General features: G+C 32.8%; 3 protein-coding genes and 1 long non-coding RNA gene across 8 annotated transcripts; all 4 read right to left on the bottom strand.

Moving 5' to 3' along the window:
* Positions 1-3452: 3452 nt before the first annotated feature.
* On the bottom strand, positions 3453-7054 carry LOC111373793 (MLO-like protein 5). The gene is made up of 12 exons (XM_022996353.1): positions 6822-7054; positions 6168-6284; positions 5941-5998; positions 5731-5819; positions 5490-5564; positions 5306-5394; positions 5111-5201; positions 4852-5025; positions 4452-4487; positions 4294-4361; positions 4040-4100; positions 3453-3896 (listed from the first exon to the last, which is right to left on the bottom strand). Exons 1-12 carry the CDS (start codon positions 7035-7037, stop codon positions 3642-3644), a joined length of 1329 nt encoding a protein of 442 aa, XP_022852121.1. The 5' UTR covers positions 7038-7054; the 3' UTR covers positions 3453-3641.
* Positions 7055-24279: 17225 nt separating this feature from the next.
* On the bottom strand, positions 24280-41543 carry LOC111373792. Of its 5 annotated transcripts, XR_002699027.1 has the most exons (4): positions 40135-41543; positions 32066-32284; positions 28748-28887; positions 24280-24830 (listed from the first exon to the last, which is right to left on the bottom strand). It is a non-coding gene; the product is annotated as an uncharacterized LOC111373792 (long non-coding RNA). The 5 variants fall into 5 exon arrangements; XR_002699028.1 differs by lacking the exon at positions 28748-28887; XR_002699026.1 differs by lacking the exon at positions 24280-24830 and having other exon boundaries at positions 28086-28887.
* Positions 41544-51251: 9708 nt separating this feature from the next.
* On the bottom strand, positions 51252-53375 carry LOC111373791. Its single transcript, XM_022996352.1, has 2 exons — positions 53053-53375; positions 51252-51639 (listed from the first exon to the last, which is right to left on the bottom strand). Exons 1-2 carry the CDS (start codon positions 53163-53165, stop codon positions 51432-51434), a joined length of 321 nt encoding a protein of 106 aa, XP_022852120.1. The 5' UTR covers positions 53166-53375; the 3' UTR covers positions 51252-51431.
* Positions 53376-64509: 11134 nt separating this feature from the next.
* LOC111373786 (dirigent protein 21-like) lies at positions 64510-65088 on the bottom strand. Its single transcript, XM_022996347.1, has one exon. It carries the CDS (start codon positions 65086-65088, stop codon positions 64510-64512), a length of 579 nt encoding a protein of 192 aa, XP_022852115.1.
* Positions 65089-72089: the final 7001 nt, after the last annotated feature.

Genomic DNA, 72089 nt, shown 5'->3' with positions numbered 1-72089 from the left:
TTTTGTTTGGTTTTGGATTTTATTTTATTTATTTTTTAAAGGCAACAAGTGGCACCCAAACAAGGCAGCAACTTGCTGCCTATTTTTTGGCAACAGCACGCTGCCTTAATTTTTTTTTTAATTAAATATATGCTCGGTTGTCCCGAGCTGGCTCGGGCTTTGCCCCGCACCTAAGAGTGGGGCTCGACCCGAGTTTCAGCTCGGTTCTCATGAGCCTCGACTCAGGCGGGCTCGAGCTTTTTCAGAGTCGAGTCACGTGCGGTCCGAGTCGACAAGCCCGATTGCCATCCTTAAGTTCAATGACATGTATACATATAAGCAACAACCTTCTCAACTATCTCATTCTTACAATTTTATCTATAATCCTTAAGTTTACCATCGAAATTTCTTGATGTTAGATTTTTTCTATGTGCATTGTCCTTCATCAAATTCATTATATATTTCACTCAATTCTACATTGCATGTCATTGTTATAAAAATATATGATTTATTAAATCATCAAACCAATGCCATTGCATATTGGAGTCAAGAACACATTTCACTTGGGCTTCCAACAAAAATAGCGGATTGAACTATCCTTTTCAACTTTTATCTCTCATTGTGCTTTCGTATTTATCGTGTCAATGAGTCATTGATACATCTCAAATTTAATTCGTGACTGCTAATGTCAATAAAAATCGAGCATTCTGGTTTCAATTTCTCTATACATATCAATGATGTATCTCTTGTAGTAGCTATCTAGCTAAAAGTATTGATTGAAAACTTAAATCAATTTTGAATATTATATGAAGTCGACCCAATTCAACTGTCAATTCATTATTATCCAACCATGGAATATTCACCTGTATTTCTTGTGCTAATAGAAACACAAAAGATAATCTATATTACAATGTCTTCATAAATAGCGGAGTCAAGCATGATTCCAGTGAAGGCAAGATTAAACTGAGCAGAGGGGGAAAAAAAAAAAAATTAGTAGTAAATTCCAAACAACATAATAACACAATAATAATTAAACATTTTTTTTTTAAGTGTTCCCTACTAATTTCCACACTTTGAAAATGTTTTATAATGACCTCATTTCAATTTTGTCAATTATATTTTTTCCCCCTCAATTTTACAAAACTTGCTATCTATTAAATATAGTAAATTTCTTATTTAAAGCAAATTCCCTCCAATATATAAATACACTTCAATCAAAATCAAACACAATCACTCTAGTCTCATAACATGCTCAAATTTGAATGTAAGTAATTTAAACAATTAAATTTAATAATTCAATCAAATTAAATAAGTCCAAATGAATATTAAAAAAAAGGTATAAGGGTCATTGGCAATGAGGGCGAGGAGGAAGGGAGGAGGCTTTCACTATTGATTTGAAATTGAGAATAAAGCCCCTTGAACAACCCTTGGACAACGGGGTTATGTGACGCCCCCTACTCAAGCAACACGACGCTTGAAATTGAATGGTGGGTAACAGGGTAAGTTTGTGGGCCCATGGGCACATTTCTTAGCTAAACTAGAAATGGCAGAGGAATTGCTGCCATAATTTCTTTCTTTTTTTGCGATATTGCTGTCAAGTGTCATCTGTATTAATTTTGACAGTCACTTTCCGTACATACAGTAGATTTTAACTAGAAATTGTACTGAAATTTCATTTTTTAATCAAAAAAATTGTAAATAAACATTATCAAAAAATAAATTCTCAAACTCAATGGTAAACAAGACGAAAAGTAAATCAGATAGTACTAAAACACCGATGAATTGCCAGTGCCAAACCCTTTCACAGTCATAAATAATCATGAGGAAACCTCACTTCAGCTCTGCCCAAAAAAAATAAAAATAAATAAATAATAAAATAAAAATTCTTACATACTAGTTTGATGGACATGCAGTGAGAGCGATAATAAGCAAAAGGGAAAATTGCAACCAAGGTATCAAACATTTCGTTTATTAACGGACTTTGTCCAAATTTTTAGTTTGTGCCACTGGAGGTACCAAACATTTCAAAAATTCGCATCCGAAGTCCAAATGGATGGAAACCGTCTATTTGACCGTTAATTGACCAAGAAAAATAAATTTTGACCTATTTTGACCAAATCGGAATGGGTAAAATGGTAACTTGATAATTAGAATATTAAATAAATTGAACAAAAAAAATCAAAAAATTAAGAAAATAAATTAAAAAAGGGTTTTCTTCTTCAACCTCCCCACGCCACCCCACCCCACCCATCCCATCCCATCCCATCCCACCCACGCCACCATCTTTGTCCCTAAACCAGTCACCAGCACCACCGCACCCCACCCCACTTGTCACTAGGGTTCTCCATATCCTCTAGTGTTCTCCCTTGTGTCTCAGACAACAATGTGTAGAAGAAAATCCAAGCCACAATTGCAATCTCTACAAACAGAAAGAAAGCCCCTCCAATTGTAATGCTCTTGTAAAGGGATATAAATGGCATTAGTAGCACTCCACTAATCTATTCATTGCGACTCCCAGACCGCACCCTTGGGCCCTTAGGCTCAACGGGAAAATCTCGAAGTTGTAGACCCACACAATTGGGGACAAAGATGGTTGGGTGGGGTGCGATGGGGTGGGACAGTGAAATAAGTGTCCATATTGGGAATGAATTATTCCTCTTTTTGATAAATGTACAGATTGAAGGATGATTCACTCAAGATTGCTGTCAACTTCAGATTGGTAGTTCGAGATAGCAAGAGACTAATGATAAAATGTTCATCTGCTGATATCCTTCTCCATCAGTTGTAAGGTGTTTATATGCTCCGAACCCTTAAGAGTGGGTAGGTAAGGGTGAGATGGGGGGAAGAAGAAGATGAATAGTAGTTTCTTTTATTTTTATTTAGTATATTAGTTTATTTGTTTTATTATAAAATTAAATAGCGAATTTACCTTTTTACCCTTTTAAGTTGGTCAAAAATTGGTCAAAATTCAATTTTATTGGTCGACTAACGATCAAACGGACGATTTTCATCCATTTGGACTTTGGGTGCGATTAAAATGTTTGGTACCTCCAATGGCACAAACTAAATGTTTGGGTAAAGTCTACTAATAAACGAAATGTTTGATACCTCGACTACAATTTTCCCTAAGCAAAATGATAATAAGAGAGAGATTAATTTAGTTTCTACTTTTATCCTATCCATGTATCTTAATGGCATTTTGGCACACTAGAATTAAAAGATACACTAGAATTAAAAGATTAACTCTTTGTTTGGTAGCAATTAAAATCTAAATTTTAATTTAAATCAAAATCAATAATTAATTTCAACCATATATCTTATGGATTTCACAACTTTTTAACCATATTTCGCCAACTTCTATTAAAATCTACTAAAAATCAAATTTTAATCCCCACCAAACAAGGTGTGTGTGTGTGTATATATATTCGCCGTGCATCTTTTGGGTGGTCTAATATGTTGTATAACAAGAAAAATTAAATAAAAAAAACTTTTTTTTTGGATCGAAAATAAAAATAACTTTTAAGCACTCATAATAAGTCATATTTTGGTCTTACGTCTATATTTCGAGCTTTCAGAGTTAATATGTTCTATACACTTTGCACCCCTGATCACCGGCCTGTTAGCAGATCTGTATTCGCAGATTGATTACTATCATGATTTTCTCACGGAATGTCTACACTGGCAGTGATGTTGGCCGTCGTTCTAGAAGAAAGTGCTTCTGCATCTATCATCTCAATACTTGATCGAGCGTCGTCCCCACCATTGGGATGAAAATAAGCGTTTACTGAATCTCTTGGGCTCCCTCCTAATGTTTGGGTTGGAGGACGCTCTTTCTTCTTCTTTGCATGCTTATGCCAGCTCTTTAATGCCTTGGAAGTATGTTCATCAAAAATACTCTTTTTCATGTTTGATCCCATCTGAAAATACACCACAAGAACGAAAACTTGAGAACACGATTCTTTCGACTGACTCGAGTAAATACAATTGCTCTTGAACAAAAACTACCTCAGAGAAACGAATGGAAAAAAAAAAAAAAAATTGAATCATCAAGGAGAGTTACCTGTGTCACGAGTGCATAAAGTGGAAGCGTAATATAACTGCATAAAAACTGGACTCCTAGCCTGCAAATTTATTAAATTAGAAATAACTTTATTCCAATACATTCATATCCTTTTCGACAATTTATGATACAAATTCAAGAATCCTGTTATTTTGAAAAAGGATTCTTCACATAAATTTTCCACTATTTCTTCTCTTCTTTCGACAGGTGAACCTTCAGAATATGGACTAATGAGAGAACGGCTCAATAATTACCCGAGACCAACTCTAAGCACGGCCAAAAGTATGCTGTCATGGAAGCAAGAATACAGCCCAAATTCATACTGCAATACAAAAAAGTATTTCATCCCTCGAGTACAGAGTACTTAATGCACAGTAGACGTAAAGGAATACAGGGAAAAGAGATTCCTTACCGATATCCAGATGAAATATGTTATATCAAATGCATTCTGGACACAGATAAGAGGGGGAAAAAAGGCTGATCAGAAAATTTGCATCCGAAAAGTGGCACTACAAATATAAATGCAATTTATAGTTGAAAGTATTATCATACTGAAATAATACATGAAATATTTTGATAGGATGTGCATGAAACATTTTTGTGTCTGGTAAGGTTGATTTGACATTACAAAATTCCATTAAGGAAAAAAATAAATAAATAAATAAGAAGCTAAATTTTGTAGCATTGTACCATCCAAGCTAGTCCTATGTAGTTAACATTTGGAACACATAGTGCCAAAAAGTAAAAATATCCATCATTTGCAGAGAAAAGAGAATGCTGCAATGTACTGAATGAAAAGGTAGAAACTCAACCTGAAAGAGCGTGAAATGGATAAGATGAAGAACTAATTTAGGCCAGCTAAACCAAAAATGCCTGTCGGAGACTTGGACAAGAGGTATGCCTTGAACAACAGCGTGTCTTTCTTGGATTTCAACAGCCATTTGAGTTATGATTGCTTGGAGCTTTGAACCAACTGCTAACATTATCTTTAACCAACCCAGTAATTAGCTTTTAAATCTAGTCGAAACCAATAGAAAGGACGGAAATAATATCATAACAAGAGAAGCTTACTATTAGGGGCATTATTGACAGCCAAAACATAGTTTGCCATCCAGAAACATTGAGAAGCAGATAGAGCACTGCAGAAAACCAGAGCACTGGACTGAAAGAAACACCAAGATATCAAGTGAGACAAGTAATATTTGGTGCTTTATATTCTGGTGACTATTGACGAAATAACAAATATAAAGAGGAAATAGATCATACGGGATTCCTACAACAACTTTAAAGTCGTCTTCCAATGACCTTTTGATGTATTTCTGAAAATTAAACTTTCTTCCAGGGGCTAAATGAACCTATAAAGATTTCACATTCAATGGGGAGTATAAGAGTATTAATATTTTGGATAAAATATCTAACATTACACGAACGTTTCTTTTGAAGAACATACTGAGATGAACCCATGTCGCATTGCCAAGTAGTCAGCTTTAGTAACAGACCTAAAGAATTGCCGGAAAAAGCAAACCTGAAATGATTGAGTTTAGTTAATTCTTCACACCTAGAAAATATAAACTGCATTCATGTACATACCAGTTCATAAAATCTGAGATAATGCTATTAAAACAATTGCCTGTTTCATATGTAAATAATAATCAATCAAATACCAACATTTTACTCATTGTTATTCTTACAATGTAGAACAGGACAGGGTTTCTCGTCCAGAAACTGGCATGGTCTCTCACAAAAGATGTCTGATGTGTAAGTCTGAATCTAGAAGGATCTGCATAATACAGAAACACGGATTTCAGAAACAAAGTGAAAAACAACTCGATAGCACAAGTATGAACGAGGAAAGACATTCAGAACAAAAATTATTATATTTAATTCTCAGGAAAAAATACCGTTTGATATTTCATAGTCATTAGCAAATTCTCTTTCCCAATGTTTCCATCCACGAATCTGCACCATTGTTTCAGAAAAGAGAGAGACAGAGAGAGAGAGAAGAAACCAGAATACAAATAAGGCCAAATTCATTGACTACAAAAGAAAGTGGTCTCGAGATTAGGCAAGAAATCATGACGAAAAGTTGAAACCTTTGAAGATATTATGAGTACTTGAATAAAGTTACCTTCAATCTTCCCAGCATCATTGTTATTGCACTATAAATGACATGGAATATGGCCAAAAAGAATATGAAGATGTGTAGTTGATGCAGTCCATTGATGGATATAAGTGGCACATATCCCTATTACATTAAAGAACACATTTGTTTAAAATGATCATGGAGTATACAAAATATCTGTGTTTCACTAATGCTGAGCCAGTCACAAGAAAATATCAAATATTTAGCATTAAAATTTTTAAGGATTTAGACCTAACCCAGCTACAAGAGCAATAATAAGCAAAATGAAATCAGAACTAACATTATTTCTCTAATGTGACAGCTATGTGGACTCGCTGCAGTAAATTTTTCAATATAAAGAAGGAGAATTACAATGGAGATCTCATGCCTCTTAGTCTATATATCTTCAACAAAAATTGCCCCCAGTAAATCTTTTATATAATAGGAGGATTAGAGCAACCTGATACGCATATCAATACCCAATATACCCATATAATAGGCCAATAAGAAAAGTGTACAATCCAACGGAGAAGGGTAAAAGCATTAAATCAACAAAGTCACCCAACACTTACACGCAGAGCCATAAACACTAAAGTTTTTTACAGCATCCCAAGCAGATCAAATGTAAAATTTGACTTTGGCAAATTAACGAATTCTTACTTTCTTGCATTCTTTGGCTGAACTATCTGCTGCCAAAATTCTATGCTCATACCATAAGAGCCTTCTATGTGACTCACTCTTATGTGCAGGTGGTTCTTTAGAATGTCCTTGCTTGGGGCATGGCAACATAGTGTCTCCAATATGTTCGGGAATACAGACTTCGGCAATGTAGTTCTGACCAAAGGTCAAAAGTAGGGAAATGAAGCCTAGAACCATAAGCTCTGAAACCGTGAATTTTCAATTTCTAACTAAAAGAAGAAGAAAATTCAGAGTATGATAATGACAATGGAAGATGAATGATGGAGTTGGTTTCCAAAAAAGAAACGCCGGTTCAGGAGGGCTTTGAAATAGAGGATGAACCGGGGTGGTAAGGAAGAATTGACAGTTGAAGAATAGGTATAGAGATTTGGCGCCATTCAAGAACCTGTTAATGAGAGCGTTAGTAGGAATTTAGTTAAGGAGAAAATATGGCCTCAAAATCAAAAAGGGAATATTATGGGACATAGTTTTATTCTTGTTTGGCCAGGATTAAAAATAAGTTGAGTTATTAAGTAATTTTTTAAATATATTTAGATAAGTTAATTTTCTTTTTTCTCTAATTTTTGAATCAAATGAATGAAGATAAGCATGATTTTATTGTCAAGACAAATTAGTCATGGGTGAATATAGTGTTTGTATAATCTAATAAAAAAATAACTGGGCTAACTAATATCAGGATTCAATCTAAATATCTTATAAAATCGAGATGGAAACAATCATTAGTCAAAGAACAATAACTTTTTTTTTGGGGTGATACCTTATTTTTTTATTGATAGACTCTTACTTGTGGCGAATGAATATCGTAGTTATATAAGATTTGCAATTCACCATCCAAATCGAAGTAAGCCAAACTCTGTGTAGTCAAAGTATAATAACTTATGATGAATAACACAATCATCATTCACCTATAATTAAGTCTCTCATAAACAATTTTATTCTCCATTCACACATCTATGGTGAATAATATAAGCAGAATCGTTCTTCATTTATTCTATATTTTTCTCAACTGGATATCGATCATAACCATCAATTTGTCCAAGACAATTTCGAATCTTGTCACAAATACCTTAAAGTTGTTCACGCATGTGTACAAAATGATTGCAAATAATAACACGGATTTATTCTAGACAGAATTTTTACAAGAAACTCACGAAGGCCTAGCCCACCTGAATAAACAATGCCCAAAAATTAATGCACCCACCCCCACGTGAGGTGTCAGTAGTGGTTCTACCTGTACACCATTCAAAACTGATAATAACATAATGCTTATTAGAGGTCATGTGTATGTTTACCAGAGGTCACAAACATTAGAACAAAAGTCACATGTGTGCAAAATAATCACAAAACAATAACCTAACATAATAATAGGTTATATGCAAGTCTAAAAATATCATACAAAAAGCGTGATTAGTATTAGAGGAAAAAATTAAAGAGTGATGCTACATGTACAATTAGTTTGACAAAAGTTTGACTAACGATGAGATGGTATTATTTTGGCCCTTGATTTGAATAAATGAAATTCAATAAAGGTATAAATAATTTTTGTACAAGTAGCTTAATTGAAACTTAAAAACATGGTTTTTTTTTTTTGTCATATTCTCTTTTCTTAACCTCGAACCAAATTGCTAGTTGGGGTGTGATAATTATATTTTGTACACTTATCCAAGTCAATAAATTGGAGTATTTATTAGTGATTTAAATGAGTTATAGCTTAATTATGTGTTTAATATGTTTGTTAGGTTAAATTCAATGCAAATTGGTAGAATTGGAAGAACGAACGAAAAAAAAGCAAAAACCAAAGAGATCCAAAGTTTGGGAACCAAAATTTAAACATTTAGTAGTTGATTCAAACCATAAAATGATGATTGAAGATCACATATAATCAAATAGATACAAATTGGAGGCCAAATGAATGAAATAGAGTTGAAATATTTTCACAAGTCGATTTTCAGCCGAAGAAGTTATAATTTGAATTTTTAGTATCAACTTGAGACCCATTTTTAGATAACAAACGTTCCTATTGGAAAAATTATAAATCCAGAAGAATTGTAGCTTTTGAGTTAACTTTTCAACATACTTTGAATCACCTCAATCGGATATCGGAAGAGAAAGTTACTCAGGAACAATAGCGCGCAAAATGGCAAGCACGCGAGACACAAAGTTCATGACATGAGAGCAATATGGATCAATGGCATAGGCAGTGGTTATGCACTCGCACAGGGTTTTTTTGTAGACGAATCAGTAGTTTTCCTTTTCGATTCAAACTCTTTTGGGACCCAAATTGAACACAATTTTGACATATTTTCTGACTTTTATAAATAAAGAACAAAGGTTACACATTAAAAAAAAACCCCTCTCTTGCTTCTTCATACACAATAATACCATCAAATTTATTAAGAACAAGGAGCTAATTAATGTATTTTGAGAGACGAGATCAAGCCCTAGCAAGAATTGAAGGCCAATTGCATCAAGACATTGAAGAATTTAACTTTGGACTAGAAAATCAACATCTTGCATATACTTTCATGATCCGGGTATTATTTTTTCATTATTTTTCTTGTAATTTATACATTAATATGCTTGGTTGGATCCGCTCTTGTATTGGATGAAGATATGCCCTGTTTGTTTTTTTTAATTTCTAATATAAGACTAGAAATTCAGTTTAATTCTTGTGTTTTTTGATTAATTTTACATACCTATTTCATTATTTAATTGATTGGCCACCAATTAGATAATTAGTTACTTATTGCAGTGTTAGAGACTCACAATAAGTTTAAAACATGGCAAAATCAACATATGTGCAGTAGATGTTAGGAATAACATTTATCACGTATGCAATCATATAGATTATCTAAAATTTAATGCGTTCTAACTATACAAATTTGAGCTAGGAATAGATTTAGATCGTGATTAAAATAGAATTAATTTGCCTTGGAAAAAAAATTAAATACATTAGCTTTATCGATTGTCATAAATGCATGAACGAAACTAGATTACGAGTTAAGAATTGAAATATATAGCAATAGGCAAATTCTAGATCCAATACAATCATCCATATTTGATAAAAATCCCAATTTTACCGTTTCTTTAGATCAATTTAGAATAATCACAAAATCTTTTTTTTTTGTTTATATAGTTCGAGTTCCATACATAATTAGTAAACTTGATTTGAATTTATTCCATATGGGACGATACCATTAACTTACTAAATCTATTATTTATCAATGATTCCGTACATTTGCGGGATTTTATCGAATAAGTTTTTGGTGTCGTTGTCGAAGAATATAGTATTTAATTTTAGTTTTGATAAATTTGGTTATCCACCCTGATCTTTCTTGTGATTAGTACGCTTTCAGGTACTATTAAACAATATATGTAGGATTCTAATGATGACAAAGGAGTTAAATTTCTCACAAGAAGTAATCTCAACATGGATGATGAGGATGTGCTTGTAGAAGACATAATTTGTGAGCTTTGTAATAGGATGTATTATACTGGGCAATGCTTGAATACATGCACTAATCCCTTTATATCCAAACTTTTGTGGTTTAAACAATATTTAAGATGTTGAAAATAAGAAATTGACAAATCTGATGAATGCTATATAGGGGTGTGTGTGTGTGTGTGTGTGTGTGTGTGTGTGTGATAACATCATTCTTAAGAAAATTGGTCCTCCCCTATTGAATGAGAAGGTACTTGCAAAATATTATAATGAACTTGCTATGTCGGATGAAAGTAATATACGTACAACAATTCCGTATTTTGGGATGAATTTAAAAGTTGAGGATATAACTCACTTGGAAAAATTGAAAGGAAAGAATTATCATTGTTGGTGAAATTTGGTTATGAACCAACCATTCAATTCGATGAGATATCAATTATTGAAGAAGAGTATGAAGAAGATATTTTCTTCCCCATATTTTCCTTTAGGGTGTGTCTAAGCTTATTATAAAGTGTTCTATGTTATCATTGATTTTCTAATTATTTTGAATGAACATGACACCTGGACAAATTGGATAAGAGAAGATACATAGCAAGTGATCCAACACTTTCATGCCATTCCATCCGCTAGTTGCAGATTTATATCAAAAGTGTACTTAGTTCCCTTGGTTGCCCTTAATTTTTATAGATTGCTTGTTAAATTTTTAGACATTGTAGACAATGTCTGTTATAAGTTTGGGGGTAAAAATATTGAATTTTATTGGTTTGTGTGCTTGTTTGAGGGCCAAATATTTTTTGAAAATCTGAAAAAAGAACAATAATTTATTTTTAGCGTATTGATTTTGTGTGCTTGTGTAGGTTAGATAAATTTGCCTATTATGATGAACATATTCGGAACCATGTGTTTGGCTATAAATTGTAAAAAAGTCGCACATTAGGGTTGATTTATGCTTATTTATATAAAACTTGATATTTTTTAGCACCAAATTTATGTTTTACAAGGAATTATTTGATTCAAAATTTAAATGGGTTAAAAAAAATATAGTTGACCCTAGATGCTAAATCCAAACAACCACTAAATTATACATCCTCAAACCATATTTAGAATAGTTTGTGAGTGATTAAACTGTTGTAGAGAAACATTAAGATAAATGTGGGTTCCATATGTGCTAAATTTTGTGTGTATTGTCTATGGCCAATAAATTGAAAATTACATGAAAATCTTGAGTTAGGTGTCAAGTTTTGAAAATTGGAGTTTAATAAAGGGCATTGTACTAATCATTGCATAAAAAAGTAAAAATAAAAAGAAAAAAAAATCTCATTGTGAAACGTCTATTCGTAACCTTTATGACCTAGTGATCAAGCCTGCAAGGGTATTTAAAACCTAGTGCTCTAAAGTCATCGACCAAAAACTCGCTACTTGGGTCATTTGGAAAGCTCAATAGAGAGAAATTCACATATAAGATGTTGGAAATATATATATACATGCTTTCATTAAACTCCAAACACTTACTTTAGAGAATTAGACCTTTGATAGTTGGTTATTAGCTTAATTGATTCTTAGGGGTTGAAGCAATAAAAAATAAGGAGAATCTTCATTTATTAATATGTTAAGCTGCAATTAGTAAAATTGAACCAAAGTAAAAAGGGCGAGGACTAGTTTATAAATTCAATCTTAGATCATATATTGGGAAAAGAGTTAAAAACAAGTTTGGGGGTGTGAATCGTACAAGAGAAAAAAATGATATATTTGACCATTGAGAGTCTAGATTTGAATCACTTTTTGAATTTAAGATGCTTAACATGAATTTTCACACACACGAGACACAGGCGTCAATTTTGCATTAAATAAGTAGAAATTAATTGTAGGGATGTGATTTTGAAGCAATTCATAGTTTTAATAAAAGAATTTTGATTTGAGGCCAAAAGAAAATTATCTAACTATGTGTTTTTAAAATTTTTGGTTGATATGATATAGTTTTATTTGAGGATAAACGAATGTTAAAGTTTGGAGTGTTTGATAAGTATATTTTGTACATTTATCCAAGCCAGTAAATTGGAGTATTTATTAGTGATTTAAATAAGTTATACATTAATTATGTGTTAAATATGATTGTTAGATTGAACTCAATGCAAATTGGTGAAATTGGAAGAAATAAAAGAAAATTGGCAAAAATGAAAGAAATCCAAAGTTTGAGGATCAAAGTGAAAACATTCAATAGTTGATTCGAACAATTAAATGATGATTGAACATCGCATACGATCAATTGGATGCAATTTAGAGATCAAAGGAGTTAAATAGAGTTGAAGTATTTTCACAAATCAATTTCCAGCCGAAGAAATTATGCTTTGAGTTTTTAGCCTCAATTTTAGACCCATTTTTTGATGTGAAACATTCAAATTGGAAACTTTTACCTCTAGAATAATTGTATCTCTTTGAGCTAGCTTTTCAATACACTTTGAATCACCTCAATTAGACATCATGAGAGAAAGTTATAATTAAAATATTGTTGCTCATGGACAATAGGGCGCAAAATGGCTTGTGCATGGGCTATTCATGGAGCATGCGATGGCTATGCTTGTGCACTGATAAGTGCGTTTTTACACACTTATTTGGTCCACAAAATATGACTAATTGTTGATAAAAGTGTTTGAATATGACTTAATTCTATATAATTTCGTTTTGTAGGACAATGTTGATGACTCTGGCGAAATTCAAGAGAAAAGGAACGAAAAAGGACCAAAACGGGAAAAAACGACAGGGACTAAAATGCATCACTTGAAAGAATTGAGGACTTGGAAGATAAATATTGCATTGGAATTTAAAATGGGTCTTGAATAACATCAAAAGAAGCTGCCGAATGGAGGAGAGAAAATAAAATAAATTGGGCCTTAGTTTGGACTCTATTTGGTATCAACTTTGGACTCCTAATTTGTTTACAAGACTACAAAAGGGCTTAATTGTTTGGTATATATATGATACACACGTACAGATAGAAAGAGCAGCCGTGGGGGAGATAATTGGAACCCCTTCTGGGGATTATTCATATACGCACATCGGCGGCTCAAGGCTGGGAATTAATTGTATATATACGTACAGAAAGCTGAAATCAGATTGGTGAAGCCGGGGCTGAGTTGAATATATTATATACAGGCAGAAAAACGGCAAGTTGGAGGCCGAAAACTGAGTACGGAATTGATAAAATCTGAGTGGGCTGAAAAGTTGACTTATATACGTACATAATTCCCACAAATCGGCCAGCTGCTGGGAAGGAATTGAAGCATACATACACAAACAAAAGGCAGCAGCTGAGAATTAATTGAGACTACAAAAGGCGGCTGCAAGGTGGAAATAAATATACATAAGGAACCGAAACCAAGCTGTGAGGAAATTAAGGACAAATCGACTGCCGGAATTGGAATTTTCAATTGGATAATAGAATTGGCGGCTGCAGATTACATATTCATATTATTTACACACGGCAAAGACGCGAAAACGGAGACGGACAGCAAGCTGTTGAAGGAATAATTTCGGATTGCCTTTGGAAGGAATTTGGATGTTGATCGCGTTCCGTCAATTTTTGGTGATTTCGTTCCACTTGTATTTATTTAATTCCACCATTATGTTCGGGTAGACTTGTTCGTGCTAGGAAAACGATGAACTTTGTTATATGAATTTTTAATCTCTAGTTTACGTTTTTGACATTAAAACATGCGTTTGGAATTTGAATGATTTATATGCACTTATTTTCTCCGCAATTATCGTGCACGTAATTTGTGTGAGTTTGGTGACTTGTTCTTGCATTCGAGAGAAGTCGAATAGGTTCGACATGGTATAAATCATCGTAGGGTCCGATAGGGGATAGAGATATACCGCTATGCCTTGCGTGAGTCTTTAAGTGTTCACAAAACCATATGCATTTTTATATATGCACTTGTCATAGAAATATAGGCCGGTGGTATGTAAAAATAGGTTCGATACATCTCGAGAGAGAGTGTTGGATAGATTTAGGAACATTGATTCTTCAAAATCTAACCGTGTCGTCAAATTGTAAAACTAAGGTTAAAAATGATTATTTCATAGGGATTCGCTACCCTAGTACATTCGTCATTCATTTATTACATTAAACTTGCATTCAAAACGTCACAATGTATTTTAGTTTATTTAATTCACATACATTTGCATCCGTAATTTAGAGTAGGTTTAATTACATTGCAAAAATCACATTTGACATTCTTGTTTCGGTTAAGGTCAGGATAAGTAAAATTGAACTAACCAATCTCTGTGGGACGATATTCGGACTCAATTGATCCACTTTATTACTTGTTAACGAACTGTACACTTGCGGTAATTTAAATCGAAAGAAATATTTCACGAACAAGTTTTTGGCGCCGTTGTCGGGGATTGAGTTTAGTTTAATTTTATTTCTCGAGGTACTAATTCGAAATTCAATTTTTTTTAATTTGCTAGTATAATTTTGTTTTTATTTTTTATTTTAGGTCATTATCTTTTATTTTTGTTTTAGTTATTTAAATTGTTAGAACCTCAGTGCTCGCTCTGGTTTATTTATCAGATTTGCATGTCATGATTGCCTGGAGGAGAATTGATTCCAGCTGATCCTGAAATCGAGCGTACCTTTCACCGATGACAAAGAAACCACTGTGAAGCACCAGTACAAATGGCCAATGAAGTAAACAATCCCATGATTCATGCTAACGAAGGAGAGGCAATGGACGAGGGGAATGAGATTCTGGGGGATTTCTTGACACCTCAAGTGATTCAAAGCCAGTCCAGCATAGTGTATCCACCATTTGGGCAACATAATTTTCAGTTGAAGACCAATGTGATACAGCTGTTTCAAAATGGATACCAATTTTACGGCAAGGCTGAGGAGAACCCACACACACACGTATCTCGTTTTTTGGATATGTGTCAACATTTCAGATACCAAGGAATTTCGGACGATGCTATCAAGCTGAGGTTGTTTCCACATACTCTGCAAGATAAAGCACTCGAATGGTTGGATTTACTTCCCGTTGCAAGCATAACTACTTGGAATGAGTTAGCTCACAAATTCTGCACGAAGTTCTTCTCACCAGTTAAGGTAGCGAAATTGAGGCGTGACATTTCGACATTTACTCAGGGTGAATTTGAATCACTTGATGAAACCTGGAATAGGTTCAAGAACATGCTTAGGAAGTGTCCTCATCATGGGATCAGCAAGAGACTTCAGGTCCAATATTTCTATACAGGATTACTTCCATATTTCAAAAGTATGGTCGATTTGTCGTCTGATGGCTCCATATCCACAAGGACGATCAATGGAGCACTGGAATTGTTTGAGAGAATGGCTACTACTTCAACCATGTGGGCGTCAGAACGAGCTGTTCAAAAGAATGTGCCAGATGTGTATGACATGGATCCATATTCAGCCTTATCTGCTAAATTAGATTCCTTACTTCATAAGATGGAGAGCATTTCACATTCAGCAAATGCAATACATGTATGGAGGCCAAGTTGTGAAGAATGTAGAGTGGATCACACTACAGCAAAATGTCCAATTCTGTCGCAGGGAATGGAACAGGTACAGTACACGCAATGGGGTCAGTGTCAGCAAAACTATCCGAATTCAGACACTTACAATTTCGATTGGAGAGAGCATCCAAATCTATTATGGGGTGGTAATCAAAATCAAATTCAAAATCAGAATAGACCCCAAGATCATTTTGAGCAGGAGAAGACATCTCAATTGGAAGAAATGTTTGCGAAATTCATGGAGAGGACCAATCAGTACATGGAGAAAATCGAAATCACTCTGCAAAACCAGAATGATGCCATCAAAAACTTGGAAACTCAAATGGGACAGATGACCATCGCTTTGACTGGAAGAGCACAGGGAAATTTGCCAAGTAACACAGAAATCAACTCCAAAGAGCAAGCCAAGGCCATTACAACTCGAAGTGGAGTGCAATTACCAGAAATCAATGTGGAGAAATCAAATGCAGACAGAGAAACAGTACTTCCTTCTGATGAGGAGAATGAGGCACAGGTAATGAAATATCCTACCGGGGCAGACAACTATTTCCAGATTGAGGAGCTTGACATAGGAATTCTCTACAATTTTGAGTTGAAGAAACCATCAGATGTTCATGAAGTCGGTATGGTACACCCTCAATCCACTCACATTGACTCTAAGGAGGGTGAGGTATACATTGTGGACTTCCAAACGGACAAAGAAGAGGAGCATGAAAAGATCGAAGGATTAATGATAACGGATCAAAAAGAGTTAGAGCATTCAAAGAAGAGGAAATTAGCATGCAATCTCCTGACTTCGTTTGCTCAAACATTGAATTTGTGATTAACCTTTATGAAGAAATTGAAGTGTATATTGTCGAGTTCGAAACGGGTAATTATGGAAAATCATACTATTTGGAGAAGGACAGGGTTGAATTTTGGAGGAAAGCTGCAATATGGAAGAAGGACGAATTGAGCAAGCTAAGCAGGACCTCCAAAGCCGTATTCAAAGTGCCATGAAATACTTGTGCAACAGTCAAGCTATCGACTATAAACTAGCGCTGGGTAGGAGGCAACCCATCGTATCCTTTTATTTATTTTGCATTTTGTATTAGTTCAAGAATTTTTTTTTTATTTTCAATTTTTAGCATTCTCAATTGTTTTAAGACATCGTTCATCCAAACATGTCAAAAAGAGTCTAAGCATGACCCACATGAGTCACAATGCATTGAGCACGAGCCATGAGTGTTGAATATTTGTTTTGGGTGATTGGGTGTGAAATTCACACTTTTCGAGGCAACGGTGAGTTTTCTAAATTTTAAAGATCAATGTGTGATTGCGAATTCAAAAATTTGGTTTGACTTTAAGTTTAAGACCCATACACGTGCCATAATGTCTAAAAATGTGTTTTTTTTTATTTTATTTCTTTTGGGGGGTTTCCTATTCAAAGTCAAAATTATTTATCAAAAAAAAAAAATTGTGTCTATGCGATCGCATAGACATGGTGTCTATGCGGTCGCATAGGCACCACTCGAGGCTCATTTTGGAAAAAAATTTATCACTATACGGCCGCATAGAAGTGGATTTACTCATCATCCAACCCCCACTCCTTTTGCACACGTAACACACGAGGAGATGAACTCTAGGGCATGATTTCTTCTCAGTTTCACGCACACGGTCCAGCTATCACACACAAATCATCATTCCATTGAAGCGTAAGGGACTACATCCACAACACTCACATGATGAAGGGCTCTGAGGCAGATGTTACATCGCATTCACTACACACGAACACAAAGTTCATTACCATTAATCACCCACCTGTTTGTGAAATCAAATCAACCCCTACAAGATTACAAGATGCCACCAAAAAGAACGTCACAATTCCACCACCAGAGACGGTATTGCGGGTCCCAGTTTTCATTAACAATCTCCATATCGAGCAGGGGAGTACTCGTACTCCATCTTGTGCTTTAGTTTGTTATTGTCCTTCAATTATGCTTATTTAAACTTCTATTTTCACATTGAGGACAATGTTCTATATAAGTTTGGGGGGTGGTGCATAATTTCGGCATCTATATTTTGTCACACTGTCTATATTCATCAACATTTATGTTTACCTACTGCATACTCTGTGATTAGCGAGTGAAAAAAAAAATTCACATTCAAAATTTTTGCATGTATTATTCATTTTTGCTTTATTTTTGTTTGCTTGTGTGGGCTTGATAGCTTTGCCGGCTATGATGTGATAATTGGACTGGTATAATTTAGAAAATATGGAGATGCTGCTAAATAGATTGACCAATACTTGTTGATGTAATACTTGACATTCTCTATGCACGTCATTCATGCTTGACATTTAGGTTTGTGATTGGGGTTTTTAACATAAGGTAGGAGAAAAATGATAACCCTCTATCGAATTAACCTGTAAATCACCGTAAGACGATTTGGAGATGGTTGAGCAATTATAGGGAAACATTGAGATAAGTGGGGGCTCCGTGCATGAATTTTATTGTGTGGATTGCATAGACCAGTGGGATGAAAATTAAGTGAAAATCTTAAATTGGAGGTCGGTTTTGGAGGCCAAATGTCTAGAAAAAAATGGGCATAATTCTATTTGGTAAAAAAAAAAAAAAAGCGTAACACTTCTTTCCATGCCTCTATGATTTGAGCAAGTAAGCCAGTAAGGATATTTCAAAATCTGGTGCCCTAAGGTCAACTGGTCTGGGAGTCACCGACCCAAAGCTCGCTAAAGGAGTCATATAGAAAGTAAGAGGGAAAGAGGTTAATAAAAAGTCATCTGATCGAGCCTTTATAACTCGAGTAAATAAGCCTGTAAGGGTTTAAAACCTGGTGCCCTAAAACCAACTGGTTTGGGAGTCACCGGCCTAAAGCTCGTTACATGGGTTATATAGAAAGCAAATGAGAAGATGATGATGATAATAATAATAATAATAATAATAATAATAATAATAATAATAATAATAATAATAATAAAGTCAGAAAATAAGAAAAAAGCGAGAAAAACAAAAGAGAGACAATAACATGAAAAAAAAAAGCCCTCGGACATTTGGTGGAAGAAACTATACCTTTGAGGCAAGGTAAGTAACCTAGTTTAATCTTGAGTGTTGAAGCAATCAAATGTAGGAGAGCCTTCACTTGTTGACATATGAACCTGTGGTAGTTAGATCTATCCAAACTGAGAGAGGATAAGGATTACGGTTACTTAAATTCCTAACTTTAAAACACAACTCCGGGATAATTGAGTGAAAAAAATAAGTTTGGGGGGTTATGTATCTCTCGAGTGAAGTAAAGACATATTTGACCACTCTGGGTCGGGACTAACCCCATCATAAACTTGACATGTTGGCATGAGTTCACACACACACGTCAAGTATGCATTTAACAGGTAAATGTTGATTTCATTCTTTCACTAATGAATTTTTTTTATGAAGCCAAGTACTTAGTACAATCTTGAGACACGACAGGTTATCAAGCCATGTTTTGTATAGAGTTAAGTCACTATCTTGTTTGAGGACAAACAATAGTTCAAGTTTGGGGGGGTTTATGCTTGTGCACACACGAGGTTTTTTGTAGAAGAACTGGCAGTTTTCTTTCCTCATTCAAACTCTTTTGGGTCCCAAATTGGATGCGATTTTAACCTATTTTTTGGTGGTTACACATTTAAAAAAAAAAACTTTTCTTACCTCTTCATACGCAATAGTATCATCAAATTCATCAAGAAAAATAGGCCAATTACTATATTTTGAGAGACAAGATCAAGCCTTGGCAAGAATTGGAGGCCAATTACATCAAGAAATTGAAGAATTTAACTTTGGACTTGAAGATGAACATCTTGCTTATTCTTTCATTATCCATGTGATATTTTTTCATTAATTTTTTTTTGTAATTTATATATTAATATGATAGGCTAAATTTTCTTTTGTATTGGATGAAGATGAATTCTATTTGTCATTTATTTCTAATTCAAGACTAGTAATTTAGTTTAATTCTTGTGTTTCTTGATTAATTTTGCATGCACATTGCATTATTTAATTGATTAGCCACCAAATAGAAAATTAGTTGTTTGTTGTAATATTGAGATATTTACAATAAGTTTGAAATGCGGCAAAATTAACATATGTGCAATGGATATTAGAAATAGTATTTTATAACGTGTACAATCATATATATAATTTAAAATTTAATGTGTTCTAACCATTCAATTCGGGTTAGGAATATATTCGAGTCGTAGTTAGGATATAATTCATTTGTCTTGAAAAAGAAAGTTAAATACATTAGCTTTATCAATTGTCATGAATACATGAATGAAACTAGATTATGAATCAAGAATTGAAATAGATAGTAATAGGCGAATTTTAGATCCAATACAATCATCCATATTTGATAAAAACCCCAATTTTATAATTTTCTTAGATTGATTTACAATAATCACAAAATTAAATTATTTTTTGTTTACATAATTAGTAAAATTGAACTTATTCCCTGTGAGACTATACTTTCAACTTATTAAATTTATTACTTGTCAACAATTTCGAAAACTTACAGGATTTTATCGAACAGTATGACTGAAGCCCACTTGAATTCACCCCACTAAGATGACCCTTTTCAAATCGGACCACTTACAAAGATACTCCTAAAATTAGGTGTCTTTTGAAAAATCGTATAAAAAGTATATTGGAAGTATAAAATACTTGCCGTGTCATTTTTTTTTATTAAAAAGTAACATATAATATCACTTTTTAGTTAAGTATGTCACTTTTATAGTTTTATTAAAGTTTATGTTTGTCACTAAATAAAGTGACAAAAATGAAAAATAATAAAATAATAATAAATAATAAATAATTATATAAATTCAAAAAAGTGACAAAAATTAAAAAAAATTGACAAATATTTTAAAAAATGTCAAACTCTCAAAAAAGTAACTAAAAAGTAGCTGTGCCACCTATTATTATTAAAAAGCCCACTTAAGAAAATGATCAAGTTAAGTGTTAATCAGAACACGATCTACACACTAAATACTAAACATCACTTTGTAAAGTTGAGTGTCACTTTTTTATCATGTCACCTTTATTAAAAAGTTATTTTTGTCACTCAAAAAAATGATAGAAATTCAAAAAAAGTAACAGAGAATTAAAAAATGACAATCACTCAAAAAAGTCACTTTTTAATTAAAAAATGACACAAGTCTACTCACTTGAGAAAATCATCAAATATTAACTAGATCAAAGTAGCTCCAATTGAACACGTTTTTATAAGAAAAATTATTTTTTTTAAAAAAAAACGTTAACATCATCAATAAATCATGTTTTCATTTGAAGTGTTACTAGAGAATGATACATCACTCCACGTTGAATAGTGATTAAAGCAATAAGGTCGCAGCATTACATACAAGTGATATAATTTAATTTATCTGATTAGCCTTAGATTAGGAAAACTTTTTAACAATAAACGTTAAAGATACAGAAACTCAAAAGAGGCAAATTTTTCTGAAGAAGTTGAGAATTTTACATGTGCTACGACACTATAAAGAAAAACGACCTCCCATCCTATCAAGAAAATGATTGATATGCCTCCCTTTAGACTAAAGCTCCGAGATGAAGGGAGAAAACATGCTATTCATTCTCTCATGCGCATCCTACAAGAATTTAAGCACCTTTTGTCAAATGACTGGTGTACACAATAAATTACTCCGTTACATACTTTATAGGGAAAAAGTTACCTACACAGAAAGATAATACAAATAATTAGACAGTATAATCAACTACTCCATAATAATATGTTACTAAAAAATATATTGACAAAAAGGTAACCATGAACCAACTACCCATAGTCAATTCCAGATCATAGTGTATGTTAATGGACTTTGGAGCATTAGGACTTCACGCTTGTACAGGTCCCTTTCAATACTTAAGATCATGCCGGGATGGTTTTCCCTGAAATTCGTATGAGTGTGAATTTGACTTTGATTCCGACGTCTCCACTAAAGTGACTTCAGCGATAAAACAAGTGATCTAGTCTGATCTAGCAAAGCTTACACAACAACTCGCCCTATAAATATTTAAACTATCCATAAAAACTAATTAGGAAACCACAATAATCCAAATCTTGCACACAAGGTTGGGCACCCAAGAGAAGGCGTCCCATTGCAATCCCCATTTTTACTTGAAAAAGAGGCCATTCACACAAAAATCATGCATAAAAGACAGCATACAAAAACATGGGATATTATATAAACCTATCTGAGAACGCAATATGTGTTATTGAATGCAATAGTGTATGTTAATGAACTTTGGAGCATTAGGATTTCACGCTTGTACAGGTCCCTTTCAATACTTAAGATCATGTCGGGATGGTTTACCCTGAAATTCGTATGAGTGTGAATTTGACTGTGATTCCAACATCTCTACTAAAGTGACTTCAACGATAAAACAATAAGTGATCTGATCTGGTCTAGCAAAGCTTGCACAAAGCGGATTCCGACAACTCGCCCTATAAACGACAACTCGCCCTATAAATATTTAAACTTTACATAAAAGCTAATTAGGAAACCACAATAATCCAAATCTTGCACACAAGGTTTGGCATCCAAGAGAAGGCGTCCCATTGCAATCCCCATTTTTACTTGAAAAAGAGGCCATTCACAAAAAAATCATGCATAAAAGACAGCATACAAAAACATGGGATATTATATAAACCTATAATTTAGATTCAAGAAACCTGTCTGAGAACGAAATATGTGTTATTTGGTTTTAATTTAATTTGTATTTTCAAACTCAAAAAGAAAAAGTTATCGAACTAGTTTTGAACTTTTCAGTGTATTTAGAAAAAAATAAACATCAGAATGAATACAAAATGAAAAGATTTATCTATCTACGAACTTCAGTATCAAATAATTTTCTTCAATGTGGTGAACCGACCTGATGAGACCAATAAAATTCAGAAGCACAAACACAGAAGTTTTTTATTTCCCAGGTTTTGATTTGGGGCTTTTTGGGTTGGGGTTCGGTGATTGAAGCAGCTTGTAGGTGAAAATTTCTTAGCAAGAATTTTTGAGTTCTCTACTAGTTGGATGATTTTGAAATGATTTTGGAGTTAATTTAATCAATGGTTATTGAACTTCGCTATATGTTACTGCTTGCTTACCGAAATTTAGAAGGTTACTCTTTGCTCATTGAACTTTGCTATATTTTACTACTTGCTCATCAAAATTTAAAATGTTATTTATTGCTCACTCAAATTTGAACAATATTACCCATCAATTACCTATATCATTTCCATGGGTGTTACATATTGCAAAGTTTAGTGAGCAACGAAAAACTTAATCCAAATTTAGGTGAGTAATGATTAACATTTTACATTTTGACGAGTAAGTAGTAACATATAGCAAAGTAGAGTGATCAACGAGTAACTCTTTAGATATCATTTAGCAATTAATAACCTACTGTATAGTTCAGTGACCATTCATTAAATTATGTCATTAGTGGTGTATTATTCTAATTTATTATTTTTTAGGGGTAATGGTCATAATTTCCTCTTTCAAATTTGACTTTTTCTTGAAGAAAGCTTATTCAGTTTCTTTTCCCATTAAATCAAGACGATTATATATCAAATAGGCCTATGAGTTAGGATGCTAGCTGTACAAATGAACATGTATTCTAGTTCTTTGTACATATTGATGTTCCTACCATAAGTTTAAATGAATAATGCTATACATATTATGATCACTCGAGCATTGGATGGTATTTATTTTAAGTCACTTAATTTTAAGTTCAGGAATCTTGGTTATTTTTTTTTATTTTTTTTTCAAATTTTAAGCAAAATTCGGGTGATTTTCAAATTATTCAACCATGTCCTTGTATATTTTACACCCTCACCCGCCAAAATATTGAATCGTTATACTATGCCCCTGTTTGACAATGTGATTTTTTATTTTATTTTATTTTTTAGATCCAGAAACATTGCCTTTACTATGTAAAAATAAGGCCACATCATGCCCAGCACAAACCAGGCTTCAGGTTATGCTGGCCCAGCTTCTTAGAAGGGACGTACGTCTAAATGAGCAAGTGCCATGCCGGTATCTAAAATGGTTATTGAGAATCAAAACCCCTAATTATATTTCACCGAGAGCAATCAATTAACAACGAAATAAAAACATACAAGATTTATAGAGGTTAGTCTCTATGAAACTAAATCATCTTCTATCATTTTAACAATTCATTATGATGAAAGAAGTTTATAAGATAAATCCGCACACATATCTTCTTTAATGAACGAAGAAATAGCAAAATCTAGTGCTCAATGGTATATGATTGTTTGCTCTGATTGCTAGCAATTGCATAACTAGTGGCCGTGCCTCAGCCACATGAAAAGAAACAATCCACAAAAATGTTAGAATGCACAAGGCATCAAAAAGAGTATAAATGACATGAAGCTAAACAATGATGCAGAATGTAAGCCATAAAATTGATGTAGAATTAACAATAATAAAATCACTTTGCAACGTACTAACAAAACGAGACAAATACAAGCTTTTGATAATCTAAATACATACAGAAATGGAATATAGGATAGAAAGATTGAAAATGAATGGAAGCATTGCTGATTTACCTAACCAAACTACAAATAACACAATACACAATAGGGCATCAATGGCAAGAAACCAATAAAAGGGCTTTCGTAGAAGCATCGATCCCTATCCGACCATTGGCATTTTAGCATGTCAAAGGAGAGAACTCACTAGTCTCAGCTGGCCATTCAGAACCTTAACTGAGAGTTGCTCCAACGAGGCAAGCATACCATTGAATAGCCGGGACCAACTGTTCTTGTAAACACACAAAGTTCAGATTAGACACACTCTTTATTTGAATCTACCTGTATAAATTCATCCTTCTAATTTTCTAGAAACCAAAGAACTGGGTTTCCAAGACTCTTTCACTAAAGCAAAATACACAGCCATCCTCCACAAAACTAAGTCTCTTTTTATCCACGGTCTGAAACAAGAGAAGATAGACTCATAGTGTAAGATGTATACAGGTATGTCGGAAAAGAATGGCATATATATGCTGAAAATTAAACGGCAAGATTCATTATTAAATCCTACATAACATTATGAATATTTTCATCATTCATCAGAACATAAAGGTCAAATTATGATCAAAACATTAATAATCAGAACCAAGAAAATTTGCAATGAAGCAGACAAAACAAATGACATGTCTATTAAGGATGGTGCAGACTTCAAATTCTGAACACAAAATCTCCACAACAATAAATCCTGGTTCAAACCAATATACAAGGCATTATATCACAAAAGAACACAATGTACTACATAAAACAAATGCTTGTTTTGATAATATATGTGTAAGAAAGATATGTACCATATGTCCTGTGCATAGTGATGCAGAACAAATTAAAGAATAGAAAGAAGAAGCAAGAAGGGAGGGAGAAATTAGAGAGAATGGGAGGAAGAAACCGGAGAAGAAGTAGAAATTTAGGGGAAAGGGGAAGGAAGAGAAAAGAGACGCCACAACCAATCTCAATAATTCATATTCATCCAAAACTAATGAAATTACATGGAAAATTAGGTTTAAATAGTAAAGACAAAACCTACCTAGAACGGGCTGGGCCAACACAAGCCCAATTACATAAATAGAATCTAAAACATAAATAAAGTCCAACTAGAAAATAAATAAAAATGATTTCCTCATCAACTCTCCCTGAGTGGGAGAAAAACTCGACCCTGTCAAATTGATAGATCACTGTAGGCTACACTCAATCTGATACTCCAAATGCTTTAAGTCAAGCCACAGGGGATGATCTTTCTGACGAACCAAGTACCGAAATTCCATGATTGATAATACTGAAAACTGTAGCTTATTCTCAAGAATATGATCTGGCCAGGGGGGCGGTCTTTCCTTCTAACCACTCCAAATAGCCAATACTCATGCACCTCATCTTCAAAATGTTCACATGATTGTACATAATGAGGAGCATAAGAAGCATGTCGATCTACCCAACAGTGAAGGAAGTACTGAATCTTACCATCATTGGTCAATACAACACATTCATCTAAAATAACATCAATTTTATCTGTGTAATGTGACAGATGGTATTGAAGTAGAAATATCAACATAGTCAAATTGTGGGTTCACAAAGCTAAGTAAAAATGGATCATCAAAGGAAGTAAAGCGATGTTCGTAACTAATGAAATCTTCAATATTTAGAGTAGAGTGGTGGCCAAAATGTGATGAGAGATCAGTGACATATATATTTGGACCAACGTGCTTTAAAATTTTAAAAAGACCAGTATTACGGGCTTGCAATATAACACAATCCCCAATATTAAATTCAAAATTTCGCTTATACAAATCAGCTTGAAGTTTATATAATACATTACTTGCTTCAAATTATTTATTGATCTCAATATGCAAGTCATGAAGATGACGTACAAATGCCTTGCTGACAGAGACATACTGGTATGTGGGGACATTGGAATAAGGTCTAAAGGTATCCTAGACTTATAACCATGAATAAATTCGATAGAACTCATACATATAAACCGATTCACAAAATTGTTATATGCAGCTAGAATTGTTGGGTCGATCAAATCCCAATCCTCAGGATTTTCCTTGAAAAGGACATGATTGCACAAATCATTCATATCTTTGGGTTGAATAAGAGTATGACACACAACATTTGACTGAGAGGTATCGGGAACAAGGGGTACAACCCTTAGATTCATAGGAGAAGTCCAGATACTACATAAGGAAGTGTCCTCAATATCATTCAAGTCATCAAATTCTTCAAGTTTAGGTTAATTAGATTTGATCTTCTAACAGATCATCAATTACATCATTTTGTTCCTCAATGATTAGCATTCGACTCGGACGTTTGGGAGAAATGTGACCAAAGTCGTTACAGCTGAAATACTGCAAGTGAGAAGAAATAGATAAGGGAGGTCCTAGAAGGGACTTAACAGGAGGATGTGGCATTGATTTGGAAGGAACATTAGACGGGAAAGGCTCTATGATAGACTTATGACGAGGTGGCACTGATGAGACAAGTGAACGATGGTGACTACGCTTTTCATATGGAGTTCTAATAAGTAACTCGCAGTCCCGAGCTAAAGAGTAAGCATGACAAGAGTAGTGACACCTCTAAAGAAAAGCTCACGCCTAAGTTCCTCTCTTAGACCTTCTATAAACCTATTCAAAGTCAGGGACTCATCTTCAACGACATGACATTTCATTTGAAACTCCTCAAATTGAGCAATACGCTCACTCACTAATTGATTTCCTTGTTTAAGGGCAGTCCATTGAGTAAAAATTTCAAAATCTAAGCAAGCATTAAAAGTAGGAATGTCTAATTTAATGTCTCTAAAGAAACGCTCCTTATGACGCGGAAGAGAATGAGTAACATGACGACCATCGCCTCGTTCTCACTCACAAACCTGATCCCTATTCCTACGATCGTGTTGAAAATATTTTTGATCATCTTGTCGACGACGATATTGTCTATAATAGGACACTTTAGAATTATTAACACCTGTCTGACGAGGGATTTGCTTAAAATTGTCCGGACTAGCAACTAGCACCCTTCTCACGAGTAGCAGCCATCTCGGTTTGGAAAGCCGCTAATTGAGTTTGTAAGTGTTGTTGGCAAGTAGCAAGTTGAGCTAATTGTTTAGTGAGTGCATCAAAGTGGGATGGGTCCATGGTCAATGTACTAGACATAAGGGCGACAAGACGACTACTACGCAACTGCATGCAATGTAATATCAGCTAAATGATGTTTAATGGTGAGATCAATGAACAATAAGTGCAAGAAATGGAAAATAACAATTTAAACATTTTTTTTTTTTATAAATTTTGGGATTAAGTAAATTTAAATGTAGCAAGCTAATACTGCTGATCTATGTAAAATAACAAAGCACGAATCAAATACTTTAAAAAAAACTAATCACATAAGATAAGAGGGGTAAAATGGGGCTTTGATGAAATCCAGGGATTCGGTCACGTGACTTAGGTATATTTTTAGAATCACAACAGCACAAAAATTAATTGATACAATTTTAAAATGAAACAGTATCATAAACTAATGATAATAGAGGTCAAGAACTCCCTGTTGTTTAGCTGCAGTGGCAGTGCCCACGGAGCTTGAACCTGACGGCGATGTACGTTGAGACCCAAGGAAACAAAACTATACCCAATTATGATTTCCTAGTAGGCATGGCCCAGCGGAATATAAAAAATCAAAAAATTGTAAGCTGAAATTTCGAGAGTGAACAGTACCCATGAACAGTATTTTTTTCACTCTTTTTTTTTTTTCAACTGAGAAAGGAACTGGAAAAATGAAATCTGCTGCTAAATTCGTTTCGCTCGTGTTGTCCCGACAAATTTTGGGGAGGAATTAGGAAGAAATTTTGGATTAAGAAAGCAAATTACCCAAGGTTCGGGTCCGATACCAAATTTGATAAGGACAAATTAAAGAATAGAAAGAAGAAGCAAGAAGGGAGGGAGAAACCGAAAAGAATGAGGGGAAGAAACCGGAGAAAAAGTAGAAATTTAGGAGAAAAGGGAAGGAAGAGAAAAGAGATGCCACAACCAATCTCAATAATTCATATTCATCCAAAACTAATGAAATTACATGGAAAATTATGTTTAAATAGTAAAACAAAACCCTACCTAGAACGGGCTTGGACCAACACAAGCCCAATTACATAAATAGAATCTAAAATATAAATAAAGTCCAACTAAAAAATGAATAAAAATGATGTCCTCATCACGTAGCCTGTTTACAGGAAAGATTAATCATGTTCAACAAGTCATGGAAACTGCACAAATTCAAACTTCAATATCTGTCAAAAAAAAAAATGAAACCATATACAGTTTTCTTTGTATATTTGTACCAAAATGATTATGCAGAAATAACATGGACAGTCCCACAAAAGAATTCCCAGCAGGTTCTACTCATGTACACCAAGTATTGAAATCCCCTAGAGTTTGGTAACCACTATGCTTTCATAGACATCATCCCCACCAGACTCACCTACAAACCAAGACTAGGTGAGTTAGAACTCAATAAGTAAAGGTACGAATGCATAATCAATGTACATGGTTGGAATGATTAAAATAAGCTACGAAGACATTTCAAGCAAATAAAAGAAATCTTTACACCAAAGTCATCATGCGCTAATCTTTTTTGTACATTTTATCCTCTTATATATGTGTCTTTTATCCTGCTAGACATTCCCACAACTATATCATTGTGGTCAAATCAAATCAGAAGGTGGAAGAATGATCCACTTGCCCCATGGAATAATAGATATCACCACATCAGTGCATCATTCATTGTTCGTGGTCTAACAATCCACACGCCCATGGAATTAAACATAATAAACCACTCAATGCCTTCAGTGACCTATTAGCAGATAAATAAGACACTTTCCAGAAGGTCCAAGCACATCGCTTGTATATTCACAATGCATCGAAATTTCTCATCTCTCACAAATATGATATAAATAATATATCATTCATATTCCCCAACCCATATGGCATAAAAGTCAGATATCACATATCAATAGTTAAAAACACATACATTTCCTTAATTGGATGAAAAGCATGCAAGAGGAGTCACCTCATTCACATTGTACCAAGTCTTGCCTTAGAGACTCTTTACTTACCTTGGCTATTAAATGAGACAATATAAGTTAAAACAGTTCTTGAAGCCTTAACTAGTAACATCCCTTGATCAACACAATCAGATAAAATCAAGATGTCAATAATTGTAGCATAAAAACTGTAGGCAAGTCCTTTTCTTGATATTATCCAACAACTTTCATTTTTCACAGATCATTATTTAGGTCTAATTAGATCTCCATTACTTAAGTTAATCTAACATTTAAAACTCAATTGGAACCTCAAAAACTGCCACATTAACATAATATATCACTAATTAAGGTTCCAGGCTCTAAATATGCCAAAAATTAAAATTAAGCTTTGGTATTCCCATGGACAGTAATTATTCTACTCTTCCCATAAGCAGCACTTTCTAAAAGAGAAAAATTGGAAATAGGTGAAAAGACCTCAGTTTCTATTCATTCGATCAACCATGAATTTATCCTCTAAGTAAATGGGGCCACTTACACATTTTAAAAATAAGGTTTAAATCCAGCAGGGATAATTGCAGTCCCGATCCTAAACCTTTTCAAAAAGTGCAGCGAGGTCCCAAAACTTTTTATATTTGGCACACCCATCCCAAATGTTTGGTAAAATACGCAACACGAGGACTTTCGGACAGTATCCGTCCAAAAGTCCATCAGTAAAGCATGTGAAGTGCATGGCCTAAAGAAAATTACATCAGTACTATTAAAAATAAATAACTATTGATATTAAAAAATGTAACAAAGATTGAAAAATTGAAAAATCCCACAACATCCCAACCCAATGCAGACCTATGCCACAACACCCACAATATGCCCGCCCATCACTACTATCACTACCACGTGCTCATCTTTCGCCACCTTCACGGCCCCAACACACCACCATCACAAACGTGTAATGAACCCAAATACACCACACTCCGTCGCCAACAAACCCAAGTTCATGACCATAATGTGAAACACGGAACAAACAAATTAAACCTTAGCTGCCTAGACTCCCTGGTTTTACAACGCAAACCTAGGGGACCAACAATTTGAGAACCCCCTGATTTGGCATTGCCTTATGGTAAGGGAAGATGAGAGGCTTTTTGGGTGTATAAAAGTAGGTTTAGTAGATGTGGTGTTAGCAATGGTGGTGTAATTGCATTAGGTGATGGCTAAGAAGCACTGACACGGACACGAGTATCGATACGTGTCAGACATGCCGACACACAATTTTTTAAAAAACTTTCGACATGATAAGTCGCTGACACGTTGATTACAAAAATATTTTTTTAGTTTATTTTAATTTTATAATCTAAAGTAATAATTTTTTATACTTATTAAATCATATATGTAATAATAAATAAAAATCAAACTTGACATTTAATTCATAATAATAATAAATAAAAATCAAACTTGACATTTAATTCATAATAATAATAAATAAAAATCAAACTTGACATTTAATTCATAATAATAATAAATAAAAATCAAACTTGACATTTAATTCATAATAATAATAAATAAAAATCAAACTTGACATTAAATTCATAAATGTTTCTTAATAACATAAATTCAAAAAGCAAAAATGAAATTAATTACATCATTCATCTTGAATCTCTTCAACATCTTCATCTCCATCCACAAATACTATCGCCTCTAATTCCAGTTTGTCTAGAGATAAATTAGCAACTTCAAGCACACCAACATCTTCAAATGTATCAACTGCATCTCCACCAATATCCCACATTTTAGTCTCTTCTTGTGAGTATTGCGCACTTGATGTGATTTGGCTTGGGCGCCAAACGACCAAGGATTTGATGTATGTTAAGATTTCTTTTGAGTCAATTTCTTATTTTTGGTAACTTTAATATTATTAGGACTCTAATTTCGTGTTTTACAATATTTTAGGAGTTTATTCCTTTTCAAATTAGGTTTTATATTCTTTAGCATAAATAGGAGTTTTATGATTCATTGGAATAAGTTTAATTATGAATTAATGAGAGATTTTCCTCTTCGAAGCTTTGCTTCAAATTTATCTTGTTCATTAAATTGAATGGGGCGAACTTATCAAGACTAATCATCTTGTGGCGTTCAAAATATCGGATTGAATCATTGAATTGTGTAATCAAAGGGTCTTTCGCGTCAACGTTACCGTTGGGTTTTTTGGTTCATCTTTTATTGGTTCAAATCCACAAGCCGGGTGTGATTTCTTCAATCGTATGATCAAGAGGTCTTTCAAGCAACGTTCTTGTTGGGTTGCTTGGTTCACTATTTTGGAGTCAGATCCATAAACCTTGGTCATATTGGCGTTCTTGGGATCCGATTCAATATCCTGTGGGTTCGATTGCAACCTTACTGATCGGGTTCGCATCAGCACTCCTTTTTGACAAGAGATGAAGATTGCTATGGACGAAAATCAAATCTTTCGCACGTTTTGGAGTTACCTTATTTCGTTCAAGAGAGTGTAAAAAGGAATAAGTACTCCAATTTCGCTCACAACACGAAGAAGAAAATGGTTGCCTTAATAATTTCAAGACATAACTTTGAAGCATAGGTGTACAAGTGTCATAAATAACCCACCAAGTCTTCTAGTCCAAGCAATAACGATCATGGATGGATTCAAAATCACTTAAGTTATCTTCCATAGTTGAGAATTTGGCATACTCCTTATTCACCATATTACGCTCTTCATTTGACAAGTACCTCATAAAGTATTTTATTCTTTCTCTTGAAATCTCTATATCTCTATGTGGAGCAAGTCGAGTGGGATCCTCATTAAGCCATTCCTCGCTATAGTACCTAAAAATAAAAAAAATAAAAAATTAAAGAAACGACAATTCATTCAATAACTAATGAAAAATATTAAAAGTTATGAAAATGAAAAAAAAACAATAAATGTATGATTTAGATTTAAAAATTACCTTGGATTTAGATAATGAGACAAGCAATGAAGTGGAGTATTATTTTTGTTCTAATGATCTACAAGTATCCAATGAACAACATTGTAGAATGATGATTCCTCATCTTGAACTTTTTTCTCATGCCTATAAATTATTTCTCACTTTCTCAATCATCGTATCCCACGTGTCGTAAACCAAGTGAAGGCAAGGTTCATCCAAATCTTTCATTTCATCGGAACAATCAACTGCTTTTAAAAATATTAGTCCACTCTCGGTCACCGCCATAAAATTAATGAGTGGCCTTCTTTGTGGATCACTCCATCCATCACTTATAAGGTAACTCATTTTTTCACCCATGTGCCCTTAATTGGATTTAATAAGTTTTCCACATTTTTTCTCTCTTTTTTAAGAAGAGTGGTTCTCAACTTGTTATAACCGGGAGGCAAATACACCGAAATTCGACTATTGGAAGCAAGAGTATAAGAACTAATGTAATAAGGATTTCTTGCAAAAGTAAAAGGCAAACCACTTGAATAAAACATTCTAGCAATTTCGGAATCCAATTGTTCACGTGTAGTCACATTAAAAGAATTTTTTATTGCATTATTCTTTCTTTTATTTTCCTCCAAAACATAACAATCCTTAGAACCCATATTATCCGACGGCAATGGCACTCTTTTTCCCACCTTAGTTTGCATTCTCAACTTGGCTTCATCTTTCATTTTTTGCATTTCACATATATCTTTCACGGTTACTTTCCACAAGCACCAATTCCATAGCTTGTAATTTAAACAAATGTGCTCTCACTCTTGTGTATGAACTTATTTTAGTTGCATTACAAAAATTGCATTGCCAAAGAACGTTACCACCCTTTTTATCAAATTTATCAAGTTTTGTAACATATTTCCAAAGAGATTTAGACAAATCATCATCCATAGCATTACTGTTGGATTTTATGCGCAATATTAAAGAGATGAAAAAGAAAATCAACACAAGAATTTACGTGGTTCGACGGTGTGCCTACGTCCATGAGAGCAAAGCGGAGCTTATTTTATTCGGTAGTAAAAAATAGGGTTACAACATATTATTTATATTAACCCTAGCCAGGACCCATATAAGACTTTAAGGCCCGTACAAGAAATATCCCTGTACCGTACCTCAAGGGCGTTGCCCTAGCACCCCCAACCCATTCAGTGTCCCCCCACCACCCGCGCAAGGCTGATGCCATCGCTCCTATCCTCTCACTCCACTCCGCTCCGACATCGGCCCATTTGATCTAAGAACTGTGTTCCACTCTATATGAGCCACATGCACAACAATTACCACTCATAACATCAAAAGAAAAAATAATTTCAAATACTTAAATAAGATAGGAGAGATGTTACCCGAAACTTGAAAAATATCTTCTTCTTGATCTTGCAAATGATTCTTCAAATGTGGATTGATTTGAAAAAGATGAAATAACAAAGAAAAATTGAAATGGATTTTCTGAATTTTTCTTGTAATTTTCGTAAGTAGCAGTGAGGAAGAAAATGTGTTTAAGTTCTTATATGACTTTTTGTTGAAGGGTAAAATGGTACAACTTGATTCAAATAAAATATTATATATTATCTTATCAAAAATTACAACTGTAGAAAGATACAAAATGTACAATATTTTACAAGTGGTGGGCCCTACAATTTAAAATTTGCATTGGTAAAAGGTAACTTTTCATTTCGAGCAATCTCTCCCTCTTCTCTTCTCTCTTTCTTTCCTTTTCTGTTTTCTTTCCTTCCCCAAACAAGTCAATTCCAACGGTTGCATTTTTTCAGGCCAGTAGTCTCTTCCTCTTCCCTCTTTTTTCTTTCCTTCTCTTTTTCTTCCTCCCCAGACCGTCAGACTTCTGTCGGTTGCATTTCTTCCTCCCATTTATTTTTCTTTTTTGCTTCTCTTCAAGTCAGCTGCCCAGCAATGGCTCCGACACGCGTTGGCAACGTGTCAAAAGCGTATCAGTATCCGATATGTGTCAGACATCGATATGTTGTCGCAAGCAGCGTGTCAGTACTTGACGCCGGGTAGGATAGTGATTATCCTATTAGCTGGTTGTAGCAGATGATTCGCAAGAAAAGAACGATAGAAAACACCCAAAAAAAACAGAGAAAATACTCTGAATTCAACTCAATATTATTAATAATGCAGAATGCTGAAAACTAACCCACAAGCCGGGTTAAATAGCTGCGAAATACGAAATTAGTGGAAAATTACCAAAAATGGCAAAATCCCGAAATTATACCAAAATAAATATTAAGTAAAAGAAGTAAGTTGCCAAAAATTTGGCTTATTTCGAGTTCTCTAACATATAAAAAAAAGGAAACTAAATATTACCATAAATAGTAAAAAATAACTTAAAATCAAATTTTGGAAAAGAAAACAGTGGATTTTGGGCTTGAAATTGACGTCCATCGAGCAAAGCTAGGTGGCCACGACGTGCGCGCCGAAGAGAGCTTTCCGAATTGGGGTCATAATAGCGATTCCGATAACCGTAGCCAAAGTTATGGCCAAATTACCAAAGACGCGTCAAAATCTCCCAATTAAGGAAATAATGGTGATTTACTTTCCATCTTTGCGCCGATCCGCCATCTCATGGTATCTCAACGCCATCATCGTGCAATCTGACAAATCAGCATCACTTGACTCGGATCCTCCTGCATCAGTACTTCTGAGGTCATATGCATTATAGAGGTTTTGTGACCAGGTCCCTAAATGATTCTAGCTTGGTATTTTTTCATGTTGAAAGCAAGAATATCGCCATCTTCTCTGAGCCATGGAAGTAAACAGGTTGAGTATTTATGCTCAACATACTTGATTTGCAAACAAATTATATATTGATTTCTTCCCACTTATTTGAACCAACTGGAAACGCTTTGAATTTAGACACTTGGTTCACCTGGGATTTGTCTTCTTTTACATGGACTGTTCTCAATCTGATTGTAAATGAATCAGTGCTGGAATCAACAGCCATTCCAACTGGCCCATCAATCCAGCCATCATGATTTTTGTTTGACACCATTTGGAATTCCCCGATGATAGGGTTGAAAACACACAATAGTTCTTGTATCTTAAAATGTGGAGAAGAAAGCCACCACACGAGGCCAATATAGGAACTTGAATGGGTAGGATTTCATAAACCTCTAACGTCTCAAGAGGGTAAGGAGGGTCTAGCTGAAGTTGGTAAAAAACGCTAGGAGAAGTATTCAAGAAGTGAATGAGGTTACACACTTTGTGAATCGATTTAACAAAGTGTTCATGTGCAAATCTTTTATTAAAGATATAGGCATTGAAATTCTTGTTTAGGCTCTTACATCTAACTGCATCTCTTGGACGAAAGCACAAGATCACCTCAAGAACTATGTCATTATTCAAGTTGCCCATGCTTTTGTTGTGTAATGATTTTTCTATGTTTTCATGAAGGACGGTATCTCATAAGCACTGACATGCTGCGGGCGACAACATATCGATGTCCGACATGTATTAGACATTAATACTCCTGTGACACGTTGCCGACGCGTGTCAGAGTCATTGGTGGGCAATAGACTTAAAGAGAAGCAACAAAGAAAACTAAATGGGAGGAAGAAATGTAGCTGACGGAAGTTTGGCGGTCTGTGGAAGGAAGAAAAAAGAGAGAATAGAGAAGAGGAAGAGACTGTTATCCTGCAACCACTAGAATTGACTTGTCTGGGAAAGAAAAGAAAAAAGAGAGAAGAGGAAAAGACTACTGGAAAAGAAAAGTCACCCTTTACCAATGCAAATTTTAAATTTTAGGGCCCATCACTTCTAAAATCTTGTACGTTTTGTATTTTTCCACAGTTGTAATTTTTGATAAGATAATATAGAATATTTTATTTGAATCAATTTGTACCATTTTACCCTTCAACAAAAAGTCATACTTATATAAGAACTCAAGCACATTTTCTTCCTCACTGCTACTTACGAAAATTGCAAGAAAAATTCAAAAAATTCATTTCAATTTTTCTTTGTTATTTCATCTTTTTCAAAAATTTCATCAATCCACATTTGAAGAATCATTTGCAAGATCAAAAAGAAGATATTTTTTCAAGTTTCGGGTGATACACTCCTATCTTATTTAAGTATTTGAAATTATTTTTCTTTTGATGTTATGAGTGGTAATGCTATGAATGATGATTTGTCTAAATCTCTTTGGAAATATGTTACAAAACTTGATAAATTTAATGAAAAGGGTGGTAACATTATTTGGCAATGCAATTTTTGTAATGCAACTAAGACAAAGTTCATACACAAGAGTGATGGCATATTTGTTAAAATTACAAGGCTGTGGAATTGGGAATTGTGGAAAAGTAACCATGAAAGATATAAGTGAAATGCAAAAAAATGGAAGATGAAGAGAAGTTGAGAATACAAACTAAGGCGGGGAAAAGAGTGTCATTCCCATCGGATGATATGAGTTCTAAGGATTGTTATATTTTGGAGGAAAAGAAAAGAAAGAATAATCCAATAGAAAATATTTTTAATGTGACTACACGTGACCAATTGGATTCCGAAATTGCTAGAATGTTTTATTCAAGTGGTTTGACTTTTACTCTTGCAAAAAATCCTTATTACATTAGTTCTTATACTCTTACTTCCAATAATCGAATTTCGGCATATCTGCCTCCCGGTTATAACAAGTTGAGAACCATTCTTCTTAAAAAAGAGAGAAAAAATGTGGAAAGCTTATTAAATCCAATTAAGGGCACATGGGCAGAAAAAGGAGATGCCATTGTAAGTGATGAATGGAGTGATCCACAAAGAAGGCCACTAATTAATTTTATGGTGACGACCGAGAATGGATAAATATTTTTAAAAGCAGTTGATTATTCTGGTAGAATGAAAGACATTGATAAACCTCGCCTTCACTTGGTTTAAGACATGTGGGATACAATGAATGAAAAGTGAGAAATAATTTATAGGCATGAGAAAAAAGTTCAAGGAGAGGAATCATCATTCTACAATGTTGTTCATCAGATACTTATAGATCGTTGGAACAAAAATTACACTTCACTTCATTGCTTGTCTCATTCTCTAAATCCAAGCTAACTTTTAAATCTAATTCATACATTTATTTTTTATTTACATTTTCATAATTTTTAATATTTTTCGTTAGTTATTGTATGAATTATTGCCCTTGTTTGAGCTTCATTCTTTTGAAAAAATATATTTTTCAACAGTGTTTTGACATCATTTTAACCACACACTCTTCAATAAAATAATATTACACGTAAATTCAAAATTTTTCCTTATTTTTTAACCACACATTTCCCATCAATACACTATTCAAAAATTCATTATATCCCAAAAAATGGGGCTCAAACAGGGGCATTATTTCTTCAATTTTTTTGTCTTGTTTAGGTACTATAGCGAGGATTGGCTAAATGAGGATCCCACTCGACTTGCTCCACATAGAGATGTAGAGATTTCAAGAGAAAGAATAAAATTCTGTAAGAGGTACTAGTCAAATGAAAAGCGTAATATGGTGAATAAGGAGTATGCCAAATTCTCGACTATGGAAGATGACTTTGGTGATTTTGAATCCATCCATGATCGTTACTGCTTGGACCCGAAGACTAGGTGGTTTATTTATGGTGCTTGCACACCTATGCTTCAAAGTTATGCCTTGAAATTATTAGGGCAACCATCTTCTTCATCGTGTTGTGAGCGAAATTAGAGTACTTATTCCTTTTTGCACTCTCTTAAACGAAATAAGCTAACTCCAAAACGTGCAGAAGATTTGGTTTTCGTCCATAGCAATCTTCATCTTTTGTCAAGGAGGAGTGCGCAATACTCACAAGAAGAGACTAAAATGTGGGACATTGGTGGAGATCCATTTGATACATTTGAAGATATTGGTGTGTTTGAAGTTGCTAATTTATCTCTAGACGAACCGGAATTGGAGGCGATAGTATCTGCGGATGGAGATGAAGATGTTGAAGAGATTCAAGATGAATGATGTAGTTAATTTAGTTTTACTTTTTGAACTTATATTATTAAGAAACATTTATGAATTTAATGTCAAATTTGATTTCTATATATCATTATATATATGATTCAATAAGTATAAAAAATTATTACTTTAAACTATAAAATTAAAATAAACTAAAAAATGTAATCAACGTGTTGGCGACGTATCGTGTCGGAACCCTTAAAAAAATCACGTGTCGGCGTGTCCAACACATTTCACACTCGTATCCGTGTCGGTGCTTCTTAGGATATGACAAATGGTTTGGTGGGGTCCAAGGTTCGCTTGCATTTGTGAGTGCTTTTCAAGAAGAAAATGTCATCTCTATTTATCATTATGAAAACAAAGAGTGGAAAATCAGGCATATTATTGAAAATATAAGTAACACAGGAAACAATGACTACAGGTATGGTATTCCAATGTTTTTTGACGGCAAAAGACTGTCTTTTCTTTTGAGAAAGAAAGGAGGAGACGGAGAGATCCACATGCACAATATATCGACCAGATCCTGGAGGAAAATAGGACTGGTTCAGGAACCAGCAGATTGTATTCAAAATTTTATTCCTTTCGCTCCAACAATGGCAAAGGTCTCTGGTGTCTATCTCCATGACCAAATGACTCAGAGGTGAGTCTTGCTTCAGAAATTAAAGAGAGCCTCAAAGGCCTGTATGAGCTGATGAAACCAATGTATCCTCATTTGATTTGCACTTATTTCTTTGAAATGGATTGCGTGCGACAGGCACATGCATCTTTTAATTGGTTGAATTTATTTGCATTCACAAACAGTAGCAAATTGTGGTTCAATGTGTTGGACTATAATCTTATTTGTTAATCATGTTTATCAGAGTGGAGCTCCCTACATCTGGGAACTCAGTGTTGAGGGTTTAGCAGCAGTAGACTAGCTGTTATATTTATCAATCATTCAAAGACAATTTCGTATGTTTTGTATATAATGAAGTGATATAATTGACTTATTGGAGTTAGAGTGCAGATTCAATGATTCATCCTATGACTTTTTACGAGAATTGGCTTATTAACAGGTATTACCCGTATGATACTACAAACAAAAATTGAAAAACTATCTCCTACAATCTGAATCATCCCAAAGTGTAAGGGGAAATACCAAATTTTAGGACCTTTTTGAAGTCCTGAGAGTCATGAAGAATGACACTTGTGAATCTAATTAGCTTGTAATAAATATGAACCAACCAATTCCTTTATATTACTTATGAAATTGTTCCAGCAATTCTCCACTACTACAAAATAAAACTTAACTGTAGCAAACAAAGGAATTCGTGAATAAATGAGCATGTCTCAACTTGAACATCTACTTATGAACTTCTCAAAGCTAACCAAAGAAGCATAGTAAACTTATCTTTGAATTACAGATGTTATATAACCTAGCCAGACGTGTTTCACACAAAGGCTCCTAATCTCTTGGCATTCATATAAGTCAATCTGTTAAAGGCCTTGCGTTTTTATCCTCGTATCATAACAATCTTAGAGTTAAAGCCACAAACTCAAAGAAAGTTGTCAAACTTCCATCACTCACTTAGGGAGGCTTTCAATGATATTCCTACAAGTAACATCAACAATAATTTTTACAAATCTATTAAGAGTATTAGGCTCGACGTTTATCTCTAGAATATTACATGTAACGAGCACTTCCCTCCTGATGGGATATGCTCACCATGCCTGCAAATCACAAGACGAAGTACCTTACTCATTGACCTCACCTTTGATACTTCAACGGCGAGGTGAGGTTGTTTTCAGGTGATCATTGAATGTGTGCTTTAGCCATACCTCCTTGGACATGTTATAAATCTAAACTCCTAATAAGATTTAAAATATGCCAAATCAATAGAAATAATCCATCATTATTTTGTTTTATAGTATATGCTTATGAATACAAAACATGGAACAATATTAAAAACTCAAATTTACAACTATAACTGTTATGACAAGTGTTTGCACATATAAGATGTTCCATGTCTCATGGAAGTATTTCTATTTAGTAAAGTTAATGCATCTAAAGCTACTAACATCATGATGAAGAGAACTTCATAACTTTCATGCTTAATAGGGTGCCCTGCTGTGGTTTATTGCTCTTCCTAGTTATGCCATACATGTATAAAATGCAGCAGAAAACTTAAATACATAATAAACTAACAAGCAATTCCAGAACATTGAGAGGTTATACTTGCATTATCCACACATTTATCTAATGCATTTCAAGAATAGTTAGAAACCATTTTTCCTAACAAAATCAAAAATCATAATCTGTAGCACATTCGCCCTTAGCAAGCGAAATCCGTTTCAAAGAATAATGTGGCATCTATCAGGTGGCATCTATCAGTTATGGCCTATGGCCACGGTTTATTTTCCATCTAAAAGATAAATGTGCTTCCTTTGTTTATATGTTGTCACTTGGTCCTGGCAAAGTACGCGGATTCCCACGACTTCATAGTTGGACAAATACATCAAAATTTGGTAATTGCCCCCAACCAAATGACTCTTTAAAATATTCCAAGAGTCGCATTGTTTTGCGAAACAACTTAGTAAATTATCACTCAGCTCAAGGTACGTTATGGAATACCATGACCAAACAATTGAAAAGGTGTTTACTTAATCCCAGAGGTCCGAATTGCCAACATTATATGGCAACATAAGAAATTCTGTAGAAAGTCATTCCATGTAACACTAATGTAATATGCACCATATTAAATAAATGCAATGTAATTTTCTTTATCATTGACACAAACCTGGCTAAAAATTGCATCAACAATGCTCATTAATCCAAAAATTGCCAATCAGAGGAAGAAAAAACTCATCTGTTGGATCGTGATTCTGGGACTTTGCTTCTCAACCTCTCGCCGCGGGTTTTACTGCTTCATCGCCCAATACTGTGCATAAAATCTTGTGCTGCAACAATGTCCACTATTGGAACCAAATTTTCTTTAGAAATCCTCAAGCAGTGATTTAAATAGAAATGCAATTTAATCTAATAGAGAGTAAAGAAAGATTATTCGAATTTGACGTTTGAGCATTTTCTTTCCCCCTCCTGTTTGGCGAGGTTAGGGTATAAAATGGGGGACTACCAGATCTGTAAATGATACGGTAGAGCAGCTCCAAGGGAGGGCGAGGGGGCGGGGGAGGGGGGAGGCGTGGGCGTGATTGTTTTTTTGACATTTTTTTAATAATGGTCCCAATGGGGATCCATTGTTGTGAGATAGGCTCCTCCACCAGATCATTTACAGGTCTGGTAGAGGAGCAAAATCCTAAAATGGAAGGAAATGGTGTCAGATAGCTATCAAAAAGAGAAATTTTTTTCAAAATGGTGGTTGACTACTATTTAAATTTTTTTTGAAAACTCTATAAAAATCATAAAAACAATGAAAATCTAATATTACCCTTAACAAATCACTTTCAAATCGACGTCTGGACAAAGAAGGGGAAGAAATAGCAAGAAGATCGAAGGTTTTTTCTTGGAAAGAGACCAATCGGCCACCATTAGAGGCGAAGAAGGTAAGTTTTGCTTTTTTTTCCTCATTAATCTTTGAACTTGGATGTTTAAGATTTATTTTGTTGGAAATAATGGTAGAAATCTTTGTAAATTATGTGAAATTACAAGAAATGACATTTTTTGAGGTGTTTTTAGGTAGAAGATGGCGATCTTCGGCACCTGGAACGGAGAAGAAAGGTTAAGGGGCGGCCCAGAAGGTCATCTGGGCCGTCTGTTTACGGACAGCAACTGGGCCAGACGGCACAGTTCGTTTTTCTCAATTTTTTTTTGTTGTATTTCATAAATAATTTAAAAGCAAAAAAATAAATAATGAACATTTAAATAATAAATAAATGATTATTTAAATGATAAATAAAAAATGTAAATAATGAATAAATATTAATAATCAAAATATGTAACCAAAATTTTATTGAAATAAATTTCTAACAATTAAAATAAATAATTAAATATTTATTTTACTTGTTCAATAAATAATTTAAATAATCAATGAATTTAAATAATTAAATCAAATAATTAAAATGAACAATTGAAACATATAAATGAAAAATAATTTTAATAAATAATTAATTTAAATAGAAAAATAAATAATGAACATTTAAATAATAAATAAATGATTATTTAAATGATAAACAAAAAATCGCAATAATGAATAAATGTTAATAATTAAAATATATAATTAAAATTTTATTGAAATAAATTTCTAACATTTAAAATAAATAATTAAATATTTACATTTACTTGTTCAATAAATAATTTAAATAATCAATCAATCTAAATAATTAAATCAAATAATTTAAATGAACAATTGAAACAATTAAATGAAAAGTAATTTTAATAATTAATTAATTTAAATAGAAAAAATAAATAATGAACATTTAAATAATAAATAAATTATTATTTAAATGATAAATAAAAAATATAAATAACGAATAAATGTTAATAATTAAAATATGTAATTGAAATTTAATTGAAATAAATTTCTAACATTTAAAATAAATAATTAAATATTTACATTTACTTGTTCAATAAATAATTTAAATAATCAATCAATATAAATAATTAAATCAAATAATTTAAATGAACAATTGAAACAAATAAATGAAAAGTAATTGAAACATTTAATTAATTTAAATGCACAAAAATAAATAATGAACATTTAAATAATAATTAAATATTTATTTAAATGATAAATAAAAAATGTAAATAATGAATAAATGTTAATAATTAAAATATGTAATTAAAATTTAATTGAAATAGATTTCTAACATTTAAATTAAATAATTAAATATTTACGTTTACTTGTTCAATAAATAATTTAAATAATACATAAATATAAATAATTAAATCAAATAATTTAAATGAACAATTGAAACGAATAAATGAAAAATAATTGGAATAAATAATTAATTTAAATGTAAAAAAATAAATAATGAACATTTAAATGATTATTTAAATGATAAATAAAAATATAAATAATGAATAAATGTTAATAATCAAAATATGTAATTAAAATTTAATTAAAATAAATTGCTAACATTTAAAGTAAATAATTAAATATTTATATTTACTTGTTCAATAAATAATTTAAATAATACATAAATATAAATAATTAAATCAAATAATTTAAATGAACAATTGAAACAAATAAGTAACAAACATTTAAATAAAAATAAGCAATTTAAATAACTAAGAAATATAAATATTCAAAATAATTTATTTGAATAAGTAATTAAATATAAATAAGCAAAATTAGTCATTAAATATAAAATAAACAATTTCAATCAAACAATAATTATATTTTAAATAATAAACAAATAATACTAATCAAAGTAAGTAATTAAAATGTAGATAAATAATTGAAATAAATATCTAACATTAAAAATAAATAATTAAATATTCAATTAATAATTAAAATAAATATTGAATAAACAACTAAAGAAAAATATAAGAAATAATTACATATTTACTTTTAAATGTTCAATAAATAATTTAATAAAAATAATCAAATAAAAAATTATTAAAATTAATTAAAATTAAGTATTCAATAAATAATTAAAATAAATGTTAAATAAACAAATAAATAATTTAAATTAACAATTGAAATTAATAAAAAACATTTAAATAAAAATAAACAAACTAAGAAATATAAATATTTAAAATAATTTATTTAAATAAGTAATTAAATATAAATAATCAAAATTAATTAAATGAAGAATTGAAATAAATAATAAAGAATTAAAATAAACTATGAAATAAATAATTTTACAAAAATTAGTTTTTCGTTTTTTATAATTTGTTGTCTAAATTTATAATTCATTTTCTTTATTATCTATTATTTCGTACGTATATTACTTACAGTTCGGTTAGTTGAATTTTGTGACATTATATTTCAAATGTCTAACATTTGAAATTTTCCTTGATGGATTACCATTTGGACACCGTCTTGAGACAGGTTCGTGGCAAAGTTATATCGAACTATAATTTTGCCAGCTTCACAACAATGTGTGGATTCATTGGACGAAGAGCAAGTAGAGATATTACGTCGATCCTACCTATGACCCTTGTATTCGCTGCGCTCTGTACAGTTTTCTGGACATTTGATCGATTCATTACTATGTCGACTGCTTAAACCAGTTGAAGGAGATGCCCTCTACTTTGATCTTGGGGGTAAGGTTGCTACATTTTCCAATTTGAGTTTCCCCTCATCACTGGATTGAGATGTACGGGCGAAGAGGCAGCGAGAGCCAGTATTCCGACAGACAAAAGACTGCTGAATGATTATTTTAATGGGCACATGATAGTAACATTGGCGCAGTTAGGAGATGCATTCAGGGGATGCGACCAGATGTCTGACAAGTTGAAGTTAGAGATGGTGTTTATACTCGAGAGCGTACTGAGGTGTCATCACAAGAAGACGTCGATTGACGTTTTTCATTTGCAAATTGTTGATAACATCGATACGTTCAACAGCTATTCATGAGGGCAGAGATGCTTTGTCGATACTTTAGGTGTCTTCAGGAGAGGGTATTCGTTGCCTAGGGGAGACAAGCCGAAACATAAGTACGATGTATATGGCATGCCGTTAGCTTTGCACATAAATGTTTAACATAATGAGTTATCTATTTTTTTAATTAAATTATACATATAATAATTGTAATTGTTTTATATATAGGTCTACGAAACTATCCCCATCCTGGCTGGTCGGTATGCAAGGAGAGGGGATATATGCATCTCTCGGATGCACCGCTAGCGAGCACAAGACAAGCCCCTTGTAAAACAGTTATCGATCCCAATTTATTCAGGGAGGTAGACCACGCCAAGTGGAAAGCATTCGAGACGGAGTGGAGAGCAACTACGCCCGGGTAAGTATTGTATAATTCGTTAAGGATTAGTACATTATGCAGACGCTGACACATCTATACTTTTACTTAACAATTTCTTTTTTATTTTTTCAGAGTTAGTCGTAGGATTGCTCATAAGACGATTTCGGACACTTACAAGTGGTTTCACGACATCACCATTTCGGGGGCTTGGCTAGCGGACGATGTAAGTGAAGTAGTAATATTATTATTTATTAAATATACATATTTTTGAGTTTTGAATTTATGAAATTAAATAACTTATTTTTTAATTGGTGTTTCCTGATGCAGTACATTGACTTCGTCATGGATTTGCTACGAGATCGAGTTGAAAGACATCCAAGATCGTTCAACATTTCTAACCGACTCATATTGAACACTGAGTTCATACGTGCCATTGACATTAAATACCATACGCTAAAAGAAATGAAGAGCGAGTACACGGTGCCTACATACATGATGGAGTGGGTCGTAGGGATGTGGCCGAGTGTCGGGGAAAAGTCATGGGAGAGTTGTACGCATCTGTATATTCCGGTGTGTGTGAATCATCACTACATTACAGTAGAGATTGTATTCGCCGACTCGATTATGTATGTGTACGACTCCGATCATTCATGCTTGACACAAGGTCAGTTTGAGCAAAATCTGGAGTTGGTATCTGTGATCGTTCTCATGCTGGCTAGTCGAGCAAACATTACTGTGCAAGACAGACTGGCCACCGTGCGGGACATGACGACGGCAAAACAACAAATATCGTAAGTGTTTGTTATTTTATTTTTTTAATTTACAACGAACGTTCTAGTTAGACGGTGATGTGTTAATATAATATTTTGTATTTGTAGGGATAATTGTGGTATGTTCGTCATCTAATACATAGAATTTTTTATTGTAGCACAGAAGGTTGATGCAATCAACTAGGCATGGATACAAAATTGGAGAAATAAATTAACTTGTGATTTATTTGAATTTAATGGTGATCCGTAGATATTGGAGCCGTGTTTTTTTAAAATAATTGTACATATTATAACATTTAAATATTGTATATTTCATTTATTCATTTGTAATTACGAAATAATTGTAAAATGTATATTATTTTTCTAATATTTAATTTTTATTTTGTAATTTATGTGTTTATTTAAATATTTCATGACATATTTATAATATTTGAGTATATTATGCAGAACGTATTGTGTTTTAAAAAAAAAATTCAAATACTGCGAAACTAATTAATGAAATATTGAAAAAAAAAACTAAATCTATTAATTAACATTAAGAATATGCATAACACCAATGTTATAAATAATATTACATAAACTTCAATTATACATCTGTTACGTTGTCATGTAGAGAGATGTGACTTGTACAAAATCTTCTGGTATATCCTGTTGCACGGCACCTGCCGCACTTACAAGATCGGAAAAATTCTTCGGTCGATGATAATCTAGACGTACGTGTACGTCCAGAAGTACGTAGGCCGACTGTTGGTGACAACAAGTTATTTAATGAGAGAATGTGATCGGAAACTTCTCACTCGATTTCATTCGGTTCAGGAAATATAGTTTCGGCATATGCTGCTCTCCAAGAACCAGCGGCGTAATAAGCACTGCATAAGGTGTGTGGTGGAAGTTCACTATATATAGCCACTGCCACTGTATGTGTACACGAAAAACTTTCCAACTGAAACTGTCTACACATGCACGTGTTATCATTCAAGTCGATGATGTATCCGAAATTACGTACACATCTCATGGAGAAGCGAAACTGATCCAGTGGTTCTATATATATCTTTCTCGCCACCTCTAGAGTTTTGAAAAGTTTATCTTCCTGAGTCGGGATTAGCACACTTGTGCAGCTCTGTGATTCCTCACGAAGATCATGAAACCACTATTGCATCTTGTCACGAATGTTCTCGAGCATTGCGAAAATTGGTAACTCTTGATCCTTTTTGAATAAGGTATTAAGCAACTCCGCATTGTTCAACGTTATCATATTGTATCGACGTCTTGGAAAATGTGATCATGCCCAATGTTCGATTCCCATCTCTGTCAAATACTCCCATACATCATATGATTTACTTTCTATTTTGACCATAAACTTTTCAAACTCTTGAAAGCTGTAAGCCTCTGCAGCTCTCTTAAATAACGTAACGATGCCCTTGTCTCAATATTTGGTCTTCAGATTTCCCTGTATATGGTACATACAATAACCATGATGTGCTTCTGGGAAGACTTCGGCGATAGCGTTAATTATTGACTGCAACCGATTGGTTACGAATGTAAGGTTCTCGACATCCCCAATTACTTCTATCAACTTCGTGAAAAATCAACGCATTGCCAGATCATTTTCTCCGTGGGTTATGCTGAATACAAGAGGGCAAATTTGGATGTTAGCATCTTGACATGTTACAATAATCAACTTGCCCCCGTATCTCACCTTAAGGATTGTACCGTCGACTAGGATTAGGGGTTGCATTGCATTTCGAAATCCTCGAGCGCATTGTCCAAGGGCCATAAAGAAATACCTGAAACGATTCTCGTCACCCTTCTCAATAAAAAAATACTGATCCAATATTAATTCTTCCCATATTATAGCAAAACCTGACCAATTTAAATAAACAATAATCATAATTTAAATAATTAAATAAACTAAAAAATTAACAATTAAATTAAATAATTAATTAGACATTAAATAAAGAATCGATAAATAATTAAAATTAATTAATGAATTAAATAATTAGTTAGACATTAAGTAAACAATTGATTAAATAATTAATTTAACAATTGAAATGAATAATTAACATTTGAAATAAATATTAAATAAACGTCAAAACAAAGAAATATCTGGTCAATTTTGCACAACTCTTCTCGGTCGAGCCCATCAAGTCCTCCAACGCGCATTTTTTGGCCTTCCAAGCCTTTTGATAATTCATGACCACCCCGTACTCTCGACGAGCATCATTAATAATGTCCAAAAGTCTTTAGATTGTTCATGGGTTCTGAAACTTTTGCATTACTTCTTGATCAATGAACCATGATCAGGCTTGCCTGTGATCATTTCGACAAATACCCATTTTGCAAGTATGTTCCCGTGCATACTTATAAACTACAAAAAACTCATTCCTGTCCATTTTCGTTGCTCGTAAACGTCAAAGGCAACTATCGTCAACGCAGACAATTGTGTAAGTCGACTTTTTTGATTTCTTCACTTTAAACTCAAAATTGTGTTTCAAAGCAATCTGGTGAACAGCTTCCTACAAATCTTTCTTTGTGTCAAACAGCTGCTCAACATACAAATTTTCATCATCGGGGACTACACACGAACAATTAGAGGACCGTACACTCGGTCCAGCCTGTGAGCTCCCACTCGACTCATGTCTCAGACAGGATAAAACAATCAAATTCTTATTTGTAAAGTTATTATCTCTTTCGTTGTCTTGAACTACCAAGCAAATTATGTGTGTAACAGTGAGATCATGGTGAGGAGCAACTGTTTTTGGAATAGCCACAACATCATCACGAACTATCTCCACTGTGTCCTAAAACTCATTCACATTACGATCCACTCCATTGGAATCTTCGTGTTCACTCTCGGGGACATTCTTCTTCATCAAAGTTACACAAATAGGAATTGCACGTTTGTGGTTTATTTCAATTAAAACCTTCATTTCAGATTCAGAAGTAACCATTATAGGTGGAATTGAAATGGATGTATGCTCGCCCATTAAAAATTCCAATTCCATGTCATACTTAGAGGGATCGACTTTCAGCAAGTTTTGTATCTCATTATATATTTCTGCATATGATGTACTTGATGTTATCACAATTGTAGTACAACCATATCTTTCACTCCTCCATTTCCACACTCATCAGTCATTTTCATTCGTTTTTCATTCGTTTCAAATTCATCAAAATAACAAATCGGGACAGCAACTGATCCCATATCTGCATTAGGAAACATCATTTATTAAAAAATTTCTAATTATGAGAATAAAAAAAGAAAAAAATATTCTAGGCAAGACACACACACAAAAAGAAATGGCCCGGATGCCCAGCCCGGATGTTAAACACTCGGCCTGGACTGTTTGGCCGTCTGTCTGTCCGACCATTTATTTAATTTTTACTGAACAGATGAATTTTTTTCTCATTTTTGCTAAAAAAAAAATTATACATCCTTTTAATATTGTAATAATTTATTTTTCTAAAATTATATGACGAAATAAGATTTAAAAATTCAAACAATGTAATAATTTAACTAAAATGAAATTAAAAATACGTATTTATACTTACCAATTTCGAGTGCCGATTGTGAATAATATTTTTTTGTTGAGCCTTTAATAATTTTGTGAGATTTCAATGTTTAAGCAGATGAAAGAGAAAATTTCTTTTTAACTGTGTTGGAGAATCTAATAAGTAAAGTGATTTCGTTTCGAAATTGAAGTGGGAGTGTTTGGATTTATTAATTTTTAAAAGAGGGTATTATTGTGTTTTAAACAAATGATATATTTTTGTAATTACAAAACATAATAAAGGCAAAAATGGCATTTACTCTTCAAAAGACCCTTTTGGTGAATGAAAAAAAAAATTTGGTCAATGTCACAAAGTGATTTTTCGACTAGGTCCTTTTGAAAAGTACCCCTATAAAATGGTTACCTTTCTTAAAAGGCCCTTTAAATAAGAATTTTGGGTCCACAATTTTATTTATTTATTGTAAGTCCTCGTCCATGTGTGCGGTTGTTAATCAGAATTGTCAACTCCAATTGTACATGTAGCATGACCGTATTTCTTCAATTCATCAACTAGTTCATCAAACCCCAAACCTTTTACATCCCATTCTATTATTATCACCACCACTTTCTTGGTCAAGTTGAAGTTTATTATCTTCTATTAAGCCCTTGTTTGAGCTCCATTCCTACCAAAAAAAGCATTATTGAATGGATTATTAATAAAAAATGTGTGGTTAAAAAATAAAAGAAAAAATTTTAAATTTGCGTGTAATATTATTTTAATAAAGAATGTATAGTTGAAATAAGGTCAAATAACTCTTGAAAAATATATTTTGATGGAAATAATGAGGTTCAAACAAGGGCTAAATTAGCAAATAGCAAAATGAAACATAGTATATAAGTAACATGTTTAAAATGACATCTTAATATTCTCTAATAAAAATTTATATATCAGTGCAATGTCAATATTAAGTGAGAAATAATCAAATACGAAAAACATATCTCAATCCTTATAGTTCGCCCTTATCATATTTTGGGTGATGCTATGCAACACTACTGGCATGTCATCAATTAATTGAACACCAAACTTGATATTAACACCAATTGTGCTACATAATATCATTCATTTCATTTTTCCTCCTTCATTGCTTGATCGTCCTCCATTTTGTTACCACGATTTTCCTCCGCCGTAGGTGAGGTTTTGTTTTAATAAAACCAATGTGAGATTTATAAAAAAAAAAAAAAATGAAATGAAAAAAAAAATGAAAACCTCAAGAGAATCTTCTAAAGGCCAATTTAGCATAATTTTTACTTTTGTTTCTTGTATAAAAACTTTGGAACAAAAATATCTTAATTTTTATTTGAAAACTAATTTTTAAGAATGCTTCATATTTTGAAAATATTTGTAGAGGAAGTCATATTGGATCAACTTTTTCTAAAAACCCATCTAACTAAAAGAAGCATTTTTATAAAATTAGATAAACGGATCCTAAAATAATTTTTGAATTTTAAAACCTCATTTTTGCTTTTTCAAAAATCATCCCAAACGTGTCCCAAATAATGCATAAATTGAGTAGGAAGTCAAAATTCATTAAATCCAAGTTTGTAAAATAATGATTGGTTGATAAAATGAAATGCTGGCACAAATGCCAAACCCGGAAAACCTACAGATGAATTCATCAAAAGACTGAGAAATACAGTGTGACGAGAAAGTAAACAAACATAGAGGTGGTCAAATTTATCAAACCAAAAATCAAAATCAAAATCAAAATTTATGGATGAATAAGCACACCTGATAATGATCAGCTAGCTTTAAGTGAGAATTACATGTACCCCAAGAAAATGGATCTAGAATCTCGATGTTAATAAAATTTCATAATCTACAAGACAAACTTGATTCGCGGGTAAAAGTTTCTCCTTTATTGGCTTCTACATAGATAATGGAAGAAGCATCCTTCGCTTCTTCTTCCTGGCAAGTCTTACGTGCTTTGCAATTCTCATGCACAAGAGTAATAGCAGGGTAATACATAACAAAATTATAGCAAGCTTCAAATGCCTAAAATATAAGGAAACGGCCGAGAAAACAAGGAATGCTAATGTGAAAAGTTCCCATATCACAAATATTGCAACATCCACCCTGCATTCACAAAGAAGAAAAGCTAGGACACATCATAAAGCATATCAAAAGATCAAAAAAAATTTAAAATGTATAAACAATTAAGCAAGGATAATAAACTCAACAGAGATTAGTTGTTAGGGGAACGAAAGAACATAAAGTTCAGAAGGCAACATCACTCTTATAAGCTAGATTTTATGCATGTTATCATAATAGCCAATCACAACAAATGAACAGACAAAACATTTAATTCAAATGCAAATTGCAACTCCTGAATTGAAAAATTAAAAGCTCAAGTCGAGAAGCTTAAAGAATGAACTAATGACATGGTGACCTTTTACCCTTTGTTGCCTCGTATTATTAGAAACTGATTCCATATCCACATACAACATCTCCTTAAAAATAAATTCTCTTATGGACCCATACCAGAAAGCATTACTAAATTATGATCCTTTGTTTGCAGAATTATGATAGCGTCGATCTCAGTTTTCAGATTGAAACCTAACTTTCCAAAGATCCCACCCATTGAACCTGGTGTATGCAACAGTCCAGTCAAAGAAAGGAGGATATATAGACTTAGCTCTTTGTAATCTGCCAAGGTGTATAAACGCATGATCAATCATCAATCATGGTTTAATTTACATCAAATTTCCAGTGGTGACTCCCCAAAAAGGTTCCTTCACAATAATATTTCTGATTTCCCATTCCATAATCTCTTAGGAAGTAACTTATTACCATCCACTCTTGTTCTTGAATTGATGTTCATTGTGTTATCTACATTGCCATTTTACTAATGTTATTGGAGTGCTCCAAGATGTGTTCTTTCGATGAATACTGTGCATCCTCTACAAGCCCTAGGTAGAATTGTGTAATCCCATTATTTTCTTACTAGAAGATTTTTCACGCAAGACTATATTTCAATCATTTTTGGTGTCAACCATTTATGTATCTTATTTCTTTATTCACTCATCTGGTGATATTAATATATGTGGGAATATTTGCAGCAGACAAAATCATAAATTTCATGATTTTACACATTTTGAGAGAGAATTTCAGTTCCATACAAAACCAAATTTAGAAAAAGCAATCCAGCTAATTAAATCATACAACTCTTATAAGTTATATCTACTCATATTAAAATTCATTTCAAATAATATAATGTCCAGAAATATTTCCTTGAATGCAACAATTTAACAAATCAATTATTTAATTAAAAAAATTTCCTACAACTGAAAACCCCAAATTGGTCCAAATCTAGCAACATAAGATCACTAAAAGGTAAATTTTCAATGGAAAATAAAATAACCAAACCCAATTTCTTGTAAATTATAAAGTAAAAATCAACTAAATTGAGGAAACACAAAAATAACCGGTAATAATAACCATAGGAAAATGATACAGTTACAAATTTCATTTAAAAAAAAAAAAAAGTACCTAGAGGAGTTGAGATTGGAGGTGGAAGAAAAGAAAGAGACAGTTGCCCAATCATGTTTGGATCGAATCTGATACTCCTTCAGCTGCTCCGCAAGATTCGATCGCGTTATCATCCTTGTTCTCCTTATTTCCACAACCCTCACCTCCACCCCTCCGCTCAATCTTTCTCCAGGCCTTTTGTGGATTTATAATTACAATTGTGTATTTTGCGACCGGAGATAGGTGATCGGAGGAGCCGACGGTGACGGCGATTTGAATTGACGATGAATAAAAAATGAGAGAGAGAAGAAAATGCAACAACTTTCAATTCGAATATTATAACATATTTTATTATTGGATATTCGGAATCATAAGGGGATTTGTGGATTTGATTAAAAGCAGATTACATTTTTTTATTAAAATACATCAACAGTACTTGGTTAAAAAGTGTCATGCTTCTATTTAAAAATATAACTTAAATCAACAATTAATTTTAATAATATATTTCATGTGATTCACATGTTTTTAACCTTACATTTTATGTATGTTTTGATTCAAAAGTCAACAATGAATATTAATCATACATTTTATAATATTCACAATTTTTTAATTATACATTTCATCTGTGTTAATCAAAATTTACAAAATTTGATTTTAATACACACAAACATGTACATATATTAAAGGGAAAATACTTGTTGTAATCATTATTTACGGATTCTTTTACAGATTGATGAGTTACGACAAATTAAATTATAATTGTCAAAAAAATTTCACCACTTTAACATCGTGCTTATATAATGTAGGTTAATAGTTAAGAAAATAGAGAATTTTATTTATTTGGTTAGTGAAATTTTGATTCGGACAAATAAAAATTTAGAGAATTTTTTCATTCGGTTGGTGAGATTTTGATTCAGTCAAATTTCGTCACGTCGTCTGTTGATAAATAAATTTGTAAGTTGTGATATACATGTAGTATATCGATATTACAAGTCTTAAATATCTTTATGGATGGCAAAAATACTTGTCAAACTTGATATTCACGAGCCCCACTCCCAAAGGGGTGGGGATTAGGGTTGGGTACGAGGCAGAGAATTTCGTCCCGAGGTGGATATGGGTAATAGGAGCCCCCGCCCTTTTTAATTATTATTTTTTTGGCAAGAATTCAAAATTTTAAATAGAGAAACTCTGCGAAATTTTATTAATTCTAATAGAAGATGATAACTAAAATTATTTAAAAAATATGATAAACAATAAAAATCTTAGTTTTACCAAATAAATTCGAATAATATAATTTTTAAAAATAATTAAATTAATTAAAAAATTTAATAATTATATTATTGTCTTATTTGAATGAATGGGCAATAAATTGAATTATAAAAAACTATTAAAAAAATAATTAAAAATTTAAACGTGTAGATAAACAAGGTAACCACCCCACCTCACTTAAACGGGTAATGAGGTGGGAAAAAGCCCTACGGGATGAGGGTGGGGGAACTTGCCCTGCCTTGCCTCGTTGCCAACTGTAAATATCCTCAACTAGAAATGTCTAAAATGTTCAATTTGAAAAAAATATTTAACAAATAGTTTGGTGTGAAAATGAATAGACATCGTGAAAATGCAGAGGGCTCAATAAGAAGTCATGGTTGATAGGCGAGGTCACTAAACTTTGCTTACTTGACCCAAAGAAAAGTTTAGAAACTTGCGCGGACGAGATAACTAAGAAATCTTTAAGCACTGGTTAACTAAGAAAGGGAAAACTCATATCGAAAAGTTTCATTATGACCCATTTTAGAATTAAGAGATAAGGATTAAATTTTCAAAATTTGATATTATTAAATTTAATTTATGAAATAATTAATGAAAAAATGTTTTATTAATTAATTATATCAAGGTCACAAATCTATATAATTTGATCACAAATTATCGAATTAGTTGGTTACAAATTATTTTTCAGTAACAAATTAAAAATTTTATAAGTCATAAATTGTTTCTTGATCAGAAATCAAAAAATTTATAAGCCACATTTTATTAGTCGATCACAAAATCAAAACTTTTATTGGTTACAACTTATTTGTCGATCACAAAATTTCTCGATCACAACAAAATAAAATGTGAATTACAATCACATTTTTTAGGTCACGTATTATTTGTTGATCATTAATTAACCAATTCTTTGATCACAAATAATTGGTTACAATTACCCCAATCCCATCTCATGCAACCATCACCACCTCACCAGGATGAGTAAAACCACCACCACAGTAACCACAAACACCAAAACACACCAAACTTCGACACCATCATCGCAGCATCACCGAACACCTCAACATCATTTTATTGACACAATTACCCAAATGATTGGTCACAAAAGAATTTTATTCCACCCATTCATACCACCATCGGCACCAATCGCACAGTTTGACAACTCACAACCACACCACCACCACCACTATCTGCACCTCCACCTAACAATCACCACCAATATTATCACCTCCACAGCCAAATCACAAATTCAAAATAAAAGACCATTGATCCTATGGTTGAATTAGCGACATCATCATCGACATATCCAAAATCAAAAGTAAAACCCACTGGCATTGTCGCTTGTAGCGAGCAATGCAGATTCGACAATTCATTTGTGAAATCAAAGCACCTGAGCTAGGAGAGGAACCAAGAGCAGCACCGGCTGGAGCGGAAGCAATAAACGACAGACCTACTGGGCAAAGCGAGCAACGGGTGCTGTAGTGCACGAAGGTGGGTGCTTGCACTGTAGTAGTGTTGTCGCCATGCTGCAACAAAGTGCAGAGGTCGCTTCGTTGCAGTGGCATAAGCATCGCCACTACAACATCGTTCATTCTATTGTAGTGGCACCATCGCCACAACGACGATGTTCTCTCTTTCGGTGTTTGTAATAGAGAGACAGTGGTGATGATTTCCTATCCTAGATAGAGAGGATAGTAAAAAAAGGAAAAAATGATTTAGGGCTCGTAGGGATAATAGTGGGTATGTGTATTAATTAAGATTTATGATATTATTTATTATTAAAATTTTAATTATCATCCGATTTTTGTATAAAAATCTTCTAAATTTTACTTTTGAAAATAGAACTTAAAAAATAGAGACTGGTGTAATTTTCCCAACTTCGAAATCTTCAGGCCCAACAATGCAAAGGCTTTAACTGCCTACTTTAATCAAGAATTTCATAAGCCCAATAAGGGTATCTAGGACCAACACGAATAAGGAACAATCCATTAAATGGGATATTAACTAACTAAGGTACAACAATAATTATTTTATTTATAAATGAAATTTAATAATACTACCTAAGGGGTAGGATAATGCTATTACAACTATCTGTTTTGAAATACATAAGCGGAGGACTTGAAACCTTACATCACAACGTATTGAGAATGAAGAAATTACGTAATTTTATATTTAGTAGCACTACTTATACTATAATATTAAAAAAATTTCAAAAGTAATGGAGATGAGCTAACCAACTATTACACATAACGCACATAAGTTAATTGCAATTTATCTAACAAGATAGTTTTGCATTCAGTAGTAAAGTTAATAAAAACACATGGGGATTCCTTAACAATCAAATCAATATAACTTTGTTGAAATATTGTTCAAATGACAATGACGAATGATTTTGGAAGTTATGGAAGTGATTAACCATGGGAAAAACAAGCGAAAACAAAACGAGAATAAAAAAGGGTAAAGGCTGAAAAATGGCTAAGACGACCGCATAGGCTTAAGGAGGGGCGGCCTGCAATTACAGTGGCCATTTTGTTGAACTGGTCAAGTGCCCAATTTTGTAATCTGATCATTTGATGTTTGAACTATAGTATTGTTTTGAAGTGTTCACAGGCTTTTGACTTGGTTTTGCACCTTTATGTGCAATGTGATTGTAATTCTATATTTTCATAATTAAAAACATATCACAAACATCAAATTCATTCATCAACATCCAAAATCAAAGATCAAACCTTTTGTTCTTTAGTTCATATTTCCAAGTTTTGTTTGCTTGATTCAAATTTGGATTAATGTTCTTCATCAACTTTATTCAACAATCTCAAACGATATTTTCAACATGGAGAACGACACAACTATGGCTACAATAAAGATGATGAATCAAAACCTTGTAAAGTTTAACAGATTCAACGGGTAGAACTTTACAAGAAGTTGAAATTTCTTCTTACAACCTTAAAGATCTTTTATATCTTGGATCCAGACTTAATTCCATTGTAGGAACCAACCCCAAATGACACCGAAGAAACAAGTGTGGAAAGCAAGTAGAGAGAAGAAGATGAATTGATATATAGAGGACACGTTCTGAACGCTCTCTCCGATTGCCTCCATGATCTTTATACAAATAACACCTCGACAAAGGAGATATGGAAATTGTTAAAAACCAAATACAAAGCGGAGGAGGAATGTACCAAAAAGTCTCTTACTTCTAAGTATTTAAATTTCAAATTTTTAGATAATATGCCTTTGTTAGGACAAGTCAATAAGTTGCAAATTATTGTCAATGAAATGAAGGTCGTGTAGATAGATCTTCCTGAAACTTTTCAAGTTGGTACAATCATTGTGAAATTGCCATTTTCATGGAGGTTATAGGAAGAAAATCCTTCACAATTCCTAAGATTATTCTTTGAAAAAAATTCAAAAACATGTTCGCATTGATGAAGAGCCAAGGACAAGAGATGAGAATGAACATGAGAGCACTTCCAAAACCTATGCCATGGATCAATCAAACAAATACAATAAAGATTCCAAGAAGAAGAAAATCACTAATTCCAACACAAATAAAAAGATCAGGGATTCAAAATTTCTTGTTGTGTGCATGGCAAACTCGGACATTGTACTCGGGATTGTAGACATCGCAAACAACCAGTGCAAGAAAGTAAAGTGAACTCCATTTACCACATAATTGCTACCGTGAGCATTGTAAATTCAGTCAAAGGAAAAGGTCAAGGATGGTGGTATGGTAATTATGCCACCATATATGTATGCTATGATAGATCCTTTTCCAAAATCTATCAAGAAGTGGATGATGAACACATTCAAATGAGGAATGAAGTTCAATCAAAGGTTGTTGGCAAAGGAAGTATAGACTTACAATTTACATCGGCAAGAAGATAACATTAATAAATGTATTGCATGTACCAAATATGAATAGAAATCTTGTAAGTGGTGATTTATCAAGAAAATTGAGAATAAAGTCCACATATGATTTAGAAAAATTTATACTTTTCCAAATGATGTATTTGTTGAAAATGCTATTCTAATGATGGAATGATTAAACTTTGAACTATTGACAATAATATCAATAAAACTGCAAATTTAAATTATATTATTGAATCTATTTCTTTATGGCGTGAAAGACTAAAACATGTTAGCTTTTCTACTTTAAAAAGAATTATTACAGCTGAAATGATTTCATGTGAAAACATAGAATATAATAAATGTGAATTATATGTTAAGTCTAAAATGATTAAGAAACATATTCATAGTGTTGAAAGGAAATCTAATTTGCCAGACTTAGTTCATTCCGATATATGTAAATTAAATGGAATGTTATAGAGGAGGTAATAGATACTTCATAACATTCATAGATGACCATTCTAGGTTCCCTTTCTTTTTTTTTTTTTTTTTTTTTTTTTCTTCCTTTTTTTTTTTTTTTTTTTTTTTTTTGGTGAACAACATGGCATGTAATGCACATAGAACACTCGAACAAAATGTTTTGATTAAGAAAAAAATAGGACACCGATTGAAATGATAAATGCTATGTTATTAAATGTTAAGGTGCCATCTAACTTATAGGATGAAGCTTTATTAAGTGCGTGTCACATAATTAATAGGATTCATTCTAAAAGATTTAAGATTTCTTCGTATGAATTGTAGAAAGGGAAAAAGCTGAAAATTGGTTATTTCAAAGTGTGAGGGTGTCTTTCTTATAGTAAGAATAAAATGTACTTTTGTAGGATATACCCAGAGTAGCAAGGAAATGTTTATTAAACTTAGAAATCAATGTTATTATTGAATCCCGTGAAGTAGAGTTCTTTGAGAATATGTTATCTTTAAATAATAATTCTCTAAGAGAATCTCAAGTGGAGATTCCTATCTCTACAAGATCACAAATAGAAACACCTTCCAAGGATATTGAAACAAGTGAACTTCACATAAACAAAATAGCTCAAAAGGAGAAAGTGCTAGAACCTTACGAATTAGACTCTCAACTTATTTCTTTTTATTTTGCTGAGGGAAATAAGAAGAGTGTCTCAAGAACTACTCCAAATGTTCTTCAAGTGAAAATTGATCCTAAATCTTATCAAGAAGGAATGTCATCTAGAGATGGCACTTTTTGGAAAAATGCTTTAGTGATGAAATTGATTCACCAATATCAAACAACACTTGGAAATTAGTCGATTTATAACTTAGATCAAAACCTATATGCTGAAAAGGGTATTTAGAAAAAAGTACAATGCATGTGGTACTCTTATTAACTTTTGAATCTAGGTTAGTAGTTAAATAATATGGACAAAAAGAAGGAATAGATTACTTTGGTACATATGCACCAGTTGCACGAATAACATCAATTAGGATTATATTCGCTTTAGCTTCAATCTATGATTTGTATATACAACAAATGGATGTTAAAACAATGTTCTTAAATGGAGATCTCGATAAGGAAGTCTATATGGAACAAACAAAAAGATTTGTTCTACCCGGAAATGAAGATGAAGTATGTAGGCTAATAAAATCCTTATATAGATTAAAGAAAGCACCAAAAATATGGCACGAAAAGCTTGATTTAGCAATAATATCTTTTGAATTTAAACATAATAGTGTTGATAAATTCTTATACTCAAAAGTCTGTGATAATCATGTAGTATTCATTTGTTTATACATGGATGACATATTGATTGTGAGCAATCAAATGCAATGTGTAAAAGAAACAAAGATGTTTCTATCTTCCACATTTAAAATGAAATATCTTCGTCAAGTGGATATCATACTAGGTATCAAAGTCACTAAGCCAATCACATTATATTGAGAATGTGATTAAAAAGTTTAAACACTTAAACATTAAAGAGGCTAATAGGGAGTCTAATGTATGATAGCAAAACTTGAGTATGCAAGTGTTACAAGGAGTCTAATGTATGATGTGCAATGTATAAGACCCGACATAGCATTTGCAATTAGTAAACTTAGTCGGTTTACTAGCAATCCAAGTAAAGAACACTATAAGATTATCGAGAGGGTTCTTGGTTATTTGAAGATAACCAAGGATCTAGGTCTCCAATATTCTAAGTTTTCGACAATACAAGAAGAATTTATCGAATCTAGCTGGATACTTAGTGTTGAAGATAATAAATCAACATCGGGTTGGATGTTTACCCTTGGAAGAGGTGCAATCTCTTGGAAATCCAAGAAACAAATATGTATTACTCACTCAACTATGGAATTCGAATTTGTGGCATTGGCTAAAACCCAAAAAAAAGTTAAATGGCTTAGGGATTTAATGTATGAAATTCAATTGGAGAAAAGAATAATTCTTCCATATTTATCTTGTGTGATAAGCAAGCCACTTTTGATAAAGCATACAATGAAGTGTATAATGGTAAGTCTAGACATATGAGTTTAAGACATGACCATGTGAGGAAATTAATCAAAGATGAAATAATTTCACTTACTTTTTTGAAGTCAAATGAGAATTTGGCCAATCTGTTCACTACATTGCTCACAATGAAATTAGTATGAACAATAACTAGTAGGATGGGGTTAAAACTTCATAATGAAATCCACAAATGATGGCAACCTTTCTTGACTACACTAATAAGCATACTTCGAGTTCAAAGAGTAACAACAAGTCATTCGATAAGTAGATAGATTTAGTACTTATTTTTTCTTTTAGAACCATATCCTAGGTTACAAGTGCTTGTTGTCAAGAATAAAAGGGTTAAGTTTCTATAACTCTTAATAAAGTTCAAATCGAGGGGATCAAATATCTTTAAAAGTGACAAAAATACTGCAAGCACTTTACCTGTATAAACTTTGAGATGGTGCCGCTTTAATAAAAAGTTGGAGTTTTTCTCTTAAAAGTTTATGAATAGGAGAAGTGCAAGGCCATAAAAGTGTTAAATGAGATTGTGTGGAACTTGAAACACTTGATATGTGTGTGTGATTTTACCAATATCATCACAATGAATAATAGGTTCAACGCTTTCATGCTACCTAAAATTTTGATAATTACTTGGTGAGATTTATACTAAAGTTGGATTCAAATTGAAATATATCCATTCTCTATGCATAAGTGTCAAACTTAAGTTTGAACTCATTTTACATTTGAACAAATAGGGGATTTTTGGAATATTGTTTAAATGATAGTGAGAAGTGATTTTAGAAGTGATTAACCATGAAAAAGACAAGCGAAAACAAAATGAAAACAAAAAAGGGTAAAGACCGAAAAAAGGCCTGAGCGACTGCCTGGGTGGCCTTTTTGTTGAACTGGCAGACACCAGATTTTGTAATTTGACCATTGGCTGTTTGAATTTTAGTGTCGTTTTGAAGTGTTCGACACCATTTTGGCTTGGTTTTTGCACCTTTTCGTACATGGTATTTGTAATTCTATATATACGAGTGATGTTCATAATTGAAAACATATCACAAGCATCAAATTCATTTATCAACATCTATAATCAAAGTTTAAACCAGTTTTATAATTTTGTTCTTCAATTCCCTTTTCCAAGTTTGATTTTTTTCCAAATTTTGTTTGTTTAATTCAAACTTGGATTAAGGTTTGTTTACTCCTACAAAATATTTGCCATAAAGCGTTCAAGTACTTACCCGTTGGCAGCAAACACCATTTGAGGACTGCAATTCATAATCGTGTTCAAACCTTCCATTTTGGCAATTTTTTTGTTGAAGGTTTTATTTTCGTTCTTTATCAACTTTGTTTTACAAACTTTACATGTCTTTTAATTGCTAAAGATTCCCAAAAAAGGGTCAAATCTCACTCAACAAATTCTAAGCAAATCCATTGTTACTTGAAAATAGGGATGTCAACGAGTCGAGTCAAGTCGAGCCGATCCCGAGCCTAAAACTTTCGGCTCAAGCTCGGCCCAGTTAAAATGGTCCAGTTTTTTACGAGCCCAAGCCGAATCGAGCTTTTGCTCAGCCAAAAAATTTCGGCTCGACCCGAGCTTTCGGCACAAGCTTTTCCGAGCCAAGCCAACTCTTTCTTTTTCTTTTTTTTTTTCTTTTTTTTGCTTTCTGGGTTGCCTTGGCCTTTTTTTTTTTTTTTTCCGTTTTCGCTGCCTTGAAAGGCAACTAAAGGCAGCAATTGGCTGCCTTTCAAGGCATTTGTTGCCTCTTTTTTCGTTTGTTTTTTTTTAAAATTCACGAACGCGGGCCGCCCGAGCCGTTGAGCATATTTGACACCCTTACTTGAAAATGAATTCAACATTCATTGTTATATTTATACACTAGTTAAAAAACAAAAACATTGGTTGTCACACTCTCAATGTATATTAATAACTGTATTTTGTACACTTATCTAAACTATTAAATGATAATATTTTTATATTATTTATTGTTAGGTGAAATAGAGGAAAATGAACAAAATCTAAGCGAAAGAGGAAGAATTTTAAAGTTCAGGGACCAAATTATAAATATTCAAAAGTTGATTCTGACTAAGGGGTGATGATTGAAGAATGCTAAGGGTCAATTGGATGAGATTAGAAGTCAAAGGATGAAAATTGTACTTAAAAAGGACTAAAGAAGATCGAGAAACAAAAATCAAGGGTGTGACGCACACCTTATGAGGATGCACTAATTCTGTGGCACTTGCTTTCTTGAGCTTTCGATCTTCTCTTACGAACAGGGCAATTGCCTCAGTTCTGTGTAGGGGTTTCCACCCCTAAATTAAGAAAAGTCGAGGCCAACTTTACCATGTCATGCGATCACATGGTAGCTTTTTCGGGGGCAATCAACAATTTCTTGTTTTGATTGGAACTTTATATGGAAGCATCTTTAGCTGCAATTTAACCTAGGAGAGAGGCAGAAAACGAGGCACCACATATTATATTGTAAAGAACAAATCTAGCAATAGAATTGAAGGTAATTAAAATCGAAAGTTGAAGATTCAAGGCACATAACTCAAGATCAAAAACAAGAAATTGATTCCCAAACATATTCTTGTATTTCTTTATTTTTTAGGCGATGTATTTTTAACATTCTTTATGTTTATTAAAAAAATGGGTTATTAGCACAAAACTTTCCTTCGTTTAAAGTTCATTATATAAAGTACCCCATATTGCATTTTATTATTATTATTATTTTTTGCATTTTCATCTTTATTTACACCATTGCGAAAATCATCATTTTCATCCATTTTCTAAATTAAAAGCAATAAAATGACAAAAATTTATTTTGGAATAGTTATTTTGATTTAGAAAATGGATGAAAATTTTCGTCCCTATTTTGGAATAGTGATTTTCATATATTTTTAGATTTATATGTAATATTATTTTATTAAAGAATGTAGAGTTAAAAATGAGAGAGAGAGAGAGATATTTTAAAAATAATGGGGACCAAACAAGGGCATGAAGTGATTTTTATTTTTATTTTTTATTTTTTTTGTTTTGATTTTTAGTTATGTATTTGTGACTTATTTGTAATTTTTTAAAAATTTGAGATTATGATCGCAATAAATTCTTTATTTATTCTTTTTGTTTTGTTTAAATAAGATGGTACATTCGTCATTTAACAGCTTTTAATTGAGAAAATGGATGAAAATAATAATTTTTTTTTGCAATGAAAGATGCAAATAGGGGAGTGCCAAAAAAAAAAAAATGCAAGATGGGGACGTTTGCATATTAAACTTCAAACATGGGGACGTTTTCCACTAATAACCCAAAAATATTCTCGTTTTTTTATTAATCTTGCGTGAATCATACATTATTTGATTGCTTGATGATCAATTTGATAATTATTGCTTGTTTTAGTGTTGAAAAATTCACAATAAGTTCAAAATGCTATAAAATTAACACGTGAACATAGATATTAAGAATAACATGTATAACAGTGCAATATTCTATGTAATCATGTGCATTAATGTATTATTTTGCATCTGAATTCAAAATATAAATATAATCGGTTCGTGCTTAAATATATTTAAGTTACCTCAAAAAAGATAGATAAAACGGATTATCAATTGTCATGAATACATAAATTACTTCAAATTACATACGTCAAAAATTGGAAATAGGGCATCAATAGGTAGATTCATAAGTTTTATACATTCAATCCATAAATTCATACAAACCAATGTTTTTTAATAATTCATATAACTGTTTAGAAATACATAAAATCATCTCTTTTGTGAGACTATACTTTTAACTCACACATTTATTACATGCCAACAATCATGAACACTTTCGAAATTTCAACAAATACATACCATCATCCCTTAACATAAGTAACATAAACAGTGTATTCTATAACACCGTAATCTTCAATGGGATCATACGAATAAGTATTTGAAATGGAATATCCTCGTGCCATTCGAAAAATACCCGTGCCTCCGACAATCGGCAGCTCACGATCCCTTTCCAATATCGGATTTCTCCCTAATATGCAAAGGGTACTACCATTATATTTTCCGGATGTGAATACAAAATTCAAGTTCATTGCCAAGGCCGATTGTTTCAGGTCAGCAAAAGTAATGAGCCCTTGAGCTCTACCCAGTTCCGTTGAATTTCGGTCAGGACCGGCCGTCAACAAGTCATCTAAAACTCGTACCTGACCGAATGATGTTGGTGAAATCGAAGTAATGTTTGATCGAGACACTTCATAGACAGTTTTATTAGGACCAGACAGTTTGTCCTGAACATAAAAATGCAGCTTGGTTACCTCTTTCTTACCTAGGTAATATTTCTGGAACCATGTTTTTTCTTGTTTGGACAATTGGGACATGGCATGGAGACTTGACATGGCTACGATCAATGAGAAAATCTTGAAAAATACACCAAGATTTCCCATTTTTGTTTCTTTCCCTCTTCTTTTATTTCAAGAATGAGTGTATTTCAATGATGGAATCCATGGGGGACAAATATAGGGTTTTATAGGCAAATTGTCATTTTGAATATTTTAAGACTTTGACTTGTAAAACATAGAAGAAAAAAAAATCCCTCTGAAACCAATCAACTGAGATTAGTTCTGCATTTCATTTCCTACGGTGGAGTTTATTCTCAAAATTTGCTAATTGTACAACCTGACAACATTCTCACAAGAGAGGGGTCCCCGATTTTTTTATTTGTGGGCCCCTCTCCAAATGTGTGGTTATCAACCCCGATTATACATATAGTATGGCCGTTTATTCTCATATCTTTCTTTTACTATCGGGGGCCCCTCTCTCATTTGTGTGATTGTCAACTATGGTTATACATATAGCATGACCGTTTATTCTCACGTCATTCTTTTACGAATATTTGCTATTGGGACAGGTGTAGGAGCCTGTAAATGAACATAAGTTGGCCAATAAATATAACGATGGTATTAGGTGAATTATTTTCCTAATGTTGGTGTATGTTTTCATGGCAAGTGGTGTTGAAATTAATAATCTCAAACTCTAATAATTCAGAACCATGTTTAATTCTTTTCTTGGTTGTCTCTCTAAAGTTGGAATGAGATTGTGGGTGTGTGTGAGATGGTAGTTTTAAGAGTATTTTTTTAATTATTTACTTATTCGTTATCATTATTATTGCTAAAAAAAAAAAAAAAAAATTTAAAGAGAGAGAGAGAGAGAGAGGCCGAAGCCCCCCAAATCCCCCACCATGGATCTTGCTTTTTTCCTTCTCTGTTGTTTTATCTATTTGTTTCATTTTTAATTTGATTATATATAAGATTATAATTGACTTCTTTAACAAAAGTTTGACATTTTATATTTTACTTGAATATCAAAGGAGTTTCGTCCATTAGAATTCAACAATTCAATGATGGAATCCATGGGGGACAAATATAGGGTTTTATAGGCAAATTGTCATTTTGAATATTTTAAGACTTTGACTTGTAACTCTGAAACCAATCAACTGAGATTAGTTCTCCATTTCATTTCCTACGGTGGAGTTTATTCTCAAATTTTGCTAATTGTACAACCTGACAACATTCTCACAAGAGAGGGGTCCCCGATTTTTTTTATTTGTGGGCCCCTCTCCAAATGTGTGGTTATCAACCCCGATTATACATAGAGTATGGCCGTTTATTCTCATATCTTTCTTTTACTATCATGGGCCCCTCTCTCATTTGTGTGATTGTCAACTATGGTTATACATATAGCATGACCGTTTATTCTCACGTCTTTCTTTTACGAATATTTGCTATTGGGGCAGGTGTAGGAGCCTGTAAATGAACATAACTTGGCCAAAAAATATAACGATGGTATTAGGTGAATTATTTTCCTAATGTTGGTGTATGTTTTCATGGCAAGTTGTGTTGAAATTAATAATCTCAAACTCTAATAATTCAGAACCATGTTTAATTCTTTTCTTGGTTGTCTCTCTAAAGTTGGAGTGAGAGTGTGGGTGTGTGTGAGATGGTGGGTTTAAGAGTATTTTTTTAATTATTTACTTATTTGTTATCATTATTATTGCTATAAAAAGAGAGAGATTTAAGAGTATTTTTTTTAATTATTTACTTATTTGTTATCGTTATTATTGCTAGAGAGAGAGAGAGAGAGAGACCGAAGCCCCCCAAATCCCCCAGCATGGATCTTGCTTTTTTCCTTCTCTGTTATTTTATCTATTTGTTTAATTTTTAATTTGATTAGAGATAAGATTATAATTGACTTCTTTAACAAAAGTTTGACATTTTATATTTTACTTGAATATCAAAGGAGTTTCGTCCGTTAGAATTCAACAGTATAATAAAATTGAAAGATGAAAGCAACAATGTTAAAAGAATATGTTTGAAGGACAATAAATTAAAGATTCATAAGATAAGATTGCTTCCAATTGTCCAATGCCGTGTTGTAGTCACCACTTCCAATTGTCCAATGCCGTGTTGTAGTCACCACTTTGTTGATTTGACCAAAGTGTTTTACTTAAGAATATATTGGTATGACTTTTAATTAATGGGTTCGTCAATAAAATTTCATTGTGCCAAAAAAAAAAAAAAAAAAAAAAAACTTATAAAAAATAAAAAAAAAAAAAAAAAAAGAACTTATATAACAATTTATTGCTTTTGGGGTTAGCCTTTAAGAGTTGGTCTTTTCCAAGTTTTTTATTTATTATTATTATTATTATTTTTTTTTTTTTTGGAGTCAGAGATTATTACTGTAAAGAATAATAATTATTATTTCTTTTTTCTTTTAATACTTTGTTAGTTATTATTATTTTAAAAAACCCGTATAAATGATCACATATATTTAAACCTCTTAAGTACGCCAAAGTTATTTTCAGTGAAAAATTAAATGATACTCTCCGTCACCTAGATAGGTTGGTTGAGTACAAAGAGTGGCAAAATATTATCTTATACTTCTATTCTTATATTTGATTTTTAAAGAATTATACTTTGTCTAGAAAATGAAAATGATTGCACTTGGGCTTGTTTTGACCGTTATTAGTTATTATTAAAATCATTTTACTCGCTTGTTAAGCGGCATAAAATATGTCGATTTATCAGCTTTTGAAGAGCTTAAATATGTCAATTGTGTTGTTGGACAAATTATTGTCAAACGATCTCCCTGAAGATGATGTTAATCCGGTTTAATTTTTCAGTCGGCTTTGACCGAATGACTGAACGATATATCAACACCCAAATTAAAATGACCTGACCCAAGAAGTCAATTAGACCATTTGAAGTGACCAAATTAAGTTGAGTTGCTCATGGACCGATTAATTATCTACGTTGATGGCTAGTATTGCTGAAGGCCCACTCTACAATCCAATTGACATCTATTGGGCCCATGACCCATTAGTATAATCTAATGGACTTACCATTCTTTGTGCAATTGGTACCTATATATTCTTGGTTAATCTTGGCCTCCATAAGACCATAGTATTCTTGGGCATTTCTGTGAGTTTTTCCTTTTGCCGTTTTCTGCCTATTTTTTCACCGTGCCTTTGTGGTTCCCTTCTTGGTGCTTTGACATTCGTTTGTGGTGTTCTCTAAGTGAGTAAACTTCTAGCAACCGTCGGTGAAGACTTCGAGGTGTTTTTGGTCGTTTGGTTGGAGGTGTTGATTTGGATCTGATAAACTAAGCCTGTATAACCTTAGTAGTCAGCAATTGGTGGCTCTACATGTGTGAACTTCTTAGAAGTTTTGAGTTGAATTTTATACGCAAATAATAGAGAAGTGAAAGAGAGAAATCAATATAAGTATTTAACGTGGTTTGATAATGTACCTAAGTCCACAAGGAGCAAAGCAGAGATTTTTATTCAGTATATATGAATAATAGGATTATATCATCAATATTTATACTAACTCTAACCCAAACTCATACAAGTCTTTATGGCCCGCACAAGATAATATTCATGTTCCAGACCAGTGGACAACCCCCAACCTATTCAACATCTTTGACAGACAGACAATAAATTAAAACCCGTAATTTGATCCAATAAATTTGTATTTCACTTTATATGAGTCATATATACAACATTTAGTATTAAAATCTTAATTGTATGATAAAAATAATTGTAATCAGTGAACCAACAGATATAGGAGGCATCATGTGCTTGACTATGCAATTATAAGACATGAGAAACGCTTTCATGCACAAGTAATTTATAAGACATGAGAAACACTTTAATTCAAAATGGGGAAACGCCATAGACTTCACTCAAATCGTGGACTGGTTTCTCAATTGTTAAAGAAATTTATTCCTTGGATGCAAATGCTAGCAATTTTTGGAACTAAAAAATTTACTTCTTGGATGCAAACACTGACAAATAATGCTATTAAGCAGATTGAGTATTTGTTCTCACAAACTCACTTGATTTGCAAACAAAATGTTCAAATCTTGGAGATGTCCTAAGAAGGATTAGGAAACACAACCAATAAGGAAACAAATATGAATAATGCTATTTGCAATTATTCACTGTCATAGTCGTCCTACGTGATATACATGTGATAATTAGTTATTTGATATATTATATAAGAAAAAACTACCAAATTAATAAATCAAATCACAAATCATCATATAGGATGCCACGTGGAGCGACTACCGCAGTGAACGACTATAAATACCATTACTCAACAAGTATATAAGTGAAGTTTATGCAAGGTACAAATTCCAACTCGAAAGTTTAGAACACAAAATGCCTAAATAAGTAAAATTTTAAAAGAAGAAAATTATTGGACCACAAAAGATGGAGAAAAAACCCCAAATGGTCATTGAACTTTGGCCAAAGTCCCCAAGGAGGTCATCAAACTTCAAAACATCCCTAAATAGTCACTGAACTTAGCTCGATGTCCCCCAAAAGCTCATTGAACTTCAAAAAGTCCCTAAATGGTCACTGAACTTTGCAAAAAGTTCTTAAAGGGTCATTGAAGTTTGCAAATAACTGAACTTTGTAAAGATGAATGGGGTCCCAATTAGGGTTGGCAACGGTTCGGTTATGGGTCGGTTCGGTCAAAACCATAACCGCACCACCAATTTTTTGACCATACCATAACCGCACCATAACCACGTAAATCGGTTCGGTTCGGTTTGGTTATTATCTCGATTCGACACGGTTCGGTTCGGTTAATAACCACGAAAATAAATTATTTTTTATAAGTTCATGCATCAAATTGATATAAAATAATTTATAAAAAAAGTCAATAAAAACAAAAACACAATATTTTAAATGAAAATGCAAACATTATCCCAATTTTCAATTGTAAAATACAAATTTAACAAACAATATTATAAATATAACAATACTAAACTTTTTCTTCATTCATTATTGTGCATCGAAATTAATTGTTTCATTCTTCCCCACAAATCTTACTAGCATAGATCAACACTCAAAGTTGATTCCTATATAGTAAATAAGAAATGTAAGTAGAGAATACAACGATATTACCTATTTTAGAATGGTTTTAACTAAGATTTAAATAAAAAAAATATACCTCTTTGTTAGCTTTCTTTTCGCTGAACGTTGCACAAACTCTAGAGATGATAAAAAAGTAGAATTTTCTACACACAAACACAATAAAAAAAATAACAATAAAAGGAGCCGTGCGTGAGTTTGTGGTTTGTGGAGAGTAGGGTTTGCATTTATATAATGTCATACTAATGCTATTATTATGGGCAAATGATAAGTGGGTTGGCCGGCTGAGTCATGTAGATGTAATTGGGGGAAGGGGGGATTTTGTTTTGAGCTAGATAGAAAAGTAGTGTAAAGCTCAATAATCAATTCAATTTTTTTATTTTTTATTTTTAGCGGGTAATCGGTTCGATTTCGGTTCGACGACGTAAATACCATACCCGCACCGTCAAGAATCGGTTCATTAAAATAAAAACCATATCCGCCCCATTGCACCATTGGTTCAGTTTTTTTTGCCCCATTCGGTTCGGTTAACCGCGATTTTCGATTTTGACGGTTCAAATTGCCATCCCTAGTCCCAATTTGTAAATTTCAGTGATCCTCTAAAATTTTTTTGCAAAGTTCAGTTATCATTTATGGACGTTTTGAAGTTCGATGACTTCTTGGGGGACTTCGGTTAAAGTTCAGTGACTATTTAGGGACATTTTAAAGTTCAGTGACCTCCAGGAGAACTTCGGGCAAAGTTCAATGACCATTTGGAGTTTTAACCCCAAAAGATGTAAATAGATAAAATTATACTTAACAGTAGAAGTCCTAATAGAATTGTGTCTTTGGTCTTGGTGTTCTCGACAAAGTATGTTTAGTGGTTTTCCGTTAATATGGAAATAAAAATAGTTATTCTTATTTTTTTGCCAAAAAAAAAAAAAATACAATAAATATTCATGGTAGACTCTAAACATGAACAGGTGATATAAGGGGAAAAAAAATCATAACTTAGGTGTATAATTTACACCAATTCAAAAGTCAGGTGTATTGTTTAAAAATTCAAAATTCAGGTTTACATATAGTTAATTAAAAATATTTATTCATTAAATATAATAAAATCATAGTTACACAACTAATTATTACAGATACATAATTATAAGTCACAATTCATTTATTAGTCACTTATTAATTAGTCATTAATTATTTAGAGATCACAAATCAAGAATTTTATAGGTCATATATTATTTCAAAGTCACAAAATAAAAACTTTATAGGTCACATTTTATTTTATTAGTCATGGATAAAAAATATTATAGGTCACAATTTTTTTATTGATCACATATTTTCAAATTTGTTGATCACAAATTATATTTTAATTACAAATTAATGAATTTTAAGGTCATAGCTAGTCACAAAAAACCAAATAGTTGGTCACATACATCAAACACCCCATCCTCATCTCCACCCCGATCCTAATCCACCACCAATACTTGGTCGCAAATCAACCAAATAGTTATTCACAAACGCTATCCCACCCCGCCTTGCCGCGACACCACCACAACCATCGTCAACAACAACAAAAAAGACCACCACCACACAACCATCGACCACCACCTCGCCACCGACAAATTAATTCGCCTCCAGTTCCACTACCAATAAAAACCACCCAAATCCCCAACATCACCGAACAAAATAATCACCACCGCTCCAACAACCAAAAACACACTACCACTACCACTTGCACCACCACAAGCATCACCACTCCTCAAACAAACATTTTCTCGAATAATCACTCATCGAAGCAAGTATTGACACAATATGCAGAACCAGTTCTCTTAAAGAGTCATGAGAATTAAGATAAGAGTAACTGAATCAAGAACCTCATATTCCTTTCTTTAGTGACAACGCTTGCAGACTTTTCGTCCTTCGAAAGAAGCTAAATCGGTGAATCCAATGCCTTTTTGTTTGAACTTAAGGCCGTCGATCTGGAGCCCGTGAAAAGATATTTGACAAAAAATGAGAGGTCTT

This window comes from Olea europaea, unplaced genomic scaffold (genome assembly GCF_002742605.1).
Source record: "Olea europaea var. sylvestris unplaced genomic scaffold, O_europaea_v1 scaffold1165, whole genome shotgun sequence".
Taxonomy (NCBI): domain Eukaryota; kingdom Viridiplantae; phylum Streptophyta; class Magnoliopsida; order Lamiales; family Oleaceae; genus Olea; species Olea europaea.
This window is presented reverse-complemented; position numbering and strand designations above follow the sequence as displayed.

Excerpts from the sequence above, each read along its gene's own strand:
- LOC111373786 (XM_022996347.1), bottom strand. The coding sequence starts at position 65,088 with ATGGGAAATCTTGGTGTATTTTTCAAGATTTTCTCATTGATCGTAGCC.
- LOC111373791 (XM_022996352.1), bottom strand. The coding sequence starts at position 53,165 with ATGATAACGCGATCGAATCTTGCGGAGCAGCTGAAGGAGTATCAGATT. Across the intron at positions 51,640-53,052 it reads TCCAATCTCAACTCCTCTAG|GGTGGATGTTGCAATATTTG; the intron begins GTACTTTTTTTT and ends TTGTGAATGCAG.
- LOC111373793 (XM_022996353.1), bottom strand. The coding sequence starts at position 7,037 with ATGGTTCTAGGCTTCATTTCCCTACTTTTGACCTTTGGTCAGAACTAC. Across the intron at positions 6,285-6,821 it reads CAGCCAAAGAATGCAAGAAA|GGATATGTGCCACTTATATC; the intron begins GTAAGAATTCGT and ends TTAATGTAATAG. Across the intron at positions 5,999-6,167 it reads TGATGCTGGGAAGATTGAAG|ATTCGTGGATGGAAACATTG; the intron begins GTAACTTTATTC and ends ACAATGGTGCAG.